A 72,089-nucleotide genomic window follows, 5' to 3' on the forward strand; every position below is an offset into this window, starting at 1 on the left:
CGCCTGGCCAAGGGGAATCCCATCTGCTCAAGGACTGACCAGGCCCCGACCGCTAGCCAGTACTCCGGGAGGGTCTATCTTTGTCACCAGTAAAGACCCTGAACTACACCGCATCGTCTCTGAGTGGTTCCTGCTACCCCCATCATCCACGTCGGCTGCCCTGAGGCCATACCCCTCCCGTTGGGGGTTATACCATCTACGCTGCACTATCCTACCACCGGCCTCAGCGGTCTGCCCTGCAGCGGCAGCTCCATAGCTGCATTCAACGGGTGGCATAGTCGTCCTACATCTACTGCTAATATACCGCCACTTAGTCTGACTCCCTGGGCACGGACCGGGTCGTCGCCACGAGACTACTACCCCCAACAGGCCCGGCTCCGGGTAGTCCCCGCGTGCGCAACGCTACACCAAGTAGGCCCAGGGGTGCGTCAACTTTTGGCGTAGTCGGCAGGATTACGTGCCCGCAACCACCGGGTACTGCGTGCCTGAAAAAGACTGTTCAAACTTACCAGTGGTGAAGATTCCCGCCATCCGTGGAGGTTTCCCGCCATCCGGCACCATTTTCAGCCTTCTTCCCGCCTTCCGTGGAGTTTTCCCGCCGTTGGACGCCATCTTGAAGACGCCGCGCGGGAAGAAGAGGGGCGTGGACTCCAAAAGCGCGCGAGAACTGAAGCCCCGCCTCACGTCCAGACGTCGCGTAAGGTCCTGGAAGGAGCCCAGCAGACGCTGACGTCACAGGAGCGCGACGGAAGGTCCTCAACCCTGACGATCCACTGCGGAGCCGCGGCCTACGGAAGAGGATCATCGCAAGGTAGGCCACGGTCCACTAGGGGGGAGGAAGATGTCGGATACGGAGGAGAGCTTCACTGCCTCAACCCCCGCCAGCGCCAGCGCTGCTGCAGTCATGCCTTTTACCATGCCCTATATCCCGGGAGCAGCCTGGCTACCCCAATACTCAGGGGAGTCACATACCCTGAATGACTTTAGAGAAAAGCTGGATAGCCTCTTCCAGGTGTACCCCCTCACAGAAGAGCAAAAAGTGAGCATCCTGGTGGCCCAACTAACTGGGGCAGCCCAAAGGGAGGTAAAGTCCTGGCCACCTGGGAGGAGGACTGTCGCGGGGATACTAACCCGGCTGAGGGACACCTTTGATACCCGCACCTCAGCCGAGATTAAGCTTAAATTCTATGGGTGCAAGCAGCGAGCACATGAGAGTATAAGGGACTATGCACTAAACCTACAAGAGGCCCTGAGAGCCATTAAGCAGACCGACCCCGACAGCGTGGGAAACGAGGACAGGCTGTTGACCGAACAATTTATAGAGGGACTATATTGCAATGTCCACCGAACCCAGTTGCGGGCCATAGCCTTACAGGATCATCATCTGGACTTTGCACAGTTCAAGGACAGAGCCATCCGGGTGCTCCGAGAACCGGCACCGGGTGGCGTTGTGACCCACAGGCGCCCAGCTATCACTTACCACCAGGAGGCGGCGCCCTTGTCGGCAGGGCCTGTGGGGGCTGATGCGCAGGCTTTGAACAATGACCCGGCTCCAGACCTGCACCATCAGGTCCAAGAGCTAGCTAAAAGCGTTGCTGCGCTAACCCGAACTGTGCAGTCTTTACAGGTTTCCACTCCAGGGAAGATCCAGCTGGCATCCGGACCGGAGGACATCCCGTGGCGTCGACCAAGGAGGACCCCACCGGCCAGAGGAAGACCCAGCGACCGATACAACGAGGACGGACAACCTATCTGCCGCCGCTGCAATCAACCCGGACATTTGGCAAGGTACTGTCCTTTAAACTGGCACAACCTGGGGTAGAGGGCTAACCCCCAGGAAAAAGATCACCAGGCCCATCGAGCTGGCGCGACAAATATGTGGGAGGACGTCCAGTCTTGCCTGTGGTACTGGATGGCATTCCTATGGGTGCCCTACTGGACACCGGGTCACAGGTCACCACCATCCCGTACGTGCTCTTCAAGCAGTACTGGAATGACTCGGATATAACCCGCTACCCTGACGACGACTTGAGTATCATTGCCAGCAATGGTCAACCCATGCCGCAGATCGGATTTAAAGAATTGACCAATAAAATCGGTAGAGTCGAACTGGCAGCACAGGGACTGATCATTGTGGACATTGACAAGCGCGTGAGTCACCCGAAGATAACTCTAGGAACTAATGTGATTGAAAATTGTCTTGCAGAGGTGATTTTCATTTTACAGCAGGTTGCCAAGAACGCCAGCTCCGGCCAGCAGCGAGTGCTCCAGAAAGAGATCCAGGCACTGATGCGACGGCAACAGGTGGAACTCTCCGGTGGTGAGATTGGTAGCGTAAGAATGTGTGACCCTTTCCCTATTGCCATGCCCCCGAAAAGTGAAATGATGATTTGGTGCCGGGCAGCTATTGGTCTGAGAGGTAGAGATTACCAGGCCATGGTAGAACCAGTCTACTCAGACAGTAGGCCCACCATTTTGACAGCACGGGGGGTAGTTGATGTACGCCATGGGAGGGTACCCGTTCGCATAATAAATATTGGGAAAAGGGAAGTATACCTGCCCCGGTATGCTACGCTAGCCAAATTATATACTATCAACCAAAATTCTATACAGTCTGTGGAACCCTTGCCTCCATCTCACCCGGAGGAAGGTAACGGCTCTACGAAAATAATGGAGGATTGGTGTCAGCAACTACATTTGGGTACTGACTCCACTCCCTCCCACCAGAAACAGGGAGTCTACCGGGTGGTTCAAGAGTACGAGAGAGTGTTTAGTAAACACCCGCTAGACTTCGGGCGAGTCAAGGGGGTAGAACACCACATCCCCACGGGAGACCATCCTCCCATAAAAGAGAGGTATCGGCCCGTACCCCCTGCACACTACCAACACGCCAAGGGGATGCTTAGAGACATGAAGGAGGCTGGGGTAATCAGGGATAGCTGTAGCCCCTGGGCAGCTCCACTAGTCTTGGTCTAAAAGAAAGACAACACCATGAGAATGTGTGTAGATTACCGGAAAATTAACCGTATCACACACAAAGATGCGTACCCCTTACCAAGAATAGAGGAGTCTTTGGCTGCTTTAAAATCTGCTAACTTCTTCTCCACCTTGGATCTCACTAGCGGGTACTGGCAGGTTCCTGTAGCAGAGGCGGATCGGGAGAAGACCGCATTCACCACCCCGATGGGACTTAGCGAGTTTACCTGCATGCCGTTTGGACTCTGCAACGCACCAGGAACCTTCCAGCGATTGATGGAGTGCAGTCTGGGACACCAGAACTTTGAGACGGTCCTGTTATACCTGGACGATGTCATCGTCTACTCCAAGACCTACGAGGACCACCTGAAGCACCTGGCAGAAGTGTTTGAAGCTCTGGCAAGTTACGGCCTAAAGGTGAAACCTTCCAAGTGTCACCTCCTGAAGCCAAAGGTGCAGTACCTGGGACACGTGGTGAGTGCTGACGGAGTGGCTCCCGACCCTGATAAGATCACCGCAATTAAGGAATTGCCAAGCCCCTCCAGCGTAAAGGAAGTGAGGCAGTTCCTCGGGTTGGTAGGCTACTACCGAAGGTTCATTCCCGGTTTCACCAAAAAGGCAGCTCCTATGCAGGACCTCCTGATAGGCCAGTCCAGGAAGGCCAAGAACCAGAAGCCACCCTTCAGATGGGAGAAGCTGGAAGAAGAGTCCTTCCGCCAGCTGAAGATGGCCCTCACGGGGGATGAAATCCTGGCGTACCCTGATTATAGCCAGCCCTTTATCCTCTACACCGACGCCAGTAACATCGGGCTAGGAGCCGTACTGTCCCAGATCCAGCAGGGGAAGGAACGGGTAATTGCTTACGCCAGCCGAAAACTGCGACCCACCGAAAGAAACCCTGAGAATTACAGCTCCTTTAAGCTAGAGTTCCTGGCAGTGGTGTGGGCAGTCATCGAACGCTTTAAGCACTACCTTGCTGCTTCCCGGTTCACCGTGTACACGGATAACAACCCGTTGACACACCTGGACACTGCAAGACTCGGTGCCCTAGAGCAGAGATGGATGGCCCGCTTGTCCAACTATGAGTTTACAATCAAATACCGGGCAGGACGCTCCAATACCAACGCAGACGCCCTGTCCAGGATGCCGAACCTACCGGACGTAGGGGAAGATTCAGAGGAACTGGAAGAAGTTGAACTCCCCGCGTTCCACCGTCATGGGACTATCCAGTATTCCCACCGTGTAAGAAGTAAGCAAACCGCTACGTTCAACCCCTTACCTCATTACAACTGGGTGGAGACGCAAGACAGTGACCCTGCCGTCCGTCTGGTAAAGGAGATGCTGACTCGGCCAGATGCACGCCTTGACCCAGACGCTCCGGAGGAAGCCAAGCAACTGTGGGCTGAGAAGAGTCGACTGTTCCTTTATAAGGGAAAGTTGTGCCGCAGAATGGTTAACTCCCGGACGCATGAACTAATCTGGCAAGTAGTGGTGCCAAGAAGAGACACAGCTATGGTGATGGAGGCATACCACGACGGAGCTGGGCATTTCGGATGGAAGAAGCTGGAGTTTCTGCTGCGCGGGCGGTTCCATTGGGTAGGCATGAGAGGAACCATCGAGAGGTGGTGCAGAGACTGTGGCCCATGCAACTTAAGAAGGAGGGACCGTGCCAGCCAGAAGACTCCCCTGCGGTCCATCATCACCAGACAGCCGTTGGAACTGGTAGCCTTGGATCATGTAAAGCTGACCCCAAGCAGAAGTGGCTACGTCTACGCGTTAACCATCGTGGATCACTACTCCCGGTTCTTGGTTGTCGTCCCCGTCAAGGACTTAACGGCTCAAACAGCAGCTAGAGCCTTCCAGCAGCACTTCTGCTGTCCGCACGGATACCCGGAGCAGGTGCTGACGGACTAGGGGCCTGCCTTTGAAGCGGAAGTCTTCCAGTAGTTCTGCACCCTGTATGGCTGCTGGAAGATTAGAACAACACCCTATCACCCGCAAACTAATGGACTTTGTGAGAAAATGAACCAGGTGGTGATTGATCTTCTGAAAACATTGCCCCTGGAAGAACGTAGTCTGTGGCCTGAAAAGCTGCCCGACCTGGTGGACCTATACAACCACATCCCTGTAGGTTCCACCAACTGTACCCCGGCTTACCTAATGAGGGCAAGACCTGGTAAGCTTCCTGTTGATCTGGAGATGGGAGTCCTGACACCCGAGGACACTTCACCAGGAGCAGACTGGGACACAGAGAGGCAGCAGCAGTACCGGAAAGTACAGGAGAGCGTGGAGCGAAGTCTCTGTCAAGCTAGGGAAAGACAAGAGAAAACTTACAACCAGTATGCTCCCGCTGTTCCCCTGGTGCCCGGAGAGCAGGTCTTGAAGAGGAAAAGACGGCTCCACAAGTTGGACGACCAGTGGGAGAAGGACCCGTACACTGTACTGCCCTCAAGCCACGACAACCCAAAGATCTGTACAATCAGTAAAGACGGAGGGGAAACCACAGCCATTGTATCCCGGGATCACCTGAAGAAGTGTCCTGAACAGCTACGGAACCCTGAAGAGGAACAAGAAGACCCTCGACCCGTAGAGGAAAGGGAAGATATGGTTAGTACTGTGCTCGGAGACTTCCCTCGGTCTTGGACTCAAGTCAATGGTGCTGTTGTGGTACCCGTCCTCACGTTCCTCCAACCAGCATCCCAAGGACCTACGGAGACACAGGTGGAGCTGGAAGAACAGCCGGTCCAGGAGGCAGAAGACCCCACACAAGCAGACCAGGAGAATCAACCCTCTGCTTATAGTGAGCCTGCCATACCCCTAGTGAGCCAAAGAGTCCGTAGACGGCTGCCCAGTTTAACCTTGACAGCTCCTATACCCTGTAGCTCAGGACCAGTCAGCCAGCTCCGTAGGTCCACTAGGGTCACTAGAGGCCAGCTGCCCATACGGTGGAGGATCTAAATGTTCAAGTTATTTTATTAATGTTTACCTGTTTATTGTTGCTTGTGTATAATTATGTGTTTCTAGTTATTTATAGGAGTCTTTGGTGGATTTACCGGGAATCCTTTGTGTAAATAGTTGGAGCGTAACCCAGGACGGACTGAAAGACTGTTAAGGACTCGGGGCAGGACAGACCCCTACCTGGTTACGTCTCCCTGTGTTGGTGAAATGGACACCCTTGTTTTCCTCAAAAGTTACACCCGGTTGCGGACACGCCGTGACCACCTTATGTGTTTTCTCTATTAGAATGTTATTGTTTGCACCTTGTTATGTTTACAAAAGTATGTTTAGTCCCGGAGTACTAACTTTCACTAGGGGGGAATGTGGCACCCCAGGGGTCTGGTCTCCACAGTAATAGCAATGTTATGTCTGAGAGCAGGTGGGAGGTCTCTTGGTCAGGAATCCTATGCATGCCACACCTCCTGCCCAGTCCTGGGAGGGGAAGAACTTCCCCTATATAAAACTGGGGCTGAGGCAGGGTTAGGAGAAGAAGAGTTGAGAAGAAGAGAAGCAGCTATAGGAAAGAGAGATCAGGAGCTCTGTGGGAGCAGTGCTAAAAGGAATCAGGGGCTGGCAGCTGAAGAGCTCGCCCTGATTGAAGAGTTACCACCGGACCCGGAGTCCGAGGCTGTGGGGATTAACCCAGACCCAGCAGCAGAAACCGCCCGGCAGGGGATTTCAGGTCCTCTGGCCAAGAAACCCGAAGGCACGGTCACACGCGTGGGACCAGCACCGCCGTCGTGGAGCGGAAGCCACTAGAAGGCCCCGAGTCACCGGCCATACGGGTGAGCACCACACGGTACACTCAGGGACGTGGGCTACCTTTACCCGCCTCTAGCAAGGAAGCCAGAAGAGTACAATTAGTTGGGGAGGCCTACAACTCCGCTTGGCCAAGGGGAATCCCATCTGCTCAAGGACTGACCAGGCCCCGACCGCTAGCCAGTACTCCGGGAGGGTCTATCTTTGTCACCAGTAAAGACCCTGAACTACACCGCATCGTCTCTGAGTGGTTCCTGCTACCCCCATCATCCACGTCGGCTGCCCTGAGGCCATACCCCTCCCGTTGGGGGTTATACCATCTACGCTGCACTATCCTACCACCGGCCTCAGCGGTCTGCCCTGCAGCGGCAGCTCCATAGCTGCATTCAACGGGTGGCGTAGTCGTCCTACATCTACTGCTAATATACCGCCACTTAGTCTGACTCCCTGGGCACGAACCGGGTCGCCGCCACGAGACTACTACCCCCAACAGGCCCGGCTCCGGGTAGTCCCCGCGTGCGCAACGCTACACCAAGTAGGCCCAGGGGTGCGTCATTACACATATCCATCTTAAGTTCTTAACAAAGAGTCCTTCTGAGGACTAATCCATCTGCAGAGATATCAGGCAGGCGCAGTGTATATAGGCAGGCAGTGTATATAGCAGACTGCAGTCCATGTAGCACAAGAGGCTCCATTCCAATTCTGCCTTCTGCTGCTGTTAGATATTTCTATACAAAGGCCCAGGTCTCAGGGGCCAAGAATACTTTTCTTTGGATCTTATTCCTCATTATTTGCTTAAAAAGCAATCCAGAGTGCCATTTGCTTGTTGGCACTGCAGAATACAGCCAGGTCCTTTCCATATTAGAGCGCTAGAAATACAGCTATTTAAAACTGTGTTTTCTCCGTCAAACGGATCACATATACGTTGTCTGAAAATACTGCCATTTCTGGCCTCCATTAAAAATTTCCTTTTTAGTGTGTCACTTAAGCAATTCACCGCAGTTTGCTGTTCAAACTACTTACCTACAGGCCAGGTATTTAAAATTCTGTTTTCTCTATCACACAGATCACATATAAGTTCGCTCCAAACTCAGTCATTTGTAGTGAGCGTGGAAGATACTGTCCACCATTTAAAATGGGCAAGGCACGTGGCAAGGGACGGGGAACTGGTCGTGATGGTAATGGTGCATGAAGAGGCCGAGGACAAGGCCGTGGGCGAGCCGAAATTGTGCCACAACAAACACCCACATCTTCTCGCCTGACCTTCCTGTCCCAATTTCTACACACCACTATTTAACCCAGAGCAGTGTCAAAAGGTTGTTGGTTGGATAGCGGATAATGCTTCCAGTCACTTAGCCAACACTACCACCACCCTGTCTTCCACACGGTCAAGTCTCAGTAGCTGTAAGTCTAGACCGCATATTCCTCACCCTGATCCTCCTTCCTCCCACCATGCTGAGTACCCAGAGACAACTGATCCCACACTTGGACACTCTGAAGAGCTGTTCACTTTTCCATTTATAAATTCAGGCCTCTCGCCCGGTCCACTTGAAGCGGGGCAAGAGGAGATCGCGTGGAGCGATGCCCAAATATTTGAGCAGCCAAGGTCACACGAAGGTGACGGTGGGAAAGTGTCACAAGAGGTGAACGATGATGAGACACAATTGCCAGAAAGTCAGGAGGAGGACCAGGGTGTGGAAGTGGAAGACGAGGTGGTGGATGATATAGTAACTGACCCAACCTGGCAGGAGGACAGGCAGAGTGAGGACAGCAGCACACAGAGGGAGGGAGGCAGAGAACCCCAACAGGCAGGAAGAAGCAGTGTGGTGGCCGCAGAGAGAAAGCAGGCAACCGTTCCCCATAACACCAACACAAAGGAAGTTACCAGTACAACTGTTAGGTCTTCCCGAGTCTGGTTGTTTTTTAAAGACACTGACGATAACCGCAAAAAGGCCATTTGCACCACCTTCCAGGCCAGCATCAGCAGGGGTGGCAAAATGACCAGCCTGAACACCACCAGCATGATCAGGCACATGGCAGCAAAGCACCTGACTTTGTGGGCCGAACTTCAGGGTCCAGGAACAGTGTCTGCGCGTGGCACCATTGCATCTTCCGCTGTTATGCATGCAAGCCAATACACTGTCCATGGTGCATGCAAAGACGCCTCCTGCCCTGCACCTGTCGATGCACACTCTCAAGTAGCAGCATCAGGAAGCATGTCCATGTCCTTGTCCCAGCGCAGCGTTCTGTTGTCCATACCCCAGTCTTTGGAACGCAAGCACAAATATGCAGCCAACGCCCCACAGGCCACACTACTGAATTCTCACATTTCACGACTGCTTGCACTCGAAATGTTGCCTTTTAGGCTTGTGGAGACGGAAGCATTCCGCAACCTGATGGCGGCGGCCATCCCTCGGTACTCAGTCCCCAGCCGCCACTATTTCTCCCAGTGTGCCGTCTCCGCATTACACAAGCACGTGTCCCAAAACATTAGCCGTGCTCTCAACAACGCAGTTACTGGTAAAGTCCTCTTAACCACGGACACGTGGACAAGTGCTTGTGGGCAGGGATGGTACATCTCGCTGATGGCACACTGGGTTAACATAGTGGAAGCCGGGACCCAGTCGGACCTTGGGATGGAACATGTCCTCCCGACGCCAAGGATTGCGGGCCCTAGGTCAATCAGGGTTGCCCCCATGGTCTACAGCTCCTGCACCTCATCCTCCTCAGCCTCCTCCTCCTCTTCAGCCTCCATCTCCGAAATGACCACATCAGTCACAAGCTGGAAGCACTGCAGCACTGCAGCACTGCCTCGGCCAAGCGGCAACAGGATTTGTGAGCAGAAGAGCACAGTTGTTGAGTACCAGCATCAACAAGGCCGTCGGTATTCAGTTCAGACTCCACACATAAGACCTCAGGAGTGGACATGGATGTCAGACATATGTACCATCCTCCAAAACCTTGAGGACTCCACCAAGACAAGATGGTGACGCCATAATTAGCATCACCATCATGCTTCTCTGTCTTCTGAAATGCTTTCTGCTCACAATCAAAGAGGATGCATTGCAAGCGGAGCACGATGAGATGGAGCAAGGAACCATACAGGGTGATTACACACAGCCAAGCCTCATCTCATCCCAATGTGGATTGGGTGACAATGAGGAAGAGGAGGAGGAGGAGGAAGGACAGGAGCTTTCATGCGCTATAGACGGTACTACCTGTACAGCTGTCATATCTTCTGTTCAGCATGGATGGCCAGAGGACAGAGAGGAGGAGGAGGAGGAGGAGAGCATGGTCAGTCATCCACTTGTTGAGGACACGGAAGTCTTGCCTGTTAGTAGCTTGGCACGCATGGCTGAGTTTATGTTACGCTGCCTTTCCCATGACCCTCGCGGTCTCAAAATTTTGGGTGACAGTCATTACTGGTCGGTGACACTTCTAGACCCACGCTACAAGGAGAACTTTCTATCTCTTATTCCTGAGGCGAACAGGTGTACAAAAATGGGGCAGTACCAGAAGGCCCTTGTTGTGGAACTATTAAAAAAATTCCCATCTGAAAACGCTGGCAGAGGTCACAGTTCGTTGGACAAGCAAGGAGTACAGGTGAGAGAGACACAACTTAAATCCAGCAGAGGCAGGGGAACACTGTCAAAGTTCTGGGAGAGTTTTCTCAGACCCTCCCATCGCACAGGCCCTGAGGTGCGGGGTACTCTCACAAGGAGTGCAAAGTTTGGGAAGATGCTGAGGGAGTACCTTGCCGACTATACCAAAGTCCTCCGTGATTCCGCTGTGCCTTACAATTATTGGGTATCCAAGCTGGATACGTGGAATGAACTGGCTCTCTATGCCTTGGAGGTCCTGGCCTGCCCTGCAACCAGCGTTTTATCAGAGCAAGTTTTTAGTGCCGCTGGTGGAATTATAACTGATAAGCGCATCCGCCTATCAACTGAAGATGCTGGCAGGCTGACTCTTATAAAAATGAACAAGGGCTGGATTAGGCCAGACTTCTCAACACCACCGAATGATAGCAGCGTAATATAAACTCAAATCCAGTGTCTTTTCTTGGGAGGTGTATTCCCATGCACCTTTTCACACCCACACATGGGTATACGCTTCCTGATTTTGGCTATTTGCTCATGTCCTCCTCCTTCTCCTCATCCTCCACCACCATATCACCAGGGTGACCGTGGTCCGTGATGCAACACCCACATAAATTTTTTAAAGGGTGTTTATGATGCCCGTAAAAAAAATCATTTATACAGTATGTTCATGTATATCCCCCAGGAGTAAATGTTTGTCAGTCCATACACTTAGTGCATGGGCATTACCAGTATAGGAAGCCAGCTCATTTCTAATGGGAACATTTTTTATGAGGCCCTCCTCCACGTCTTTTCCAAGGGTCATTGAAGTGCCTCCAAATTTTTGGCAGCCCTTGCATTCACTGCATAGGCCAACACTATGGGAGACTCTCTCCTTTCTAATGGCAATTTGTCGTTACTGTGGCCCTGCTCTGTGTGTCTTTAAATTCTTAGTGCGGTTTTTCCTAAAATTGGTCAGTCGTTGGACTCACTGCATACCCTATAACTGTATAGCAGACTCTCTCCTTTCTATTGGGAACATGTCGTACCTTGTTACTGTGGCCCTGCTCTGTGTGTCTTTAAATTCTTAGTGGTGGTTTTTCCTAAAATTGGTCAGCCATTGGACTCACGACACACCCTATAACTGTATAGCAGACTCTCTCCTTTCTAATGGGAACATGTCGTACTTGTTACTGTGGCCCTGCTCTGTGTGTCTTTAAATTCTTAGTGGGTTTTTCCCAAATTTTGGCAGCCCTTGCAGTCACAGCATGGGCATTACCACTATAGGAGACCCGCTCCTTTATAATGGGAACATTTTTTTTACTGAGACCCTCCTCTATGTCTCTTCAAAGGGGTATTGGGTTGCGTCCAAATTTTTGGCAGTCCTTGTAGTCACTGGATACGCAATAACAGTATAGGAGACCCACTTGTTAATAATGGGAACAACAAAGCATAGCCGGCTGATGGCTCTCTAACAATAGCGAGGGCCGACTGCTGGCCTTTTAACAATAGTAAGGGCCGTCTGATGTCCCTATAAAAATAGGCTTTATGACTTTCAGAGTCCCTCCATCATAAATAAAGCTGGATGTCTGATTATGTGTCACACACCACATTGCCAGATAAGGTTGTAAAATGTTAAAATGACATTTCCCGGTGAATGCATTTGTCTTAAAAAATAACATAAAAAAAACAAAACAGTAGGATCTTTCTTTAGCATAAAAAACAGCGTCACCAATTTAACCTCAACGTAATTACATTGTTCAGCTCATTCACCTCCTCCTCCATCTCCGAAATGACCACATCAGTCACAAGCTGACAGCACTGCAGCACTGCCTTGGCCAAGCGGCAACAGGCTGTGCTGAAGATAACATGCCTAATGCTTAATCGACAAACCGCCCAGCGCTGCAGAGTTGTTGAAAGCTGTAACACAGCAGCCTGATCTGTGGCTCTCACCACTGAACATACAGCCAGGCATGGTCGTGTGTAGTGTTGAGCGATACCTTCCGATATCGGGAAATATCGGATCGGATTGGATCGGACCGATACCGAAAAAGTATCGGATATCGCCGATTCCGATACCGGAAACCAATGCAAGTCAATGGGACAGAAATATCAAAATGAAAATAAACCCTTTCTTTCCTTGTAGGTTAATTCTACATGAAGGAAAACAACTAAGAATAATGTAGAATGTATTGGGGGAGGTGGGGGAGACAATAAAGGCATAGAGGTTTAGCCCAATCAAATGGAATAGCAGGAATTAATATTTTTTTTAAGACGTTCTGAGTTACGGAAATATTGACTATGTTAAGTATTTTTAGATTTTGTCAGATATTTATGTTTCACTACTTCCATGCTCTTCACCTTCTTTTTTACTTCTCCCACACTTTCTCCTTCATCATCCTCAGCATCTTTTTCATCCTCTTCTTCTTCACCTTCTTCATCTTCTTCTTCTTCACCTTCTTCGTATTATTCTTTTTTTTACATTCTTCATATTCTACTTCTTCATCTTCTTCATCTTCTTCTTCTTCATCATATTCTTATTTGTGGCAGGCATTCCTGTAGTTGTTATCTATAAAAGGTTGGACATTACACCTTTCGTTCTGCCCGTCACAAAAGATTTACAACAGGATTTGTCCGCGTTCAGTTTGGCCTGCAGCAGCAGGTCTTTTCCAGGGGCACCACGAGGAGGAACGGACTCACCCCCATACACTGCTTAGTCATCTTCTGCTTATAATTTAGATATTATCTTTTGCTCTGATTTTTAGTCTTATGCAAACTGTAGAGAAGCAGATGGCATTTGTGACTCCTCATCCTCCACCTCTTCCAAAACCTCGTCCCTTAGTGCTTGCAGTGTTTTTTCAAGCAGGCAGATAAGGGGGATAGTCATGCTGACTAGTGCATCATCTGCACTCACCATCCGCGTGGAATAATCGAAGGCACGCAAAACGTGGCAAATGTCCTTCATAGAGGCCCACTCAGTGGTGGTGAAGTGTGAACGGCGCGCACTGCGACTTGTTTGCGCCTGCTGCAGCTGGTACTCCATTACTGCTGCCTGCTGCTCACACAACCTCTCCAACATATGTAACGTTGAATTCCACCTGGTGGGTAGGTCACATATGATGCGATGTTCCGGAAGACGTAATCGGCGCTGCAGAGCTGCAATGCGTGATCTTGCATTGCTGGAACGCCGCAAGTGAGCGCACTCTATGCGGACCTTGTGAAGCAGTGCATCAAGATCCGGATAGTCCCTCAAAAAACTCTGCATGACCAAGTTGAGCACATGTGCCAGACATGGGATGTGAGTGAGGTTGCCTAGGCCCAGAGCTGCCACCAGATTTCGGCCATTGTCACACACTACCATGCCTGGCTGGAGATTCGCTGGCACAAACCACACGTCGCTCTGCTGCTTGATGGCATTCCAGAGCTCCTGCGCTGTGTGGCTTCGATTCCCCAAAGAAATTAATTTTAATACGGCCTGTTGACGTTTGGCCACGGCTGTGCTCATATCGGTCATCATAACAAGTAACCAACCGTTCACGGGTCGATGTGGAGGTAGACCGTGACGGCTCCTGCAGCGCTGATTCAGAGGAACTGGAGTATGAGGAGGAGTCAATGTGTACAGACTGGATTCCTGCAATCCTTGGAGTTGGCAGAACACGTACAGCGTCACTCTCAAGATTTGTACCCGGCTCCACAACATTTACCCAATGGGCAGTGAGGGAAAGGTATCGTCCCTGTCCATGCTTACTGGTCCACGCATCGGTGGTCAGGTGGACCTTGCTACTGACGGCGTTTTGTAGCGCATGTTTAATTTTTCCCTCCACATGATGTTGCAGGGCAGGGACGGCTTGCCTGCTGAAATAAAAGCGGCTGGGCACGTTGTATTGTGGGACTGCCAATGCCATAAAGTTACGGAATGTGTCAGTCTCCACCAGCCTGAATGATAGCATTTCAAGGGCCAGTAGTTTAGCAATGCCAGCATTCAGAGCCTGTGCTCGGGGGTGGTTTGCCGAGTATGGGCGCCTTTTCTCCCATGCCTGTGCTAACGATGGCTGTAGACTGGCCTGGGAGTGTGAGTATGACTGGGAAAGTGGTGCTGTGGGTGGAATTACACTGTGTCTTTGTACAACAGTGCCAGAGATTCTTCCATGGCGATCCTGTGAGGAAGCCGAACCAGCTGTGTGTGAGCTGGAGGAAGAGGCTACAACACGAGCTGAAGAGGTGGTAGGTGGCGCTGTAGGTTGGCCTAGGTCTTCAGTGTGTTTTTGTAACTCCACCACGTGCTTGGTCCGCACATGTTTCCACATATTTGTGGTATTGAGGTTGCTGACACTCTTCCCTCTTTTCACCTTCTGATTACACAGCTTGCATTTGACAAAGCAAATGTCATCTGCAACTGTGTCAAAAAAGGACCAGGCACTGCAAGTCTTGGGAGCGCCCGCTTTGGATTTTGGAAGAGCCATGCTCCTAATGGGTGCCGAAGTGGAGGCTACAGGCAACCAAGTCTGCCCCCTCCCTCTCCCTCCTTTTTGGGCCGTTCGGGGAATCTCTTCCTCAGAGCTGCTCCCACCACCTTCCTGTCCCTCACGCCATGATGGGTCAAGGACCTCATCATCTACACCACCCTCTTCAAACAACTGCTTCTCCTGGGTAGTCTCGACAGCACAGTACGCACCAGAAAGTGGCACCTAAGTCTCATCATCAGATGCGTTCTGAGGTGTGCTGCTGACCATAGGCACTGGCCCACCCGCCTCTTCAGATTCAGAGAGACAAAACGGTTGCGCATCACTGCATACTACCTCTTCTTCAAATTCTCGAATTCTGCTTGGCTGGCCCCTTCTTTCCAAGCCAAGAGATTCAGAGAACAGAAGTAGAGATGGCTCCTGTCCAGGGCTCTCTGACTGCCTGGGCAATTTGGCAGGTGGTGAAGAGACAGATGGGTGCTCTTCAGTGCTCAGGACCTGAGAGGATCTGGAACTAATTGAAGTCGATGCATTAGCTGCCATCCGTCCGACAACGGCTTCAATTTGGTCCTCGCGCAGCAGTGGGGTACGGCTAGCTCCTACAAAGCTGCGCATAAAGGACTGTTCCCTGGTAAAACTGGGGGATGCTAAGTCACTGGTGCCCGCAGCAGGCACAGAATCCCCACGTCCTCTCCCTGCAGGCACAGAATCCTCACGTCCTCTCCCTGCAGAAACTCCACGCCCACGCCCATGACCACATGCCTTACTCCCTGCCTTCTTCATCTTGGTAGACTGATAAAGATAGGCAGAAAAGTACTAAGGGCTTAGTGTGCTTATTCCTGAACAGCTGCTAACAGGTATAAGAAACACTAATTTTATAAAGTGTGGACTAGACTTTAATATGAGCTAATGTGGCCTACACAACTGTAAAGTGGAGTGTTTGGTGAACTTTATTTAGGTTTTTTTTGTCACAAAAAGACACTGGATGTGCCTAAAGATGTAATAACGATAGTATCACAAACTTTTTGTAGCTATTACAATGTAGGAAGGTAACCTACAATGCAATAGATGAGGCTGCAAAAAATAGGCTAATACTAATCTGGCTGGGGCTGCAGGGCCCAATGCTGCAGAAAGGCTCCTCTAACTACTCCTATATAGTGTGTTTGGAACCAATTTAGCTGAATACGGATGGAACCACCACACTAATAGGAGATATCAGGAAAAATTATGAATTGGCAATAAAGGACAATGTATGAGGCAGTGACACACACTGAGTGCACTACAACCAGACGGGGTTGAAGCACACACTACAGGGTGAGCTGCACTCACACACCAGACCTTGCAGACAGCGGTGAACAGTACAGATGCAGAGCACTGTGCACTAGCGCTGCAAGACCAAAAAAATTTCTCTATCTACTCCTATATAGTGTGTTTGGAACCAATTTAGCTGAATACGGATGGAACCACCACACTAATAGGAGATATCAGGAAAAATTATGAATTGGCAAAAAAGAACAATGCATGAGGCAGTGACACACACTGAGTGCACTACAACCAGACGTGGTTGAAGCACACACTACAGGGTGAGCTGCACTCACACACAGAGACCTTGCAGAAAGCGGTGAACAGCACAGAGAACTGTGCACTAGCACTGCAAGGCACAGCGATTTATAAAGTAGCTTGGGTAAAGCAGAATAGACCAAATAGGTAGCTAAAACTGTCCCTCAGAACAACAGCGTCCTATCCCTAACTGAATTCACAGCAGAGTGAGCTCAAAATGGCGGCGGCGGCTTTTATAGTGCATCATGACATCATTTCAGCAGCCAATCACAGCCATGCCATTAGTTAAGATGCCTACATGCCTAACAGGATGTGCCCACACTTCTTTAGGATCCTCATTGGCTGAATAAAATGAAAATGGCTCATTGCATTATGGAAACTTCCGATTCCGGTATACGATATTGCAAAAGTATCGGAATTAAGTATCGGAATTCCGATACTGCGAATATCGGCCGATACCCGATATTTCAGTATCGGAATGCTCAACACTAGTCGTGTGTGATAATGGGCGGAACCTGGTGATGGAGAAATGACAGCTGGGGTAGATACAGTTTCCCTCTATGCCAGTCCTTTCACCGAGCTAAAGAATATGGCTGTGGTGAAATACAACTCCCACTGAGAAGCTGTTTCAGACTGAAAAACATTGTGCCCACCAGAGGATTTGATTCTGAGGGCTAACCTTTCTCACCCGCTCAAGAGCCCCATAGCAGCTGCAAAGTTAGCGCTATCATGAACTCTCCTGAGGTAGAAGCCAAGGCACACCAGAGGATTCTTTGGTGGGACTGTCCAACCCTGCCAAGAAGCAGTCCTGGCTAAGAAAAGTGTGTGGGAAGGTTCCTGGACACTCTATAGCTGCTTTTTTACTGAGCAGGAAACACACGCAAACACGGGGAGAACATACAAAGTCCTTGCAGATGTTGTCCTTGCTGGGATTTGAACCCAGGATCCCAGCGCTGCAAGGCTTCAGTGCTAACCACTGATCCAATGTGCTGCCGTTCACCCTCTAATATCTAACAGGCTGGAGAAACTTGCACCTACTGGCACTCTATCTTCAGCTCCTTTGTGACAAAATGTATTTGGGCAGCCACTCAGTCTACCAAATAAAATTCCTGAGAAGGAAATTGGGGATGGCTTCGCTACTGGTACTGGGGGCAATGCTAAAACCATGGCGCCGTACCATAGTTTGCTGGAAATATTCCAGGCTGGTAGGAGGCAAGCAAATTCCCACGAAAAGTACCAGCAGTAAAGTTCAGGCCACATTTCAAGTGCAAGCAGCTTTAGAGGACTTCCTGGGAGAAATGACACGCAGGGTAGATATGGTTTCCCTCTATGCCAGTCCTTTCACCAAGCTAAATACAACTCTTAGGAAAAAAAGTTGTGGACTGGCTGCGTACCGTCCCTGGCCACATTCACCTGTCAACGTGTTTGTGGTTAGGCGGTCCTTCAAAGTAAGTGTACTGGGGATGGCACGGGTAATGTTGTGGGACCCGTGCTTGTGGAAGGCGGAGGCGATACCGGGAAATATAGTGGCGGCTGGGGACCCAGTATAGACACCCGGCCGCCGCCGGCATGAGGTTGTGAAAAGCTTCCGCCTCCATGAGCTTAAAAGGCCATATTTCAAGTACAAAGAGCTGCCCAGAAATCTGGCAGTTTAGTGTTGCAGCCTGTGGGTGGGTGGGTGGCTGGCTGCATACTTGCACTTGCATTCCAAGTAACAGAAAACTAAGCAGATGGTGGCCTCTATCATCATCATGGCCTCACCTCGGCACTATGAACTCTCCTGAAGGAGAAGCCAGGCCAGCCGGAGGAGTCTCCTGTTCTCTGGTGGGCCCGTCCAACTCTGCCGAAAAGCAGCCCTGGCTATGAAAAGTGTGGGGGAAGGTTCCCGGAGACTCTATGGCTGCTTTTTTAATGTGGATCGGCCATGCTTATGCATGTTATTTCTCAAAACGCATTACAGATCAGGCCATTGTCCAACTCTGTATTCAAGAAATTAAATGCGCAAAGAAAGATGTTTTTGTGTCAAAGCACCACCGACAAGTGCGAGTTGATGTTGGACGGGCTGCCATTGCTTCTGCAACAAGCTCAATTCCAGGACTTCCTGGGAGAAATGGCACGCAGGGTAGATACGGTTTCCCTCTATGCCAGTCCTTTCACCGAGCTAAATACAACTCTTAGGAAAAAAAGTTGTGGACTGGCTCCATACCGTCCCTGGCTACATTCACCTGTCCACGTGTTTGTGGTTAGGCGGTCCTTCCCAGTAAGTGCACTGGGGAGGGCATGGGTAATGCTGTGGGACCCGTGCTTGTGGAAGGCGGAGGCGATACCGGGAAATATAGTGGCGGCTGGGTACCGAGTATGGACACCCGGCCGCCGCCGGCATGAGGTTGTGAAAAGTTTAGCCTCCTCGAGCCTAAAAGGCCACATTTCAAGTGCAAGCAGCTGTCAAAAATTTGGCAGTATAGTATTGCAGCCTGTGGGTGGGTGGCTGCCTGCATACTTGCGCTTGCATTCCAAAGATTGGGGTAGGGACAACTGAATGCTGCACTGGGACAAGGACGTGAACGGTGATTGTTGCAAGTCTGCAACGACAGGTGCATGGCGGGAGGCATCTTCGCATGCGCCAAGGATCACTTATGATGGGTACACTTTTAGGCAGTGACCTGGGAGTCAGAGATGCTTCCAGAGGTCTTCCCCATGCTGTTCCCATGTCTTTTCAGCACTGTATGCATGTGTCTGATGATGTATCACACACCACATGGCCAGATAAGGTTGTAAAATGTTAAAATGACATTTCCTGGTGAATGCATTTGTCTTGGTTGAAAGCAAAAGTGCAAAAACGCTACGTGTGAACAGTCCAAGGTGTGGAGGAGTATTTTTGTTTTTGATTATTTATTTTGCATTATATTCAAGTCATTACCCTGGAAAGGATGTTCCTTAACATATTTCCCAGGAAAATCCATTTTGGTTTCGTTCTTGTATGTTTTATTGTGAGTCCGTAAAAGTGGCGTAATACTCTTACCACGTTGTTGACAGCAGTGATCTGGGAGTCAAAAATGCTTCCAGGGGTCTTCCCCATGCTGTCCCCATGTCATGTGAGCACTGTTCCCATCGATTTGGGCAATTTTTAGGCCCTCTGCAGACCGCCGGAGGGAGCCGCCTGAAAAATGCTCGAGTTTCTCATAGACTTACATTGGGCTCGTTGCTCAGGTCAAGCACCCGAGTATTCCAATGTGCTCGACCCGAGCAACGAGTACCCGAGCATTTTAGTGCTCGCTCATCACTACATAAGGCTATGGGGAAAGAGATGGTAGCTGTTTTTGACTGCTGTGCTGTCTTACACTATCTGTACAGTTTCATCAGCGTCTAATAGTTTTCTCACCTTATTTCCATGGCTTATCTGTGAGCTGTAATGTCCTTTCAATATCCAGATATATTATAAAATGGCTGCTGCATTCCCTGCCTCAGCTTTTATACTGGCTATGATAGTCCTTCATAATCGGCTGTGCCATACCATGTCATGTAATAGCTGCAACACATTATGGGGAAGACTAACTGACCACTTCTGAGGTCATGTGAACTTTCACTGGCTAATGCAAACTTTTTCTTTGAGTCCATTTTAGGTGATTTATGAGGGGCAAATTGCCAATTGTTCACGTTTAACAGGTTCAGTAAATTTCCAAAAAATGTATGCAAATTTAATTCACATTGAAAAGATTCCCTCAACTCTAATTACTATTCTATAACCCCATGAAATATATACATATATATTAAGCTAATGAGTTAAAGAAATAGATTTAGTGTAACCTGTAGTGAAGAGCACTCAAAGAAAGGAGTTTGTTCCAGGGGAGGAGAGCTCCACAGGACAGCTGCTAGTTCTTAACGGGGAGTGGAGAAGTAGGCGCCATTGGGGGTATGGATGGTTCTTTACCAGCACAATGTGTAGACAGGGATGGCACTGTTTTTAAAATAAGGCTGGTAGAGTGTTGCTCATTCAGGACCCACAGAGGCACTTGGGTGGTTGTCTAAGTGAGTTAGACTCTGGAGGAACCGTCTATGGTGGTCAAGGTTCAAAATGTCTTGGAGGCTTTTTTGCATAACCACTTCAAGCCTATACTGTGAATATAGCAAATAAAGCTGTTCGACATTAGAAAAGTATGTCTATCTGTCATCAAGGTCATCACACAGGGGGGTCCCAAAAATCAGTGTAGATTAAATTTTATTGAGCAGATGCAACCACACCTTCATTAATTGTCCATTAACGGTCCATAAGAGTTTTTCAGCAGTTAAAGTGGTTATCTGGATCTTTAAAATACTGTACATGGCTTATCATTAGGAAAAGCCATAAATATTAAATTGTTGAGACTGATAGCACCAACTCCGATCGGCTAAGTGAAGAGGCTGCGACACTTTCAAAAGCCGTTCAAGATGATGCACGAATGCTACAGCTTAAAAGGATGGATAACCCTTCTAACGGAGCAGTGATCGCACATGCTCACTAATGCTTCTTTCACACAGTTGGTTTTGGGTCGTTCGTTCTTGGGGTCTGGGGTGGCATTGGCAGGTGGTTCTCCAGCAATCATACATTTATCATTTTTCCTATAGATAGGTAAGATATGATATTTAAGGAACAAGCCCTTTATAGAACTCAGCTCTGTAGGATTGGATCTGTTGGTTCTTTACCAACGTCTCATCCACAAGACTGGTCTATGGACATGAAATTGTAAAATAGTGTCCATTGAGCAAACACCTCTGTATCCAAAATATACAGTAGGAGTACAACTTTAAGTGTGGGATATTCTTTATAAGATTAAATAATAAAGAACAATTCAGGTTAAGCATAGAGATAGCAGATACATAGGATGAACCAACACCAGAGGCGAAAACCACTGAAAAAAGTATTTTACTTTGCATGTCTCCACCATATGATAATGCTGACTATTTCTCCGTAGACACTAACAGCCATATCAAGTGTAAAGAACTATACACGCTGAGGCTTGATTGACATTGGTCTTATTCTAATTACAGATCTAGACTGAAACTTGTTGAGGTTCTAGTTTCTGTAAGACTCTGAAATATATCCTACACATTTTCTGGTGATATTAGTATTAGGTTAGGTGCTATATGACAAGCACTATGTTGGGGTTTCCATCGAAATTTACAAAAAACTGTAATTCAGTGGAAACCCCAACAGATGATTTAATGACAAATTTTGTGCTTGTCAGAAAAAGATGAATACTACCAGGACAGAGGTCAGACAGAGTCCACCTTGACTTTGTCAGCTTCATTCAAGTGCATGGCTTCTTTGGAGCTCTTTTCGGGTTCCGGTGGAATACAGTTTTTTTCAGCATTCCAATAGAAACCCCAATGACATGTATAAATGTGAACCTAGCCTTAGATCAAGGTTCCCCAACTCCAGTCCTCAAGGCCCACCAACAGGTCATGTTTTCAGGATTTCCTTAGTATTGCTTAGGTGATAATTGTTATGATCTGCTACAGGGACTAAGGAAAGACAGGAGATCTGTCCCTACAATAGAACTAAACTAGATCCCTACGATGTAACGGGGAACCTGATCCTGCGATCAGACCCGCTAAAGTCCTCGGCTAGTCTGTACGAAGACCTATAGATGTGAGGGAGGGATCCCTACAAGAACTAGGGACTGGGAAAAGTTGGACACCTCCTAGCAGAAATAGTAGCAGTCAAAGACAAACACACAACAAAAAGCATAGAGGTCAGAAGACCTAGCAAAACTAACAGAGAACGGCAACAGAGCACCAAGCTAGCTCAAGAGTAGTAAATACAATGAAGTCCAGCAAGGCCAGGAGGGTGGAGCCGGATTAAATAGGCAAAAATAGTCATGTGACCAGCAAACTGAAAAAAAACAAACAGGAGAGTTCTAACAGTACCCCCTCTTCTAAGAGGATCCTCCGGATCCCCTAGGCCCAGGCCTACCAGGAAACCTCCTGTGAAAAGCTCTGACAAGTCTGGAAGCAGAAACATCATCCGCCCTCACCCATGAGTTATCCTCAGGTCCGAAACCCTTCCAAGCGACGAGATACTGCAAACTCCCTCTATACCGTCTAGAATTTAGGATGCGGGAGATTTCATATTCTCCGTCCTCCACCACCGGAGGAACAGTGGCAGAGGCGTCACCATCCGACACATCAGCTTTTTTCAACAGAGAAACATGAAACACCGGGTTAATCTTCCAGGACGTAGGAACCTCCAACCTAACAGCAGATTGGTTAACTATCTGAAGCACCTTAAAGTGACCTACGAACTTGGGACCCAATTTTTTAGAAGGAATCCTCAATCGCAGATTCTTAGAGGACAACCAAACCATGTCACCAACAGCAAACAAAACCTTTTGCCGTTTCCTATCAAAGTACCTCTTAGATTTTTTGTTAGCCTCCTGAAGATTACCACGCACATCCGTCCAAACTCTCTCCAAATCACCGGAAAAACTCTCCTCCTCAGGCACAGCCGAAACCAATTTGGAGAATGACCCAAAAGACGGATGTCTCCCAGAACAACAAAAAAAGGCGAACACCCAGCAGAAGAGGATGTATGGTTGTTAAGAGCAAATTCAGCAAGTGGCAGAAACTCAGACCACCCCTCTTGATTGTCTGCCACAAAACAACGCTAGAACTGCTCAACATCCTGGTTCTTCCTTTCTGTCTGTCCATTAGACTCAGGATGATATCCGGATGAAAACGACAAATGAACTCCCAACCTGTCACAAAAGGCACGCCAAAAATGAGCCACGAACTGAGGTCCCCTATCAGAAACAATGTCAGTAGGAACACCATGTAGTCTGACAATTTCCTTGACAAAGGCCTTAGCGAGTGTTTTAGCGCAAGGCAGTTTGATGAAGGGAACCAAGTGACACATCTTGCTAAAACGGTCCACGACCACCCAGATGACCGTGAAACCTTCAGAGGGCGGAAGGTCAGTAATAAAGTCCATAGCCAGATGTGTCCAAGGTGCACTAGGAACCTCCAGAGGGCAAAGCAACCCCGCAGCAGGAGCATGCGAAGACTTGGATCTAGCACACACAGTACATTGGCGCACCCACTTAATGACTTCCTTCTGCCATCCAGGCCACCAAAAACTGCGACCCACAAGTCTCTTGGTCTCAGAAATTCCTGGATGACCTGCCAACCGAGACTCATGACACTCAACAAACAAATCTCTCCTAAAGGTCCTAGGCACAAACAACCTCCCATGGGGAGTGTTAGATGGGGCATTCTCCTGAGCTTTAAGAATCTCATCCTCCAAAACGGAGTCCAAAGCAGCAATCACAACACCTTCTTGTAAAATGCTCTCCTCTTCCTCCTCAACACCGACCATGGGAGAAAAGCTGCGAGACAAAGCATCCGCTTTAACATTCTTGGTACCCGGGATGTAAGTAACGGAAAAATTAAACCGCGAGAAAAAAAAGTGCCCACCTAGCCTGACGAGCATTCAAGCGCTTGGCAGCATCAAGATAGATCAGATTTTTATGATCAGTGAAAACCTGAATGGGAAATTCAGCACCTTCCAAGAGGTGACGCCAGTGTTCAAATGCGAGTTTAATCGCCAGCAATTCCCGATTACCAATATCGTAATTAAGTTCAGTCTCAGAAATTTTTTTTGTAAAAAAGGCACAGGGATGTACTCCATCCTTGTTTTCCTGAGACAACACCGCACCGACCCCCACCGAAGAAGCATCAACCTCAACCAAAAACGGCTTAGTCACATCAGGCTGCATAAGGATGGGAGCAGAGGTGAACCTCTCCTTTAGAAACACAAAAGCTTCAATGGCCTCAGAAGTCCACTGAACCGCATTAGCACCTTTCCTGGTGAGATCGGTCAGCGGTTTGACAATAATAGAAATTTTTTTTATGAATTTTCTGTAATAATTGGCGAAACCCAAAAACCTCTGTATCGATTTCAAACCAATAGGCCTAGGCCATTCCTGCACAGCTTGAACTTTAACCAGGTCCATCTCAAAACCTTCACTGGAGATAATGTAGCCCAAAAAACTAATTCTCTGTACAGCGAACTCACATTTCTCCAGCTCTAGCAAAAAGCGAATTGTCCATTAATAACTGTAATACCTCACGTACGCTCCGCCAATGAGACTCCAGATCAGGCGAATAAATCAGAATGTCATCCAAATACACAACCACATTTTTGCCGATTAAAGGTCTAAGGATGTCATTAATAAGATTCTGAAAAAATGCTGGAGCATTGGTAAGACCAAAAGGCATCACCAGATTCTCAAAATGACCCACAGGAGTGTTAAAAGCAGTCTTCCATTCATCACCCTCCTTCATGCGCAACAAATTGTATGCCCCCCGGAGATCAATTTTAGAGAACTACTTGGCCCCCACTAACTGGTTAAATAAATCAGGAATCAATGGCAGTGGGTAAGGATTGCGTACAGTAATTTTATTAATCTCACGAAAGTCCAGACAAGGACGTAAACCGCCATCTTTTTTTTTACAAAAAAAAATCCAACAGCCACAGGAGACTTGGAAGGCCTAATGTGACCGGCGGCCAAGCTTGTCTGTATGTATTCCTCCAAAGCCTTTCTCTCAGGAATAGTAAGATTAAATAAACGACTTTTAGGAAGAGTCGCTCCAGGGACAAATTCAATGGTACAATCATAGTCTCTATGGGGAGGCAAAATTTGTGACTCCTCCTCAGAAAAAACTCTCCAAAAATCCTGAATAGGTACAGGTAATTCCCCTTTTTCCACCACATCAATACGTCCGTTACAACACTTGTCATAACACTTAGGGCTCCAGGACTTAATTTCATTGGTAGACCAATCCAGTACAGGATTGTGCAATTTTAACCAGGGTAACCCCAATATTACTGGAGAAGGCAAATTATCCAATACCACCAAATCCAAATTCTCTTGATGAATACCATTAATAGTGAGGGGAAATTCACAGACCTTATGAGTAACACTCTTCAAGGGAGAGCCTTCAACAGAAACCACAGCAATAGGGGATGACAAAGTTTTAGGTTCTAATCTAAGTTTTTCCAAGAATCCCCCATCAATCACATTCAGAGTAGAACCACAATCCACAAATACCCGAAATTCAATTAATTCTTCCTGAGCAGCGGTAGTAGCAGATAGGAATACTCCCTTAGAATTTAAACAGGCAATACGTGCATGACTGACCATTTTTTTTTCTTTCTTCATACGAAGCACACAGTTCTTAATTAAATGACCAGAATTTCTGCAATAGAAGCACAAGCCTTCAGAAAGCCTGCGGTCTTTTTCCTGAGAGCGGGGTACCATCGCCCCAATCTCCATCGGCTCTCCATTGTCAGCACAGACCCTCTCAGGACTCGGAGCTGACATAGCAGAGGATTTGCTCTCATTAACCCTTGCACGCAGTCTCCTGTCCACCCGTATAGCTAATTGCATTGCCTCCTGCAAGTTTCCAGGTGTGGGATAAGCAATCAGTAAATCCTTAACCCTTTCACCTAGCCCTGCAAGAAACAAGCTTTTCAAAGCTGAATCGTTCCACCCCACCTGGGCAGACCACCGACGGAAGTGAGAACAATATTTTTCCACATTACTTGATCCCTGCCTCAAACGTCTCAATTCAGACTCAGCAGATGAGACACGATCAGGATCATCGTACAACAAACCCAAAGCAGAAAAAAAAACTATCCACTGATCTAAAGCACGGATCACTAGGTTGGAGAGAGAAGGCCCATCCCTGAGGATCTTTGCGCAAAAGTGACATTATGAACCCTATGCGCTGTGATTCATCACCAGAGGATCCAGGTCTCAAACGAAAATACAATAAACAAGCATTTTTAAAAGAAAAAAAATCTTGTTGTTCGCCAAAAAATAAATCAGGCAGACGTACCTTTGGTTCCACAAAATGTGCTCCAGAACAGCTACTCACGTGTTGTTGGAGCTTGGCCACCTCCAGAGAGAGTCCCTGCAAGCGTTGAGCCAAATCTTGAACCGAGACCATGATGGAAAACTGGAGGTCTTTCCTTAGAGAAAAATTTTTTTTTTTTTTTTTTCTTTTAGGGCTGGACTTACTGTTATGATCTGCTACAGGGACTAAGGAAAGACAGGAGATCTGTCCCTACAATAGAACTAAACTAGATCCCTACGATGTAACGGGGAACCTGATCCTGCGATCAGACCCGCTAAAGTCCTCGGCTAGTCTGTACGAAGACCTATAGATGTGAGGGAGGGATCCCTGCAAGAACTAGGGACTGGGATAAGTTGGACACCTCCTAGCAGAAATAGTAGCAGTCAAAGACAAACACACAACAAAAAGCATAGAGGTCAGAAGACCTTGCAAAACTAACAGAGAACGGCAACAGAGCACCAAGCTAGCTCAAGAGTAGTAAATACAATGAAGTCCAGCAAGGTCAGGAGGGCGGAGCCGGATTAAATAGGCAAAAATGGTCATGTGACCAGCAAACTAAAAAAAAAACTAACAGGAGAGTTCTAACAATAATTACATCACCTGCACAGGCAATAATTCCATCACATGGGCAATACTAAGGAAATCCTGAAAACATGACCTGTTGGTGGGCCTTGAGGACTGGAGTTGGGGAGCTCTGCCTTAGATGATTGCTCCTAGAAATATTGGCCCCAGTGGGGCGACATTAAGATCCATAGGATTTGGAGGAGGAACCTGCATGGAGGCCAGTAAGCCACTTGTGAAGAAGGCAAATCAAGCACCAAGTAAACCAGCATCACATTTAGGACGCAGGACTGTGGAAGAACCATGTTTGTAAAGTATTCGTAGTTCATACTATCATCTACACAAGGGACAGTGCATCATGGGGGCAGCCCATGAAATTCCATGAATGGCCATGAAGAAGGCTAGTCCACTTGAAGGTTCAGTTCATCTTCCTTCCCATATAGGGGAGAACTGTCTCTCCAGAGAAGGTCATTCCTCTCCATAAAGGGACAGGAAAACACTGGGGAGCATACAATTTTTAAGTTCTTCAGATCATGGATGGTGCATTGTGTTGGTATAACCTTAAGGAGTGTCTATTTTATTCTGTACTTTTTTGGCCGTCAACTATTCATAAAGAACGCTCCATTCTTGGTTCAACTGAGCATATATTTTGGACACTAAGAGGGGAGTTAGCAGTTGTTTGCCTAATCCTTTTTTCTCCAATAAAGTTTAAACAGACAATATATAGGCCACTGGTCCTAACAAAATTGGTCGTTTTGGTCGATTTAAGGTGTATGACACGTTTAAGTTGTGGAACTGTCTAGCCAGCTCTTAAAGGGAATTTATGATCAGAAATTGTATATTTTAGGTTTTTGTGCTAAAATATTTATTTTTTATTTTTTGGCAGTGATGTCACAGTTCACCTCCTCCCCTTCCTGTACAATCACCTCCCCTTCTATAACCCACTAATAACATAGGATCCATCAATCACAATAAGTGATGTCACAGCTGACCCTGCTCTTCCCTTCCCTTCACAATGACCTTTGCACATGCTCATGAGATGGTTCAATTCCAAAGACAGAGTTGGAGTCAGTTTATTGCTGCTGATGTTCATGTGTATTTCCAGAAAGAACAGGAAGTAGAATTATAAAATAACCCTAGTGGCCAGTGTGAAAATTGCAATATTTCTGGGGGGTTTTAATACAGATTTTGATATGAAAAAAAAAACATTATACAATGAAAAAAATACATTTCACATGAAAATCTGATTTAAACAAAAGCTCATTTTCAAAAGCTTAAAGGAATGCTACAAGTAAAAAGCACTGTGTTATGCCTGAGGGGGTACAATAGATACACTAGCCCCTCAGGCCCTGCACTAGACATAACATCATTTTTTCATGTAGTGTTTACTTGACAATCTGCTACTAACAATTACAATCGGAAACTAGGGTGTGCACCGGATTTTTCCTTTATTGTCACTGTAAATTCTAATTTCAGGAGGACATTTGATCTCGTGTTGTATTGTCGCTTCTGCTGCTGAAGAACGGAGACAGCTTGTTTTGGAAGTTCACATCTGCATTTGTTTCACTTGAACTAGGTTAACAGCAGGATATTAAATGCTCGGAGATAGTGATTTTTTTTGTAAATAAATTAGATTTGTAAATAATTCAGCACGTTCGGGAATCTAAGCCGTATAATAAAAATATTTTATCCTACAAAATGCGCTATTTTCCAGCTGGTGTAAAAGAACGTTTTTTTTTTTCTGACTTTGAAATTTCATTTTCCCTGAATATGTCAACACTGTATAAGTCGCCTTCTGCACAGCACAAATAGCAAATAAACACTTCTGGGTGTTGATCCAAAATCCCAAGCGTGAGAAAACGGCACCTACCTGACATTCAAGGTTTTTCAAAGTTACATAATGTTAATGTAATTTAACTGCACTTGTCTGAAAAGCAATCAGTAGTCCAATTATTAAAGAAATTGTCCAATTTATTTTTAGAAAGGCTCAATAACAATGTGTCCAAATTCTTTGCTGTGTACGTCTAATGCATAACTGTGATGATGGGTCCTCAAGTAAAAAAGAGATGCTGCAGCTGCTCTCCACGCTGACGTAGAAATGACAAGTTGTTCTGGTTCATCCCATGAGAGAGAGATGCTACAGCTGCTCTCCATGCTGACGTATAAATGACAAGTTGTTCTGGTTTATCCCATGAGAGAGAGAGATGCTGCAGCTGCTCTCCATGCTGATGTATAAATGACAAGTTGTTCTGGTTCATCCAATTAGAGAGAGATGCTGTAGCTGCTCTCCATACTGACGTATAAATGACAAGCTATTCTGGTTCATCCCATGAGAGAGAGATGCTGCAGCTGCTGTCCATACTGACGTATAAATGACAAGCTGTTCTGGTTCATCCCATGAGAGAGAGATGCTGCAGCTGCTCTCCATACTGACGTATAAATGACAAGCTGTTCTGGTTCATCCCATGAGAGAGAGATGCTGCAGCTGCTCTCCATGCTGACGTATAAATGACAAGTTGTTCTGGTTCATCCCATGAGAGAGAGCTGCTGCAGCTGCTCTCCATGCTGACGTATAAATGACAAGTTGTTCTGGTTCATCCCATGAGAGAGAGATGCTGCAGCTGCTCTCCATGCTGACGTATAAATGACAAGTTGGTCTGGTTCATCCCATGAGAGAGAGATGCTGCAGCTGCTCTCCATGCTGACGTATAAATGACAAGTTGTTCTGGTTCATCCAATTAGAGAGAGATGCTGTAGCTGCTCTCCATACTAACGTATAAATGACAAGCTATTCTGGTTCATCCCATGAGAGAGAGATGCTGCAGCTGCTGTCCATACTGACATATAAATGACAAGCTGTTCTGGTTCATCCCATGAGAGAGAGATGCTGCAGCTGCTCTCCATACTGACGTATAAATGACAAGCTGTTCTGGTTCATCCCATGAGAGAGAGATGCTGCAGCTGCTCTCCATGCTGACGTATAAATGACAAGTTGTTCTGGTTCATCCCATGAGAGAGAGCTGCTGCAGCTGCTCTCCATGCTGACGTATAAATGACAAGTTGTTCTGGTTCATCCCATGAGAGAGAGATGCTGCAGCTGCTCTCCATGCTGACGTATAAATGACAAGTTGGTCTGGTTCATCCCATGAGAGAGAGATGCTGCAGCTGCTCTCCTCTCCACACTGACCTATAGATGAAAGAGACAGTTGATAAATGACAATTATTAAATGAGTTGTCTCATTTTTTTCTGAAGGGCCCACCAAGATGTTAAATATGATATGTGGCTGTTAGTAAGTATTTAAATACCCTGCAGCACCTCCAGAGTGAATTGAGACATTATACAGTTTCTATAAAACTCAATGGGCTTTTTATCTAATGTATGTGCTGTACACCTGTCCTGGGTTTGGGCTCTGCTCCCTTCAAATCAGTTGGCTGAACTCTGCTGTGCTCCACGTTGGGCTTTGCAAGTGGCCCAGAGTGCTCCCATACGGTCATCTGCCTAGGCCTATATAAGGCCCACCAAGACACACACTTGTGTCTTAGTTTGACTGTGTACCATGGCCTTCTCCATATCTGTTTTCCTGTGTCCTGTCTGCCTGCAGCCTCCAGTGTGTCTGGTACCTGCTCCATAACTACTTTCCATTGTGTCTGTGGCTCTAGTGCTTCTAGTCCTTGTTTCCCGATTGCGTTACTTGCCAGCTACACTGACACCCATGACCTGTGTGCCACTTAGACCTAGGGCTTGGAGGACCCACCTCACCAGATGAGCCAAAACAGCATGGTTGTGCTGAATCCTCCAGAGAGAGATGGAGGGAGATATGTCCTGCAGCTCCTCTCCACACTAATTTATACGGTAAATGATAGGGGATGGTGGGTTATCCATATAGAGAGAGAGAAATCCTGAAGCTACTCTCGACAATGACGTATAGATGACTGTTGATAGATGACATTTACTAAAGGAGTTGTTTCATTTTTGCCACCAACATAAAGATGAACATAGATTGCTCTACTGTAGGCCCCCCAGCATTTAACTTTTAATCTGTGGCTGCCATCCAGTGTTCTGTTTTCCCCCAGAGCCACCATTGTGGAATTGAAGTATTACATAGTTAATAGAATTCAGTCGGTTGTATGTCTAATGCATGAGTCTACTGGGTCTTTCAGAGAGAAAGAGATGCTGCAGCTGCTCTCCACTCTAACTTATATATGGCAGTGTGTGCTGTATCCTTCAAAATATTTAGATTTGAGAGTCCTCAGTGGTTGATACCTTTTAATGGCTAACTGAAAAGATGGTAACAAATCGCAAGCTTTCGAGACTATGCAGGTCTCTTCATCAGACTAATATACCACAAAATCTGAAGAGTCACATATTTATACACAATAAGACACACAAAAAATTCAATAGGTAAGACAGGTGATGGAAAGCAGAGTTATTATGGAAGAGATAAACAGTTCTGGCTATAAATATTTTAGCAATTATAGATAAGGAGTGTGAAGGTTTTATTGTCCTGTGACTAGGTCCAGTGTTATGATTGCCTCACAAGTCTGAGGGGCACATTCCTTAGTTGATGTAGAATGGCATAAATCCATGCGACACATTCATTCCTGTTCTGAAAGTGTTAAAGGTCACCATCAGTTTATATTCTGAGATTCTTCTTTCTCTTTGAGATTTGAAGTTACATTTTAATACCAGAAATTTCATGTCTTGTATGCTGTGATCAGGGGAACAAAAATGCTTGGCTACAGGTAGATCTATTCTTTTTTCTTTTATTGTGTGGCGATGATGATTCATCCTTGTTCTAAGTTTTTGCCCTGTTTCCCCTACATAAAGACCCCCAGCTGGACATTTATTACATATAATTAAGTACACTACATTAGATGTGATACAGCTGAACGTACCTGGGATCTTATAGTTCTGATGTGAATTGGGGATCTTTATCTTGTCTGTGGTCGTTATAAACGGACAGGTTTTACATTTTTTCTGGTTGCAAGGAAAGGTACCTGTAGCTGGTGGAGATGACAGGGAGCTTCTAACAATGATGCTTCTTAGATTTGGGGGCTGCCTGAAACACAGAAGTGGGGGGTCTGGAAATATGGATTGTAATTGGGCTACCATCCAAGAACAATTGAGAACCAGATTACAAGAGCCTCCAGAATATCAAGGAATCATCTCCTACATTACAAAACCAAACAAGAAAACAACCGGGTGCCTCTAATAGTCACCTACAATCCAAATCTGGAGGCGCTAAGAAGAGCTGCACGGAAAGTACAACCCTTACTACAAAAAGATGCCCGATTACAATCCATATTTCCAGACCCTCCACTTCTGTGTTTCAGGCAGCCCTCAAATCTAAGAAGCATCATTGTCAGAAGCTCCCTGTCATCTCCACCAGCTACAGGTACCTTTCGTTGCAACCAGAAAAAATGTAAAACCTGTCCATGTATAATGACCACTGACAAGATGAAGATTCCCAACTCACATCAGGACTGCAAGATCCCAGGTACTTTATCACATCTAATGTAGTGTACTTAATTATATGTACCAAATGTCCAGCTGGGGGTCTTTATGTAGGGGAGACAGGGCAAAAACTTAGAACAAGGATGAATCATCATCACCACACAATACAAGAAAAAAGAATAGATCTACCTGTAGCCAAGCATTTTTGTTCCCCTGATCACAGAATAACAGATATGAAATTACTAGTATTAAAAGGTAACTTCAAATCTCAAAGAGAAAGAAGAATCTCAGAATATAAACTGATGGTGACCTTTAACACTTTCAGAGCAGGAATGAATGTGTCGCATGGATTTATGTCATTCTACATCAACTAAGGAATGTGCCCCTCACACTCTCAGACTTGTGAGGCCATCATAACACTGGACCTAGTCACAGGACAATAAAACCTTCACACTCCTTATCTATTAACTGCTAAAATATTTATAGCCACAACTGTTTATCTCTACCATAATAACTCTGCTTTCCATCACCTGTCTTATCTATTGCATTTTTTGTGTGTCTTATTGTGTATAAATATATGACTCTTCAGATTTTGTGGTTTATTAGTCTGATGAAGAGACCTGCATAGTCTCGAAAGCTTGCAATTTGTTACCATCTTTTCAGTTAGCCATTAAAAGGTATCAACCACTGAGGACTCTCAAATCTAAATATTTTTCTATCTACTGACTAACACGGTATAAGAACATATAGTTTCCCTATATCTGTATCCTTCAGAAAGAAAGAGATGCTGCAGCCAATCTCCTTTCTAACTTATATATGACAGTGTGTGATAGGTTCTTCAGAGGAAGAAATGCTGCAGCCGCTCTCCTCTCTAACTTACAGATGACATTCTATGCTGGGTCTTTTGGAAAGAAAGAGATTCTGCAGCTGCTCTCCTCTCTAACATATAGATGGCATTGCATGCTGGGTCTTTTGGAGACAGAAGCTGAAGCTGCTCTCCTCTCTAACTTATAGTTGATAGTGTATGCTGGGTCTTTTGGAGAGAGATATGCTGCAGTTGCTCTCCACTATGCTTTATCGATAACAGTTGCTAGTTGACAATTTTTGAAACGATTTCCCATTTTTAAGAAGGGTCCATAGGATGGTTACAGATTATTCTGCTGTAATGCCTCCCAGCAGTTAACTGTAATATGAGCTTTGCAGGAAGAGTTCAATTTCCCATAGAAGTCAGCTGGGTCTATCTCTAATGCATGGGGCTGGGTCCCCCAGAGAAAAAGAAATGCAGCTGCTCTCCACCATTAGAGATGACAGGGCATGCTGAGAGAGGGATATGCTGCATTGTGATGACTATCTGGATTAGAGGAATCGACGAATATCTTGGAATTCTCTTACAGAGTATTTGAAAATTTTATTTCTTCTCAAATTAATTTGAGCTAATATATTTTTTCACTTCGTTCTTATATCTGGGTCACTATGGGAGCTGAATTTGCCGTCATATTTGCGGCCGTTTAGCTTATTAAAAGCAAATAGAATTGGAAACCAGCTAAGTAGAATATTTAATATCTTGACAGAAGACAATCAAGGACTTACACTTCCATATTTTTATTTTTTACTTTAGAAAAAATAACCTTTCAGGTTTGTTGTGAGGCCTCGTTACTTCCTCTGCTTGTAGAGTTCCCCGTTCTTCTCTAACGCTGTTGTAAGGCTGTGTTTCCTGTGATTTATATTTATGTATGCACAGATTATCACCATGTGTCATCCAACATATTCATGAGCTTTAGATTTGATGACTTGTGCAATTTGTCAGCTAGATCCTGAAGAGATCAATCTCAAGAAATAAGCTGCCCTTCCTTATATCATTCATCATAAAAATTCCCATACATTCATATTACAAATGTATACAACATGATCTGGACCACTGAAGACACAGACAGGGTATTAAAACCACATCCTCGGCAAAACATCATGGTCCTTGAATTTAGCACAAATAATATAAGCTCTCTCACATTATCTGAGGGAAGTACAGGACAAAAGAGGAGAATCTAAGATATTTATTTTTCTGGTTTCATTTAGTATTTTTATGTAAAAAGCCATAAAGCTGCATGTAGGACTCAAAGAGAAGACTTAAGAGTCCTGTTGTGCCACCCACCTAGAGAAAGCATGTGAGTCCTACTTACCACACCCACATTGGAAAAAGCCTGTGTGTCCCTTTTACTCCACCTACACACAGTGATTGACAGCTCTGGCCAGAAACGTTTATATACAGAGAGCTGTCAGAAACTTTTTGTGGATGACACCCGAGGCTTGTAAACAACAAGAGTCTCATCTGTGCCCGCCATGCTGCAGAAAAATGGGGATACTGGCTGGGTGTTTTACCTTAGTGAAACACTACTGCAGACCACATGTTGTCGCTTGACATGGCTGGCCAGGACCGAATGAAGTAGAGACAAATAAACGAGACCAAAGTCTAAAAATAAATGTTTCTTTACTGAACAAATTTATGAGAAGTATATACATCAGATAGCAGGTATGACACTTAGAGAATACATCTTCTGCACAATCCCGAGGCAGGAACTTCACGGTTAGGCTTGGCGGCACATTTCTTCTGTTATATGTTGTAGTTAACCAACAAACCATTATGGGAACCTCCATCTTCCCTTCATGTGTGGACCTTCCTGGATGAGGTGCGTCACTACGACTCCTCACTACTATTCTCAAAGTCCATTTCAGGTGGGCCACATGCTCCTTGGTGTGCCACTGCATCTTCAGATCCCTGTTGGAGAATACATGTCACAGCCTGGCATCTTCTCCTCTATGACCCTCAGGTCTGGCTACTCTTCCACTTCTTATCTAGTATAGATAACGTTTACTGTAGGCATCCTCTGCCACTTAATTCTTGTTTGTTTCAGAGCGAACTATCTGAGTATTGACTCGCCCCCTGGGCCGCGTGGGAAACCCGGAACCGGGCCTTTTGTGGGATGCTGGGGGTTGTAGTCACCGTGGCGATGGCCCGGTCCCGTGGCTCAGGGTGGTCAAACCAGTGGCAGTCTATTTATGGGGTTTTTATGGTTTACTGTCCGACTATGCCACTCGTGGATTGTGGTCAGGATGAACCGCCGCTGCAGGGCAGACCGCTGAGGCTGGTGTTGTGGGTGCAGCAGAGTGTAGTACAACTCCCCACGGGAGGAGTATAGCCTCAGGGCAGTGTAGAGTGATGATGGTGGTTGTGGTGCGGGGCGTCCCAGTACTAGTAGTGCTGACGCGGTGAGAAAGCACAGAGACAAGGTGTTACAGTTCAGGTTCTTTACTCACAGTTCTCATCCAGGTCACTTGTGCACAGGTAGGACCGCCTGAGCCGTGCTGCGTCCACCAGGCTCGATCAACCCCCAGGCAATTCCAGAGTGTGGCACAGGACTCCCTTCTATCCTTTCGTCAGCCGTGCCCCACCAGTGACACTACTTCTGTCCAGCTGCCTCGGGTCTTCTCCTGGGAGGACTGGATGCCCACTTCCCTGACCCTGTGTGGTGTGCCTTCCTAGTAGGTGTAGTGAGGGGTCGCACCAGTAAATGATCACGACCTCCGGTTCTTGGTTAAGGATTAGTCACCTCCACCAACTTGGGATCCGGTACCCTGTTCTGCCAACCCATCACCTGTAATCTCCTGGGTCCTTAGGGTTCCTTCTGCCTTCGTGTCTCTGGGCCTCTCTTGGTGTTCTGTTCCTTCTTACTTTCCTTTCTATTCTCCTCTCTTCTCTCGGGCCCCGGCCTCTAATCTAGGCCTGGCGATGGAGCAGAGCTCCTGCAGAGCCTCTCCTCACAGACTGCACTTCTTCTCTGCACGACTGAACTCTCTCTCTGTCCTAAGATGGTGCCCACCTCTTATACCTCCCTCTCTGTGTATGAGCCCAGGTGACTTGCAACCAATGGGCTCCTACCTCTGCCCAGAAACCGTCCCCTCCTGCTCCTACATCACTGGGTTTTCCTCCCCCCTCCCCACTCCAGCCAGGGACATGATCTGTCGTGCCTGCATTACTGTACTAATGGGAGCACCGTTGAGCTGTCCCCCGGAAATGGGGTGTATGTGATGCATGCAGCTAACTGAGTCCCGGTCCACACACCATCCTTACCCGGGAGTGGGATATCACACCTCTGGTTAACATTAGGACCATAGGTCTTTCTTTTTTCAGTACTTATCACTAACTGCCTAAGAAACAGGAACCTAGTTCCTTTTGTCCACTTAATTCATCCCTCCATGGGCTGGCTCCAATAGTTAACCCTGTCTGCAGCTAACTAAGTTCTGTAGGTCAAAAAACATACAAAACAATATATACAACAGATCAATGCATTATATTACTATACGATCTTCAAGGGGGTATCAACAGCTTCTTCCTTTCCTTTACAGACTTTCTCTATGTGGGTGGAGTAAGCAGGTCTCACAGATTTTGAATCCTGGAAGTATCATACAAAAATGTTATAATGGCCAACAATAGCCTTTCCCTATAGTACAGACCTCTTACTGGGTTCAAAGTTGTGTTTGCCAATGACCATATGGTGATTAAGAGGAAGATACAAGAGAGAGATGATCCAAATTACCCTATCTGGAGGGATGTCACAGTAGAGAGAGATCATTTGCACATGGAAACACGAGAAGCTATGGGATGAAACTGAAAGGGAGAAGATACATATTAGATATTAGAAAAAACTTTTTGACAGTGAGGATGATCAATGAGTGGAACAGGCGGCCATGAGAGGCGGTGAGTTCTCCTTCAATGAAAGTCTTCAAACAGAGGCTGGGCAGACATCTGTCTGAGATGGTTTAGTGAATGCAACATTGAGCAGGGGGTTGGACATGATGACCCCGGAGGTCCCCTGAACTCTAACATTCTAGGATTCATGATTCTGTTGGATGCACATCATGCATTACCTATTTTTATTGCATGGACAATGTAGATATATTTATTATTGTCACCCTCTTTACCAAATTTTGGGATCCATCTACGACCAAGACATTCCAGTATTTCCTGCACAGTTCCGGCCCAGCATTGCAATACCATACGTCTGGTGAGAAAAAAACAATGATAAAAAGTCATTTCTTTTACACCACTCTTTGGAATTGCCAGCAGAATTTGTATTAGAAAATAAATCTAGGACTCAATGTCTGGTGACTCCGGGATTGTTATATAACAAGACGCTTGAAAAGTGAATTTAAGAGAAAATGGATTCAGACCTGTCATATTAGACAGCACTGTGAGTCGATAGCTCAGGAGACTCACTTTAATATGTGTTGTCATCATGGATATGAAGGTCTGTGCTGTGTTCTGTGGCGGATTCACAGTTTAAAATGACCTATTGTAAAATCCATATCAAGTCTTTGGGTCCGTACATAGTTCTTCTGCTTTTTGGTTTTAGTCATCAGTGGAGTTCTCAGAACCCAGACCCCCACCAATTAACCACAGCAAACAAAGGCTGCAACAAATACATATATACATACAAACAATTTAATATAAAAGATTAGATACTCTTTGAATTCCGTTTACAAGTTCAGTATTTCCTCAGCCAAATATCAGTATTTGTAAGCAGCTCAGGCAGCATAAATGCCCCCAAAATCGTGTACAGAAAATAAAAATGAAAATTCTAGAATAAGAAAAAAAAAATATGCTTCAGTTTGTAATAGGTAAAAAAAAATAATGGAGGATACATTCCTAATCTCAGAAGTTTTAAAAGTTAAAGTGAAACTCTAAATAAATAACTTAGCAAACAATTTGCAAGATTCCCATAGTGATTGTGGTGACATTGAAAACCCCCAATTAACTATTTTTTATGGATAGGATGGGACATAAAAGAGAGTAGAAGACATGGTCAAATCTCCTTGAAAGGGAGTGTTCAATACTACAGCATGGCTAGAGAAACAACCATAATCAATTTTTTCTTGCAGTACAGAAGATGGCCTGTGGGGGCAGCTGTTTAATCGTACGTAGAACATTTACTGCAGAGTAAAGATTTAGCAAAAAAAAAAAAAGACCAAAACATCAGCCTTTCCATTATCATCTCTCAATATAATTTATTTATCTTGACCATATTGCACCATATTGACTACAGGAGTCCGTTCTCTCAGCCAAACCATAGAGTGGCAGCATTTGATGCGGTGAACACTTCTCCTGTAGGTGTTGGAAGCTTCCTTCTTCCTTTGGATTATCAGATATCACCCGGAGTTTTGGCAGCCTAACCTCTTATATGTAGATATAAAACCAAAAGGTGAATTGTTTCTTTGCATTAGCCTATGGAGAAGGGTTGTAAAGGAGTAACGTTTGTTCTTGTGGAAAGTGACAAGCCAAGCATGGCATGTCAACGTGAGGAGACTTATAAGCCATGCATGATCCTCTGGGAAATTAAATATGCAAATTGTGTTTTCAGAGACGAAGGGGACTAGAACTCTACTACCACCTATTGGAAGCATCGATCGTAAAAATAAAGTCAATATCGACTCTTTAACGAGTCTTGCAATATGACGTAGGATAAAAGCCAATGCAGAATCTCCCATTTGCAGATACAGTGTTTCGGGGTATTGCCCCTCCTCAGTGCAGAGTATATGATCTGATTTAGCTAGATGCGAGGCTCTGGATTGGGGTGTAAGGAGTAACTTTTCTTCTTGTGGAGAGTAACAAGCCAAGCCTGGCATGTCATGTTATAAGCTATGCATGCTCCTCTGGGAAATTAAATATGAAAATTGTCACTCTCCCCAAGGAAAAGCGTTACCCCTTAGACCCCAGTACAGAGCCTCTCACCAAGCCAAATCAGATATCATACTTTGCACTGATGAGTGGAAACACCATGTCTTCAAATTCCGATTCTGGTTTGGCTTTTATTCAAAGTCATATTGCAAGGCTCGTCAAACCGTCGATATTGACTATTAGGATCGTTGCTTCCAATAGGTGGTGCTAGATTTCTAGCCATCTTCCTGTCTGAAGAGACAATGTGCCTATGGAGAAGCAAAGACAAGACCTCACGACAATGAGTTTTGAACCATCTCTGCTCCATATTTATTTATCTATTATGCTTACTTATATAGCATCATCATATTCCACACATATTGTAATTAATATCCCATTGGGGCTCACAACCTACATTCCCTATCAGTATGTCTTTGGAGTGTGGGAGGAAAATGAAGAACCTGAAGGAAACCCAAGCAAACACGGCAGGGGCGGACACAGACTGTAGTGGGCCCCTGTGCAAGAATTTTTTTGGGGCCCCCCCCTGCCCTTCATAGGGGGCATGAAGGGCCCCCCCCCGTGCATCTCTCACCCCCCCCCCCCCCCCCCCGTGCATCTCTGATTCCCCCCACTCCTAGTTAATTAATTGTATTTAAACAAAATAAAAATTGTTATACTTACCCCCAGGGCCGGCTCCAGGTTTTTGTGGGCCCTGGGCGACAGAGTTTCAGTGGGCCCCTTTAACACATACCATGATTCATGATGCACAGATACCACAGAGAAATATATATATAGTACTAGGCCAAGGATTTCACTTCTTACATTACATGAGTGATATCTATTGTAAATTCTACAATAGCTCAGAAACCGGCGAATCCTCACAGCGCACAGTGCAGACCGGACAGTATAGTCCTCCATACAGTATTATGGGCACCATATAATGCTCCATACAGGATACTGACCCCCTTATAATGCTCCATACAGGATACTGGTCATCATATAATGCTCCATACAGGATACTGGTCCCCATATAACGCTCCATACAGGATACTGGTCCCCATATAACACTGCATACAGAATACTGGCCCCCATAAAATGCTCCATACAGAATACTGACCCCCATATAACGCTCCATACAGAATACTGACCCCCATATAACGCTCCATACAGAATACTGACCCCCATATAACACTCCATACAGAATATTGGCCCCCATGTAATGCTCCATGCAGGCTGTTCCCCCCTTATAATGCCCCATGCAGGATGACACCCCCCTTTTAATGCCCTATGCAGGATGTCACCTCTACCCCCCATAAAATGCCCCATGCAGGATGTCACCTCTCCCCCCATATAATGCCCCTTGCAGGATGTCACTTCCCCCCTTTTCAATGCCCCATGCAGTATGTTAGACCACCCCCTCCCTTACAATGCTCCATGCAGGAGGTCTCACCCCCCCCTCCTTATAATGCCCCATGCAGTAAGTCACACAACCAACCTCCTTATAATGCCCCATGCAGGATATCAATTCCCCTATTCCCCTCTTATAATGCCACATGCAGGATGTCACACCTCCTCCCTTATAATGCCCCATGCAGGATGTCACTTCCCCCCTTCCCCTCTTATAATGCCCCATGCAGGATGTCACTTCCCCCCTTCCCTTCTTATAATGCCCCATGCAGGATGTCACTTCCCCCCTTCCCTTCTTATAATGCCCCATGCAGGATGTCAATTCCCCCCTCCCCTTCTTATAATGCCCCCATGCAGGATGTCACTTCCCCCCTTCCCCTCTTATAATGCCCATGCAGGATGTCACCCTCCCTCCCTTATAATGCCCCATGCAGGATGTCACTTCCCCCCTTCCCCTCTTATAATGTCCCATGCAGTATGTCACCCCCCCCACCCCCATATAATGCCCCCATGCAGGATGTAAATTCCCCCCTCCCCCTCCCCCATATAATGCCCCATGCAGGATGTCAATTCCCCCCTCCCCCTCTTATAATGCCCCATGCAGGATGTCACACCCCCTCCCTTATAATGCCCCCCCATGCAGGACGTCACTTCCCCCTTTCCCCTCTTATAATGCCCCATGCAGTATGTCACCCCCCCCCCATATAATGCCCCATGCAGGATGTCACACCCACTCTCCCCCCACCATATAATGCCCCATGGCCCCATACATAAAAAAAAAAAAATCAAATACTCACCTCACTTCTCACCTGATGCTGATCCGGACTCCAACATCGCCTGCGTCTTCCCGCTGTGACAGCTCAGGAGAGATCGCGCGCGGTGTAAACATTTCACCGCGCCCTCTGACCTGAGGCGTCACAGTCAGAGGACACGGAAGATGCTGCGGAGGCACGGGGAGGGGTAAGTATTGTGCCGGCACCGTCACATGACCGGAGATGTCCCTGCGCTCAGCATGGGGCCGGGGAACCATGCTGAGCACAGGGACATCTCCGGTCATGTGACGGCGCGCGGGGGGCCCCATGAGGAGACGCACAAGAGGGGGGCCCCAACGGCCTCCGATTGGGCCCCGACCGGCCGGGCCCCATGCTGGAGTCAGGGCAGTCATGCCCTGATGGCGGCCCTGCTGGAGGCTGGAGGGGCCCCCTCTCCCTTGGGGGCCCCCGTTCAATGAACCGGCTGCACGGGCAGTAGGTCCGCCACTGAAACACGGGGAGAACATACAAGCTCATTGTAGATGTTGTCCTTGGTGGGATTTGAACCCAGGACCCCAGCGCTGCTAAACTACAGTGCTAACCACCATATGTCAGACATAGCTCTGCTGCATATGATATATATATATATATTGTGCCTTTCAATGCATGCGATCACTGCTGACTTACATACTTTATACAGTCCCCTGTATTCTGCAGTTGACCGTTTCTAAGCAATCATGGATGCATTGAACATGGATTATTTAGAATGTTGTGTTGAATTTTGATCTTTTGTGTCTTTTCTGAGTATAACTCTTATGTTTAATTTCAAGTCTTTTCCTGTATTACTCCTGCACCATCGGATCCAGCGTTGTAGTGACTGCTGTACAGGGGGGCTCAGAGTCTAATTTCCTTATTGTCAGTATGTGCATTTCCTGGGGCTCATTTGTTGCTGTGATTGATTACGAGTGGTCAGAGGAGCCGCACACGTGTGTAACAGAGAGCTCTATAATTGAAGTGCCATTTGATTATTGCATTGGTGTTTTTCTCGCACAGTGAGAACATTCTTCTTTTTCACTGTATGCAATCCTCTTGATAACGGCAGACGTAAAAATACAAATACTATACAGGCATTTGGCTTTGTTTTTCTCTCACGTGTTCTATCCATGTTTTTCACCATAAGGGTTCATACCCTTATGTCTGAAAAAGAAACGTTCCGATATCTTGACCGAAAAAACGAACGACTATCATGCGATTTTTCACACCTAGCATCCGTATGACTTCCGTGTGACATCCGTATGCAATGTGATTTTAACATGGGCTTTTCCATAGGGGAATTGTCTAGGGCTTTTACACAGTTTTCTATGGCAATATTTTTCACTACACATATAAATATGTGTATATGGATAGATAGATAGATAGATAGATAGATAGATAGATAGATAGATAGATAGATAGATAGATAGATAGATAGATAGAGGTGGATTAAGAGTAGCCAGGGCCCCGGGCAGTTTAACCAATAGGTTGAAATTAATTCTGCTCGATATTACCATAGTATCTATAATATACTTACCTTGTAATGTCTTCACATCCTGTTCCGTCCAGATGTGTCCGGATCCCAGAATTCCAAGCGGCGGAAGTTTGTCGACCGACACATTGGGACACCCAAGTGATGGGTGTCTCAATATGGAAACTGCTGGTGGTACCAGCCTCTTGCACGGTACCGCCAGCGGAACACAGTCGCGAACACGCCGCCGCCGTGATCAGCCGAATGATTCACTGACCGCCGCCATCTTTGTACAGGAGGAGCACATGCGCAGTTTTAATGTGACCGCCGCTATCTGCCTGCACAAAGATGTCTGATTTACTGCGCGGGGAGACAGCTCAATCGAGAGAACACATGAGGGAAGAAGACAGCACAGGGGTGGAGAGAGAGAGCCGACAAGGGGGAGAGCACATGGGGTACACAGGTCAAAGAAGAGATCACATGAGAGGAGAAGACAGCAGATGGGGGAGAAAGAAAGCGCACAGGGGGGAGAGAGACAGAGCACAAGGGGGAGACAGCTCAAACGGGACAGCACATGAGAGCATGAGAGGAGAACACAGCACAGGAAGGAGAGAGACAGCAGACAAGGGGGATAGCACATGGGGTACACAGGTCAAAGAAGAGATCACATGAGAGGAGAAGACAGCAGATGGGGGAGAGAGAAAGCACACAGGGGGGAGACAGCTCAAACGGGACAGCACATGGGGGAGAACACAGCACAGGAAGGAGAGAGACAGCAGACAAGGGGGATAGCACATGGGGTACACAGGTCAAAGAAGAGATCACATGAGAGGAGAAGACAGCAGATGGGGGAGAGAGAAAGCACACAGGGGGGAGACAGCTCAAACGGGACAGCACATGAGGGAAGAACACAGCACAGGAAGGAGAGAGACAGCAGTCAAGGGGGATAGCACCTGGGGTACACAGGTCAAAAAAGAGATCACATGAGAGGAGAAGACAGCAGATGGGGGAGAGAGAGAGAGAGAGAGTGGATAGGTGGGTGAGCACATGGGGGGGAGAGATTCTCAACGCTGCAAAGCCTGCCCCCATCGTGACATCACCGCCCTCCCGATGCGATAGCATCGGGCCTCCATCTAGTAAAAAATAATTATTATTCATAATTGTATGACTTAATATTGAGCAGAATTAAGTATCCTGACATCCCCCTATATACAATATGAGCCCCCACATAGCCTCCTCAATCAACAACATCAACAACCAAAGCGATCAACCTATGGGGCCCTTATACATGTAAGCCCTAACAAAAACTTGAAAAATTATTTTTTTATTTAGTTTAAAAACCCCAAAACATACAGACCTAAATACACACACATAGCACAGAAAAACAGTGATATAAAAAAGAGCAGAAATGCGGGGAGTTGGGGACTAGTTTTGCCCTTCACAATTCCCTTCCTGACAGCGGAGGTTGGCACCCTAAGTTTACACGATATGGTGCCCCAGCTCCTCATCGACTGCCCCTCTGTAGCCCAACCACTACTCTAACTGACCAGGTATTCTCAATAGGTGATCAGATAATATTTAATGAACATTTATAAAATATAGATACTAGTAACCCTTCAGATCATAAATGGCCAGTTAAGTGGCAGTGTAATTAAGTCACAAAACATCCATAAACCTCACAGACACATGAGGCATATAGCCCCTACATACAGTATGAGCCCCCACACAGCCCCGTACATACTGTTTGAGATTCCACAAAGTTCCCTATGTACAGTATGAGTTCCCACACAGCCCCGTACATACAGTATGAGACCCCACATGTCTACCTAGATTCAGTATGAAAACTCATTTAACTACCTATATACAGTATAAGCCCCAAATAGCTCCCTGCACAGCCCCAGTTTGCATCCCCACACAAGTAACATCACCCCCTTCTCCACACAGGCACTCAGCATGCAGCCCTCATGAGTGACATTATCCCCTTCACTATGCAGCCCCATGTGAGTAGCATCCACCTTGCATGCAGCCTCACAAGAGTGACATTACCCATTTCCCCTTGCAGCCGTCCAGCATCAACCACCCTTACCCGCACAGCCCCACATCACTCCCCCTCCACAGTCCCCTTCTCCACAATGCCCCTCATCATCATCATCATCCCTCTTCTCCACAATCCCCTCATCATCATCCTCCTCCTCACTGCCCCATCATCATCCCCCTCCTCACAGCCCCCATCATCATCCCCCCTCCTCACAGCCCCCATCATCATCCCCCCTCCTCACAGCCCCCATCATCATTCCCCCTCCTCACAGCCTCCATCATCATCTACCTCCTCACAGCCCCCATCATCATCCCCCTCCTCACAGCCCCCATCATCATCCCCCCTCCTCACAGCCCCATCATCATCCCCCCTCCTCATAGCCCCCATTATCATCCCCCTCCTCACAGCCCCCATCATCATCCCCCTCCTCACAGCCCCCATCATCATCCCACTCCTCACTGCATGCATCATCATCCTCCCTCCTCACAGCCCCATCATCATCCCCCCTCCTCACAGTTCCCATCATCACCCCCTCCTCACAGCCCCCATCATCATCCCCCCTTCTCACAGCCTCATCATCATCCTCCCTCCTCACAGCCTCATCATCATCCCCTTCCTCACAGCCCCATCATCATCCCCCCTCCTCACAGCCCCATCATCATCCCCCTCCTCACAGCCCCCATCATCACCCCCCTCCTCACAGCCCCATCATCATCCCCCGCCTCACAGCCCATATCATCATCCCCCTCCTCACAGCTCCTATCATCATCCCCCTTCTCACAGCCCCCATCATCTTCCCCCCTCCTCACAGCCACCATCACCATCCCCCCTCCTCACAGCCCCATCATCATCCCCCTCCTCACAGCCCCCATCATCACCCCCCTCCTCACAGCCACCATCACCATCCCCCCTCCTCACAGCCACCATCATCATCCCCCCTCCTCATAGCCCCCGTCATCATCCCCCCTCCTCACAGCCCCGTCATCATCATCCCCCCTCCTCACAGCCCCCATCATCATCCCTCTCCTCACAGCCCCCAACATCATCCCCCTCCTCACAGCCCCCATCATCATCAACGTCCTCACAGCCCATCAACATCATCCCACCTCCTCACCGCCCCCATCATCCCCCTCCTCACAGCCCCCAACATCATCCCCCTCCTCACAGACCCATCATCATCCCCCCTCCTCACAGCCCCATCATCATCCCCCCTCCTCACAGCTCCCATCATCATCCCCCTCCTCACAGCCCCCATCATCATCCCCCCTCCTCACAGCCCCATCATCATCCTCCCTCCTCACAGCCTCATCATCATCCCTCCTCCTCACAGCCCCATCATCATCCCCCACCTTACAGCCCCATCATCATCCCCCCTCCTCACAGCCCCATCATCATCCCCCTCCTCACAGCCCCCATCATCAGCATCCCCCCTCCTTACAGACCCCATCATTATCATCCCCCCTCCTCACAGCCTCATCGTCATCATCCCCCCTCCTCACAGCCCCCATCATCATCCCCCTCCTTACAGCCCCCATCATCATCACCTTCCTCACAGCCCCATCATCATCCCCCTCCTCACAGCCCCCATCATCATTCTCCCTCCTCACAGCCCCATCATCATCCTCCCTCCTCACAGCCCCATCATCATCCCCCTCCTCACAGCCCCATCATCATCCCCCTCCTTAGAGCCCCCATCATCATCCCCCCTCCTCACAGCCCCATCATCATCCCCCTCCTCACAGCCTCCATCGTCATCAACCTCCTCACAGCCCATCATAATCATCCCCTTCCTCACAGACCATTATCATCATCCCCCCTCCTCACAGCCCCCATCATCATCTCCCCTCCTCACACCCCCGTCATCATCATCCCCCCTCCTCACAGCCCCCATCATCATCCCCCCCTCCTCACAGCCCCCATCATCATCCCCCCTCCTCACAGCCCCCATCATCATCCCCCTCCTCACAGCCCCCATCATCATCCACCCTCCTCACAGCCCCCATCATCATCACCCCCTCCTCACAGCCCTCATCATCATCCCCCTCCTCAGAGCCCCCATCATCATCCCCCCTCCTCACAGCCCCCATCATCATCCCCCTCCTCACAGCCCCCATCGTCATCAACCTCCTCACAGCCCATCATAATCATCCCCTTCCTCACAGCCCATCATCATCATCCCCCCTCCTCACAGCCCCCCATCATCATCCCCCCTCCTCACACCCCCATCATCATCATCCCCCCTCCTCACAGCCCCATCATCATCCCCCCTCCTCACAGCCCCCATCCTCATCCCCCTCCTCACAGCCCCCATCATCATCCCCCTCCTCACAGCCCCCATCATCATCCCTCTCCTCACAGACCCCATCACCATCCCCCTCCTCATAGCCCCCATCATCACCCCCCTCCTCACAGCCCCATTATCATCCCCCTCCTCACAGCCCCCATCATCATCAACCTTCTCACAGCCCATCATCATCATCCCCCTCCTCACAGCCCCTTATCATCATCATCCCCCCTCTCCACACAGATCCTCATCATCCCCCTCTTCTCTATACAGCCCATCATCATCTTCCCCATGTAGCCTCACGCATATAACATAAACCCTTCTCCTGTGAAAGCCCCTCCCCCATAAGCAGCCTTATACACATAGCTGTGGCCATTTCCCTATGCAACCCTACATCATGCAGCCCCCATACAATACCATCAGCCACACCTCTTTGCACCCAAAATTCATCCTCAGCCCACTCACACTGAGTCCTGTGTCCTCATTCCCACCTGCACACAGCTCCATCATGCAGCCTCTCAGTCCTCTTCAGCAGCCACAGCTCCAGCTCCAGGCTGCTTTCTGCTATGGGGTCTTCACTAGATTGAAGGAAGCCCCGCCCCTACCAGTGACACCATTCCCACAAAAAATCAACTGCACTCTAGACGCTACAGAGCTGCAGATGTCGGTGCACAAAGGATTATATGAGGGCAGTCTGGCTATGAGCCCCCCGGAGCCTCGGGCCCCGGGCAGTAGCCTACATTGCCCTCATTATAATCCGCCTATGGTCACAGCGAGTCACTGAGGAGCGCACGCATGCTTGTGCTCCTCTGTGTCTCTGCAGGTTAGCAGGCTGGATGGTCGTGTCCAGCTGTGATCCAGTCTGCCATCTAGATATAGCAAAGCTGGAGCCGTCGTGGGACACATGGATGTTCCTCACGTCGGAAAGATAAGGATGAGGTTGCTTTATCATTTTAGTTTTCTTGCAGGTGACAATGGCTTCAGCTGGAATGGGTGTGATGGTAAGTATGGTTTCATTTAGAACATTAAAAGGTGTCTGTGTTTATTTCAAATAAAATGTTTTATTCTGGGTGTGGGTGTTTTTTTTAACATTTCACTTTCACTATGGGGTTAGTAATAGGGGCGTCTTATAGACGCCTCCCCATTACTAACCTGGGCTTGATGTCAGCTGGCATGATAAGCTGCCATCAACCCCAACCCTATTACCCCACTGCCATCGCTACAGGGCAGTCGGTAGAGCAAGGCTAAGTGCCAGAATTGGCTCATCCTATGGATGAAGAATTTCTGGGGCAGCTGAGGGCTGGTGTCTCTAGCCTGGGAGGGGGCCAATATTCTTGGCCCCTTCCTAGGTTATTAATATCAGCCCCCAGCTTTGCTAACTGTTAAAATAGGGGGACCCCACGTCTTCTTTTTTTGGGGTCCCCCATTTTAATAGCCAGTAAAGGCTAGGTATTCAGCTGGGAGTTGATATTAGTAGCCTGGGAAGCTCTATGGGTATTACCCCTCTTCCCAGGCTATAAACATCCGCCCCAGCTGTCTGCTTAACCTCTGCTAGAGAATAAAATTACGGGGGACCCCACGCCATTTTTTTTTAAATAAATTCTTTATTTTAACAACAAATGACAAGCACAGTAACCAGCAGGGTCACTGTACTAATGATATATATGACTGACACCTTTTTATCCATCTATATCTGTGTTGTTCTATTCTTTCTATTCTAAATTCTCGAGTCCTGCTGTGATTTTACAATACGTGGCTGATGAATTGCTGGCTGTTAAAGAGACGGGTACGTCAAAATCGGATGGCACTCGCATGGTCCGAGTGCCGTGTGATTTTTTTCACGCACCCATTGACTTGCATTGGCGAGTCTCGTCCGAGATACGTGACAATACGCAGCATGCTGCGATTTTTTTCTCAGCCCGATTTCAGCTGAGAAAAAAATCGCAGATGAGATGTCACTCATTGATTAACATTGTTCCGAGTGCAATCCGATTTTTATCGGATTGCACTCGTTCGTTTTTCTCGCATATGAGTATGAGCCCTTAGAATATGTATCCATTGTATTCTATGGTGCTTTTCACATATTGGTGTTTTTTGAAGACCGAATAAAAAGAAAGTAGAGACAAGTCCACCCGTCAAGGATCAAAATTACCCATAAAAGTTTTATCGTCCATGAAAATCACAGATAGCACACGAATGCCATTCATGTGTCATCTGTTTGCTAATCGTTTTTTAACATTGTAATGGGTTGGAGAAGCTTTGTCAATAATTTTTTTAGCATATAGGAAAATCATTGATCAAACTCTGATGGTAAAAATCGACACAACGACCAAATACTGATGTAAATAGGATCCAAAACTCAGTCTGTTTTTTTTACAATAAGAATATGCACACACAGAGTTTTTTTTGGTGTTGTTGCCTTTATGGAGCAGTAACTGAGCAGAAATTAAAAGATTTTTAAAGAGATTTGAGATAGAGAGGATTTGGAGAGTTTCTATTCCAAAAACTCTTCAAAAAACTCTGTGTACACTTGATCTAAGAGTTAAATAATTGTTGTCTGAGCCCTAACTACTAACATTTGCCTCCATATTCACTAAAACGTTTAGGTCTCTTTCCATCAGGAGCCTCTCACCTCTGATGAAGCAAACTGTGCGAAACGCGCGTCGAGTTGACCGTTCACTAGGAGTCCCCTTTTACTTTGGTTGGTACCATGCATTTGACCATGCTGTAACATTGTTTAAATTAAAATATATTTTGGGTGCTCTTCTATGTTGTGTGTGATTCCAGTCATTACTTTACATATGTTGGATGTCAAGCATTACTATCTTCATTTAATATTTATTGATTATAGCTGGAAACACTATATATATACAGTACAAACCAAAAGTTTGGACACACCTTCTCATTTAAAGATTTTTCTGTATTTTCATGACTATGAATGTGAGGAATGTCTATTTCTTACACATTCCTCCCATGTAATAAAGCTGGCAAACACGGGAGCGATTCAACCATATCACCGAGCAGCTATAAATACTCGGAGCTCGGCCCGAGCATACTCGGAACAGAACATACTCGCTCAACCCTATTTAGTACCCATCTGCACTGTGCCATCCCTAATTGTCCTGCTCATTTTTCCTTTTGTCTGGTTCTTAACTTTGAGTGGATTCCTTGTACTGTACTTTTTATATTGATTTTTTTATCTATTTTTCAATAAAGTTGTTTACTTTTGCAATTTTATATGGTCTGAGTCATGCTTGTCATGCTAGGGTTTTCATGAGGAGCCTCAGTTGCAGATTCCAAAATAGCGATCAATGCTGTGTTATTTTTCATACCAATATGGTAGAAGCGAACGGACCCCATTCAAATTCCTGGTTTCCCATTTAATTACATTACAAATACCTGTTTTGGGGCCAAGAGTCTCTCAGCAGCCTTCCCTGGGACCAACAACCTATAGGCTGCATTTAACAGGTTCCCATGGCACTCCATGCGGCTCACACCACACACTGCCTGTATTTCATCTCAGCAGTGCCGTACTACTCACAATAAGACCTTGTTCACAAGTCCAGTATTTGGTCAGTATTTCTCAAGCCAAAACCAGGAGTGGGTGATAAAGTGGTGACATTTTCGATTATACTTTTCCTCTGATTGTTCCACTCCTGATTTTGGCTTACAAATACTGATGTAAAATACTGATCAAATACTGAACGTGTGAACTTAGCCTAAAACATAAATATCACATTTACAAGCTAGAACAACAAAACAGCCTCTAGAATATAACATACTGTAATTAAAGGCATGGTGTAAAATAAACATTTGATGATAACGGTGCCTAATTTAAAGAATCTAAACAAGCCGCAAAAAAAATTCAATTATTCTATAATTTTATCCTGTAATCCCCAACTTTTCTCTTATCCTTTTTTATCTTATAATGCTCTATGTGTCCCAAGCATGCCCCTTCCTACTTCTCCCCATTGACTGTTATACAACTAGCTTCAGCAGGTGCCTCCCCCCTCTGCCCTGATTGATAAGGGGGCAGGGCTGCAGTCGGCAACCAGCAGAAGATGGAGAATAACCCTTGTGTTCTCCCCAGGTTATTAAAGAAAATGCTGCAGACTAACATACAGTGAAGTCGTCTATATTTCAGAATTTAAACATTCATTTGCAGGTTTAATATCCCTTTAAATGACCCTTGTCCCGAGCCAGCCTTGGCACTATTATGTAGGAGCCATAATATGGTCGTCTTTATTTGTAAGCTATGATTGCTTATGCTCCTTGCCGCGCAGACCATCTATAGCTTGTCTATGTGATGAGAAAGATCGACAAGAGTTAAGGATTGAGATCGCATCGGCAGCAGGAATGTTACCTACCCCGCTCCCCATTTACAGAATTACTCATTTACAAATGCACTTTTACTCCCTTTATGCATAAAAGATAAATCAACAGCGATTCACTCAAATGTTCTTATGCCATTTTAGCAGGTCCTAGGGCGCCCCCTCCTGTTTTCATGCAAAAATTAGTAATACGCCAGACAGTGCCGATAAGATAATCTGGCTTCCTACAGTTAGTTATGGATCTGTAACATTATGTATAAATTTGCCACAAGAAGTGAATGAATAGGATACAATGTTGCAAATTATCAACAAATTCTAAAGGGTAACACTAAAGAAAATCATGAATCCACCTGAATAGTCGGACTCGACTATCTGCTTCAGCTTGTACATCTCATTAAATTGGCTCTGTTATGTTTCCAATGTAGTAGCTAATGACAGTAACGGCACAGATATTAGATGGGGACTAGGGGAGTGTTATGGCGTCTACCCATCTATTGGAAATAGGAAAGGGCAAATATGTGTCCCTTGCTAAAGTAATCCCAGACAGGGACTATATTAGAGCAGCAGCCCCCATGTAGGTAACAGTCAATCCCATAGCCACCATGCTCCAAAAAAGAGACAGCCACAGTGCTAAAAGTGACAGCCTCACTGCCCACTTAAAGGGAATCTGTTAGCAGGTTTTTGCTATGTAATCTGAAGACAGCATGCTGTAGGGGTTAAAACACAGATTGCAGTGATGTCTCTCTTATTAAGCTTAGTGATTTTGTCTGCTTGCAAAGATTGTTTTAGCACCTGATGATTATCATTGCTGTACACAGTAGCACCTGCATGCTAGTCCGACTCCGCCCCCTTATGTGTTGATCAGCTTACTGTCTATGGACTATGTACACAGATAGCCTGGTGTGGGCAGGGTTAGCTTTCTCAGCTCTGCTTCAGGCTAAATCTAAATACTCTTCTTGTTGGCTGCACCCAGTAAACTAAGTGATACATCATTGGAATCAGGTTCTCTTTGCCTACATTATGAAGCTCTCAGATGAGGTAGTAAAAAAACTGCTGACTGATTCCCTTTGACAGTGACAGTCACATTACCCACATATAGCATACAGCCGCATTGGCCATATAACAAGGACAGACATAAGGCAACACATGACAGTCACAGAGCTCCGAAAACAGTGATAGCCCCAGTGCCTCCATAACAGTCATAGCCACAGTGCCCACATAATGGTGACAACCACAGTGCCCCAATAACTGCATAAGCCATAGTAACAACTTAATAGAAACAGTCACAGTGCCCTCTTAAAAGCGGCATCATTGTGTTCTGCAATAGGAGAAAGGGACATACGGATAAATCTGCTGGTCAAGAAAATATCTAATGGCGATGATGGTGCTGAAATTAGAGCAGTTTTATTAATCTACGAGTTTCAGAGTTGTTCAATTCTGCAGAAGATATCCAAAGGAGAAGATGGTACTGAACAAAGAGCTGCTCCACTCTGAAACACATAGATTAATAAAACTCTTATTGCCCTGGTCATGCCCTATTGTGCACTTTTTGTCACTTTTTAGCTATCCATAGTGTTCTGAAATGATTAATATCCTTCAGCTAGTGTCAGTCACAGTGACTACGTGGTACCGATTGACAGCTGCAATACAATCCAAAAAGTGGTGGCCAAAGTGTCACCATATATAGTGATAACCAAAGGACTTTCATAACAATAGGAGCCATAGTGTCCACATTACTCTGACCTCATAACAGTGGCAACCAAAGTGCTCCCATAACAGTGGCCACCTCTGTGTTTCTACATAAGATACACATGGGTAGTCAGCAAATGTAATTTCCTTTTTACTTAAAGGAGTATTCCCATCTCAATATGTAGTAGATGTAATAATAATAATATTAACAAATACCTCCAATTAGAAATGTATAGTTCTTCTGATTAACTATGTCACTTGCCACATGTGCAGGGCATTGCAGTAGTTTAGATATCCGTGGTTACGACCACTAACTGCTAACTAACTGTCACTATGAGTAGCCCTAATAGCTAATCAGAAGAACTATACTATATTTCTAATTGGAGGTATTTGCTAATATTATTATTACACCTGCTACTATTGGGATATGATTTGGAGATGGGAATACCTCTTTTAATCAGTCAAGCAGTAGTATTAACTGACTCATCTCTTTGGCCAGGAGAGACATGTGGTACTATTAGAGAAGGAGACTGTAACAGCAAAATGATACTGCGGCGTTGCAGTTGTAAAGCCCATGACTGGTTTGTTGTTGTGATCTGACTCTGGGATCTTGAGTTTATAGGGAAATTACTGCCATCACTAGCTAAAGAGTCAGTAGAGGAAGCAGCTTCTTCCTATGCAGAAGATCCACCCACGAGGAGCGCCTACAATTCACTACATTACCTTATAAGGTTATACTGGAATAAGCAATGAGAAAAAGTGTCAAAAGACTTTTTTATGATACAATAAATGAGGAATACAGTGGTTCAAAATCCGCGCTGCCCAATTTGCACTCACACACCGAGGTGAAGCATGAATGCGGTTTATTGTGTCGACGCGTTTCAAAGTTTTCAAACCTCTTCATCAGGACCAAACCACAATGAAGATCCGCCCACGAGGAGCACCTACAATTCTAATGAATCAGAAGAAGAAGCAGCTCCTTCCTGGGCAGAAGATCCGCCCATGAGGAGCACCTACAATTCTAATAAATCAGATGAGGAAGCAGCTCCTTCCTGGGCAGAAGATCCACCCACGACGAGCGCCTACAATTCTAATGAATCAGAAGAGGAAGCAGCTCCTTCCTGGGCAGAAGATTCGCTCACGAGGAGCTCTTACAAGTGTAATAAATCAGATGAGGAAGCAGCTCCTTCCTGGGCAGAAGGTCCGCCCACGAGGAGCACCTACAATTCTAATAAATCAAAAGAGGAAGCAGCTCCTTCCTGGACAGAAAATCCGCCCATGAGGAGCACCTACAATTTGAAAGACTCAGAAGGGGAAGCAGCTCCTTCCTGGGCAGAAGATCCGCCCATGAGAAGCACCTACAATTCTAATGACTCAGAAGAGGAAGCAGCTCCTTTCTGGGCATAAGTTCCACCCACGAGGAGCACCTACAATTCTAATAAATCAGAAGAGGAAGCAGCTCCTTCCTGGGCAGAGGATCTGCCCACAAGGAGCACCTACAATTCTAATAAATCAGATGAGGAAGCAGCTCCTTCCTGGGCAGAAGATCCACCCACGACGAGCGCCTACAATTCTAATGAATCAGAATAGGAAGCAGCTCCTTCCTGGGCAGAAGATCCACCCACGAGGAGCACCTACAATTCTAATGAATCAGAAGAGGAAGCAGCTCCTTCCTGGGCAGAAGATCCGCCCATGAGGAGCACCTACAATTCTAATAAATCAATAGAGGAAGCAGCTCCTTCCTGGGCAGATGATCTGCCCACGAGGAGCGCCTACAATTTGAAAGACTCAGAAGAGGAAGCAGCTACTTCCTGGGCAGAAGATCCACCCACGAGGAGAGCCTACAATTCCATTGACTCAGAACAGGAAGCAGCTCCTTCCTGGGCAGAAGATCCACCCATGAGGAGCACCTACAATTCGAATGAATCAGAAGAGGAAGCAGCTCCTTCCTGGGCAGAATATCCACCCATAAGGAGCACCTACAATTATAAAAAATCAATAGAGGAAGCAGCTCCTTCCTGGGCAGAAGATCCACCCACGAGGAGTACCTACAATTCGAAAGACTCAGAAGAGGAAACAGCTCCTTCCTGGCCGAAGATCTGCCCACGAGGAGCGCCTACACTTCTAATGAATCAGAAGAGGAAGCAGCTCCTTCTTGGGCAGAAGATCCGCCCACGAGGAGCGCCTACAATTCTAATAAATCAATAGAGGAAGCAGCTCCTTCCTGGGCAGAAGATCTGCTCACGAGGAGCTCCTACAATTCTAATAAACCAGAAGAGGAAGCAAATCCTTCTTGGGCAGAAGATCCGCCCACGAGGAGCACCTACAATTCTAATAAATCAATATAGGCAGCAGCTCCTTCCTGGGCAGAAGATCCACCCATGAGGAGCACCTACAATTCTAATGACTTAGAAGAAGAAGTAGCTGCTTCCTGGGCAGAAGATCTGCCCACGAGGAGCACCTACACTTCTAATGAATCAGAAGAGGAAGCAGCTCCTTCCTGGGCAGAAGATCCGCCCACGAGGAGCACCTACAATTCAATTAAATCAGAAGAGGAAGCAGCTCCTTCTTGGGAAGAAGATCCACCCACGAGGAGCACCTACAATTCTAATGACTCAGAAGTGGAAGCAGCTCCTTCCTGGGCAGTAATCCACCCACGAGGAGTGCCTACAATTCACTACATTGTCTTTTAAGGCCATACTGGAATAAGCAATAAGGAAAAGTAGCAAAATACTTTTTTAGGTCATCTTCCAATATCTATATTTATTAATTTAAACAGTCAACATCTATCTGATTAAATAATCAAGTAAAAAAAACTCTAAAGTCTGTGAATCTTTTTTGATATATTCTCTGACAGATGGATATTTAGCGTGGAATTGTTCCTCATCGCTGCTGAGCGTGACTTAGGTCAGCAGCCAAGATTGTGCACTATATTTTAGACTCGAAAGGTAATTTTGCTCCTGTGAACTAATAAACTGCACCAGTAATAAATCAGTGTGAATAGTAGCCCTAGTCTAAACTGGTTAGATAAATGCTACATATGTGCCATGTCCTCTCTTTGGATGTGGCCGCCTGGTTTACCGCGCTGATGGCGGAGGATTCACTTGAGTTTTTACCATGGTAATTTAATCCTTCCAGAGATAATAAAGCAGGAGGTTCTTTAAGTGGCTTTTTATGTGTTTTTTCTTTCACCTTCTCTTCACATGATTAATCATTTATAGCTTTGCAATAAGATCTCTAACCTGATAGTTGATATACTTTACAACAAAATGACTGCTACTCTACGGTATACGGATTTCAGCTAATGGAACCCAGAGGACACTGGGCATGACCCCATTACTCACAGTGGTCATATATTTCTTACATTTACTATACTTTATTATTTCCTAGTTTCCGTATTCTCTACCCTACTCCCTGGAAGAACTGCAAAGTCAAAGGCAAGAAAAAAAATAGGACTTCCATATTGCTCCATCGGTGATGTCCTGAAATATAATTTTTTACCATACCTTGCTAAGATTATCAATTTTGCTAAGCATTTTACTTGTCTCCTAACATTATGGAAATAAATACTGTATATTGTACTTAAAGGAGGTGTCCAAACTTGGCAAGTTGTCACCTGTTCATGGCATAGAACAGGGGTGGGGAACCTTAGGCTCGCGGGCCGTTTATGGCCCTTGATGACCTTTTCTCTAGCCCCGGGCAGATTCTCGAGGACCATAATGCTTGGGCCGGCCGCTGTATTTTGATAGCCACCTATTAATTTCAGCTTGCTCAGTGAGCACACGCACGCAGTTAGCTCGCAATTTGTACGACCCCGGAAGGATGGTATGAATTTCCAAATGGCCCTTAGCAAAAAAAAATTATTCCCAACCCCTGACATAGATTATAAATTGTTGATCATTGGGAGTTTGAACGCTGGGATGGTACCATGGGTGAAGCTCTGCCATGTTAGAATGGCCACAGCTCCATTCATTGTTAACGGGACTTCTAGGGATAGCTGATCTCCGTATTTGGAGTCCCTTTAATGAAGTCCAAGAGAGTCCCAGCAGTTGGCTCCAGATATAAATAACGTGCTGGTTTGGGATAACTCCTTTAACTCAGCTGCCCACGCTGCTTGCATTACCTGGAAAGGCGTTTTTTGATATTATAAAGCCATTAGAAGATATTAGAACACCTTTTATATGGGCTATATCTGGTATAGGGAGGAGCTACAATAATATCACTTTAATTCCCCAATAACTAATATTTACCCTAAAATGGTGCCATGGAAAATTACAAATAACTCCGCAAAAAAGAAAAACAAAAAATATTATTATTATTTATTATTATAGAATCATTTATTCCATGGCGCTTTACATGTGAAAAGGGATATAAATAATAAAAAAACAAGTACAATAATTTTGAACAATGCAAGTCAGTGACTGGTACAGGAGGAGTGAGGACCAGGGGAGGAGTCCTGAGGAGATAATTTGCATATTCCCACTGCATTTTGGGGTAAGTGAAGAGTCTCCGCGAGCTCAAAGAACACTGGATTTTGGCTGTTGGAGCTGAAAAGAGGACATCGGTAAACCAGGGGAGGAGTCCTGAGGAGATAATTTGCATATTCCCACTGCATTTTGGGGTAAGTGAAGAGTCTCCGCGAGCTCAAAGAACACTGGATTTTGGCTGTTGGAGCTGAAAAGAGGACATCGGTAAACCAGGGGAGGAGTCCTGAGGAGATAATTTGCATATTCCCACTGCATTTTGGGGTAAGTGAAGAGTCTCCGCGAGCTCAAAGAACACTGGATTTTGGCTGTTGGAGCTGAAAAGAGGACATCGGTAAACCAGGGGAGGAGTCCTGAGGAGATAATTTGCATATTCCCACTGCATTTTGGGGTAAGTGAAGAGTCTCCGCGAGCTCAAAGAACACTGGATTTTGGCTGTTGGAGCTGAAAAGAGGACATCGGTAAACCAGGGGAGGAGTCCTGAGGAGATAATTTGCATATTCCCACTGCATTTTGGGGTAAGTGAAGAGTCTCCGCGAGCTCAAAGAACACTGGATTTTGGCTGTTGGAGCTGAAAAGAGGACATCGGTAAACCAGGGGAGGAGTCCTGAGGAGATAATTTGCATATTCCCACTGCATTTTGGGGTAAGTGAAGAGTCTCCGCGAGCTCAAAGAACACTGGATTTTGGCTGTTGGAGCTGAAAAGAGGACATCGGTAAACCAGGGGAGGAGTCCTGAGGAGATAATTTGCATATTCCCACTGCATTTTGGGGTAAGTGAAGAGTCTCCGCGAGCTCAAAGAACACTGGATTTTGGCTGTTGGAGCTGAAAAGAGGACATCGGTAAACCAGGGGAGGAGTCCTGAGGAGATAATTTGCATATTCCCACTGCATTTTGGGGTAAGTGAAGAGTCTCCGCGAGCTCAAAGAACACTGGATTTTGGCTGTTGGAGCTGAAAAGAGGACATCGGTAAACCAGGGGAGGAGTCCTGAGGAGATAATTTGCATATTCCCACTGCATTTTGGGGTAAGTGAAGAGTCTCCGCGAGCTCAAAGAACACTGGATTTTGGCTGTTGGAGCTGAAAAGAGGACATCGGTAAACCAGGGGAGGAGTCCTGAGGAGATAATTTGCATATTCCCACTGCATTTTGGGGTAAGTGAAGAGTCTCCGCGAGCTCAAAGAACACTGGATTTTGGCTGTTGGAGCTGAAAAGAGGACATCGGTAAACCAGGGGAGGAGTCCTGAGGAGATAATTTGCATATTCCCACTGCATTTTGGGGTAAGTGAAGAGTCTCCGCGAGCTCAAAGAACACTGGATTTTGGCTGTTGGAGCTGAAAAGAGGACATCGGTAAACCAGGGGAGGAGTCCTGAGGAGATAATTTGCATATTCCCACTGCATTTTGGGGTAAGTGAAGAGTCTCCGCGAGCTCAAAGAACACTGGATTTTGGCTGTTGGAGCTGAAAAGAGGACATCGGTAAACCAGGGGAGGAGTCCTGAGGAGATAATTTGCATATTCCCACTGCATTTTGGGGTAAGTGAAGAGTCTCCGCGAGCTCAAAGAACACTGGATTTTGGCTGTTGGAGCTGAAAAGAGGACATCGGTAAACCGCGCGCCTAACGGCGCGCGCATTTTGAAGCTTTTTTTTTAATCTTTTTTCACTGTTTTCAGAACATTAACAATAAGAACATGGAAGAGTCCAGGAGCCATTTGGTGAGCTGCATATCCTGCTACATGTTCACAGACTTGCCAGTGGAAAAGCCAGACTTCACATGCCAGAAATGCAAGCTTGTGTACCTGTTGGAGGAAAAGTTGCGAAATCTAGAAGAGAGGTTAACTACCTTGAAAATCATTAAGGAAGGAGAAGAGTTCTTAGACAGAGCAGAATTATCTCTTCATGATTCAGAAAGAGAAGAAATTCGAACTGCACCTGAGGAAACAGAGGAATGGAAGCATGTGACCCACAGAAGCAGGAGGATCGAGAGGCAGTCAGCACCCATACTGCTCAGTAACCAGTACCAGGCTCTCACGCAGGAGAACCATGAAGAAATACAGCAAGATAAGACTTTGCCAGCAATGAATAACCTTGTAAGCCTTCAGAATCCTCCTGGATGGAGAAAGAAGAATGTTGTGAAGAAAATACGGAGAGTGGTGGTCATGGGGGATTCCCTGTTAAGAGGAACAGAGGCCGCTATCTGCAGACCAGACATAACCTCAAGAGAAATGTGCTGTCTTCCAGGAGCAAAAATTAAAGATGTGTCTGACAGGATATCAAGACTCTTCAGACCTACAGATCACTACCCATTCCTGCTAATACATGTGGGGACAAATGACACCGCAAGAAAGGACCTGGAAACCATCTGCAGTGACTTTGAAGACTTAGGCAAGAAAGTGAAAGAATTGGGAGCGCAGGTGGTCTTCTCATCCATCCTCCCAGTGGATGGCCATGGAACAATGAGGTGGAATAAGATTCTACAGGTGAACAACTGGCTACGTCGATGGTGCCGTCAACAAGGATTTGGATTTCTGGATCACGGAATGAATTACCTATACGATGGACTACTTGCTAGAGATGGGGTGCACCTTACGAAGACTGGAAAATATGTATTTGGAAGTCGCCTTGCTACACTCATCAGAAGAGCTTTAAACTAGAACAATGTGGGAAGGGAAGCAAAAGGCCAGAAAAAGCCATACAGCTGACAAATACTATTGAGAGCTCTGCTACTGGAAGTGGAAAAGAAGAACAAAGACAAAAAAATCTAAATAATAAAAATATGGGAGGAAGAGAAACCAATCACAAACTAAAATGTTTTTATACAAATGCACAAAGCATGGGCAACAAACAAGGAGAATTGGAACTACTAATGCAGGAAAAGGAATATGATGTCATTGGAATCACTGAAACTTGGTGGGACGATACACATGATTGGAATAAAAGGCTAAAAGGATACAACTTATTTGCAAGAAACAGACTTGATAAACGAGGAGGAGGTGTTGCATTGTATGTTAGAAAAGCGTATATCTGCACAGAGATTGAAGCTTCAGAGACTGGGAGTTTTGTGGAAACTGTTTGGGTAAGAATACAAGGAGAGAACAACGGAAAGGACACCATTGTAGGCATTTACTACAGGCCACCTGGGCAAGCTGAAGATATGGATGAACTCTTTATGTATCAAATGACCAAGTTCTCCAAAAAATATGACGTAGTGGTCATGGGAGATTTCAACTATCCAGACATTTGTTGGGAATCTCTCTCAAGTAAAACTAACAGGTCAAGCAAATTCTTATCCTCTCTTGCTGACAACTTTATCTTCCAAAAGGTAGGGGAGAAAACAAGGGGATCTGCTACTTTGGATCTAATCCTTATAAACAGGGAGGAAATGGTTGAGGAGGTAAAGGTGGCTGGGACCCTAGGAGGCAGCGATCATGCTATTATAGAATTTTGGATAACTAGAGGAGGAAGACATGTGAAGACTCAAACTTCAAGGTTAGATTTTAGAAAGGCAGATTTTAAGAGACTCAGAAAGAGAATAGGAGGGATCCAATGGCTGGATGTCCTTAAGGATAAAAATGTCCAGGAAGGATGGGAAATTTTTAAAAATGAGATTCTCAAAGCACAATCGTTAACAATCCCAAAAAGTAGGAAGAATGGGAAGCATTTAAGGAAACCAGGATGGATGAACACAGAACTTAAACACATGCTAAAAAGAAAGAAAGAAATGTTTATTAAATGGAAAGAGGGAGGCATATCTAAAGAAGATTATAATGCAGTCTGCAGATCCTGCAGGGCACGTATCAGGTTAGCTAAAGCTGACAATGAATTAAGGCTTGCAAGAGATGTCAAAAGCAATAAAAAAGGATTTTGGGGGTATGTCAAAAGTAAAAGAAAAGTCAAAGATGCTATAGGATTTTTACAGGATGAAAATGGAGAAATGGTAAGAGAGGATGTTGAGAAGGCCGAACTTTTTAATTCCTATTTTGCATCTGTTTTCTCTCAGAAAGAAAATGTAACATCAACTGATCTTCACTGTCCTTTTAAAGGAATAGAGGAATCCAAGTTATCAGTAAACAGAAAGATTGTGAGGGAATATTTAGCTAACATAAATGAGTTCAAGTCTCCAGGTCCAGATGAATTACACCCCAGAGTACTGAAGGAGATCGTAGAAGAAATTTTAGAACCACTCTCCATAATCTTTGAAAATTCTTGGAGAACAGGAGAAGTCCCAGAAGACTGGAGAAGAGCAAATGTTGTTCCTATCTTCAAAAAGGGGAAGAAGGTGGACCCAGGGAACTATAGGCCGGTGAGTCTGACTTCTATACCAGGAAAGATCTTTGAACAAATTATTAAACAACATGTATGTAAGTACATGGATAAGAATGAAGTGATTAACCAGAGTCAGCATGGGTTTGTAACTAACAAGTCATGTCAGACTAACTTAATTTCCTTCTATGACAGAATCACTGACTGGGTGGATCAGGGAAATGCTGTAGATATAGTATATCTTGACTTCAGCAAAGCATTTGACAAAGTATCTCACACCATCCTTATTGAAAAAATGACCAAGTATGCAATGGACCAGGCAACTGTTAGGTGGATTCATAACTGGCTTAGTGATCGGACTCAAAGGGTGGTTGTAAATGGCTTCACATCCAGCTGGATGAATGTCTCAAGTGGGGTACCACAGGGCTCCGTCCTGGGACCTGTATTGTTCAACATCTTTATCAATGATTTAGATGAAGGAATTGAGGGTAAACTGATTAAATTTGCTGATGACACAAAGCTAGGAGGGATAGCTAATACTAGAGAAGAGAGAGAGAGGATTCAAAAAGACCTAAATAAACTGGAGCAGTGGGCAGCAACCAACAGAATGGTTTTTAACAGGGAAAAATGCAAAGTACTACATCTGGGCAATAAAAATGAAAAAAGCATATACAGAATGGGAGGAATAGAGCTAAGCAACAGTACATGTGAAAAAGACTTAGGTATACTAATAGATCATAGACTGAACATGAGTCAACAGTGTGATGCAGCAGCAAAAAAGGCAAATACAATTCTGGGATGTATTAACAGAAGCATACAGTCTAGATCACGTGAAGTCATTATCGGTCTTTACTCCTCTTTGGTCAGACCTCATCTGGAATACTGTGTACAGTTTTGGGCACCACATTTTAAAAAAGACATAGACAAACTGGAGCAAGTTCAGAGAAGAGCGACCAGAATGGTGACTGGTCTGCAAACCATGTCCTATGAGGAACGGTTGCAGGATTTGGGAATGTTTAGCTTGCAAAAAAGAAGACTGAGAGGAGACTTAATAGCTGTCTACAAATATGTCAAGGGCTGTCACATTGTAGAAGGATCATCTTTATTCTCATTTGCACAAGGAAAGACTAGAAGCAATGGGATGAAACTAAATGGGAGGAGACACAGATTAGATATTAGAAAAAACTTTTTGACAGTTAGGGTGATTAATGAGTGGAACAGGCTGCCACGAGAGGTGGTGAGTTCCCCTTCAATGGACGTCTTCAAACAGAGGCTGGACAGACATCTGTCTGAGATGATCTAGTGAATCCTGCTTTGAGCAGGGGGTTGGACCAGATGACCCAGGAGGTCCCTTCCAACTCTACCATTCTATGATTCTATGATTCTATGACCCTGCCCGCGAGGGCTCACAGTCTACAAGGGATGGGTGAGGATACAGTAGGTGAGGGTAGAGCTGGTCGTGCAGCTGTATGGTGGAGCGAGGGTTACTGCAGGTTGTAGGATTGTTGGAAGAGGTGGGTCTTCAGGTTCCTTTTGAAGGTTTCCACGGTAGGGGAGAGTCTGATATGTTGGGGTAGAGAGTTCCAGAGTAGGGGGGATGCACGGGAGAAATCTTGTATCAATTGTGGGAAGAGGAGATAAGAGGGGAGTAGAGAAGGAGATGTTCCTGTATCCTTAAGGCTTCCCAAAAATACCATATTCTTAAAGGAGTTTTCTAATTTTGTAAATTTATATCATATACATAGGATTTCCTATAAATGTATAGAAGACATGGGTGCTGATTATAGATCTGAAGAGCTGAGTCCGGACACGCAATGTTGTCAGTGGAGAAGGAGTCAGAATTTACATAATGAGGCACCATTTGAGAGAGTAGATGTAGGTCCCACCACTGGGACTTATCTTGAAAAAGGGGCCTTGTTGTCTGCCACTGACAGTGGAGATGTGGTCGGAACTCCAATATGAGTGAACATGAATTTGACCACTTCTCTTCTGACAATGGTGCAAGTCAGGGACCTTTTTTCAAGAGAGATTCAGCTCCCAACATTGGGACCCACGTCTTTAATACATTTATGCTATATCCTTTGGAGTGGCCCAAAATATACGAGATGGGAGAACCTTTTTAAGGGATTAAATCATAACTTTAGGGGCCTCTTTAGTGGACAAAGATGTACCCACCGGACCCGCTCTATTAGGGTATTTATGTTAAAAGAGTCAGACGCCGTTCATATTTCCATTTCCTCAGCTTGTTGACTGGTTTCATACATCTCGTCTTCTTGTTTAATTGTAATGGGACCATTAAGGGGTTAGGAAAAAAAAAACATCAACAGCGAGCTGACATTGAAATATGGGTAATTACAACAGGAAGCAGCTAAAGTTATGCATCAGCACATAATAAAGCAAAAGTGTCAGAGACGGTATAAAGCCAAATGTATCACGGAAACTCCGACTCTATAATGTGCATACAGGTTGTTACATTTGCTAAAATAAATTGAAGGTTTAAATTATCTTCGTGTCATCTGCTTTCATCATGAACACAGGGCGGCATACGATCCTTCAGCTGTAGCAGTCGCCCTTACTTTAGATTACTTCGGCAGATTGCACAGACCTGTTTGTACATAAATATGTCTCACATCGAATTTAATAACCCACATGTCATGGTGCAGAGATATCGCTGGGAAAGTGCACCGAAAACTTTATCGGTCTGTATCATAGATTATACTGATGTGCTATTGGTGAGGAAAGCTGGTCTACTACATCTGAGTGTCCACCTCCAGTAGGCGTGTACGCCCAAAAATGAGGCACGACAGTGTCCACTTTTGCTCTGTCGGCACCATTAAAGCATATGGCCCTGTCGGTGCATATTTCCAAATCTTGTTTTGCGGGAGGGTTCGGACTCAAGCCCCGACAGGACTCATGTGTGGCACCCCAGGGGTCTGGTTTCCACAGTAACAAGCAATGTTATGTCTGAGAGCAGGTGGGAGGTCTCTTGGTCAGGAATCCTATGCATGCCACACCTCCTGCCCAGTCCTGGGAGGGGAAGAACTTCCCCTGTATAAACCTGGGGCTGAGGCAGGGTTAGAGAGTTCAGAGGGAGAGTTGAGCCAGGAGGGCTGACAGGGAGCTGTGGCTCCGGCTGGGCCCAGCTCCTGGGCCATGCCAGAAGTAGAGAAGAGAAGCAGCATAGGAAGAAACATCAGGAGCTCTGTGAGAGCAGTGTTACAAAGAGTCAGGGGCTGGCAGCTGCAGAGCTCGCCCTGACTGAGAAGATTTCTTACCGGACCCGGAGTCCGAGGCTGTGGGGACTAACTCCTACCCAGCAGCAGAATCCGTCAGGCAGGGGATTTCAGGTCCTCTGGCCAAGAAACCCGAAGGCACGGTCACACGCATGGGACCAGCACCGCCGTCGTGGAGCGGAAGCTACTAGAAGGCCCCGAGTCACCGGCCATACGGGTGAGCACCACACGGTACACTCAGGGACGTGGGCTACTTATACTCGCTTCTAGCAAGGTAGCCAGAAGAGTATCGTTAGTTTGGGAGGCCTACAACTCCGCCTGGCCAGGGGAGATCCCATCTGCTCAAGGACTGACCAGGCCCCAACCGCTAGCCAGTACTCCGGGAGGGTCTATCTTTGTCACCAGTAAAGACCCTGAACTACACCGCATCGTCTCTGAGTGGTTCCTGCTACCCCCATCATCCACGTCGGCTGCCCTGAGGCCATACCCCTCCCGTTGGGGGTTATACCATCCATGCTGCACCATCCTTCCACCGGCCTCAGCGGTCTGCCCTGCAGCGGCAGCTCCATAGCTGCATTCAACGGGTGGCGTAGTCGTCCATCATCTACCGCTGATACAGCGCCACTTAGTCTGACTCCCTGGGCACGGACCGGATCACCGCCACGAGACTACAACCCTCAAGAGATCCGGCTCCGGGTAAGCTCCCGCGTGCGCAACGCAGCGCGACACAGGCCCAGGGGCGCGTCAACTTTTGGCGTAGTCGGCAGGATCTCGTGCCCGCAACCACCGGGTACTGCGTGCCTGAAAAAGACTGTTCAAACTTACCAGTGGTGAAGATTCCCGCCATCCGGCGCCATCTTCTGTCTTCTTCCCGCCATCCGCGAAGTTTTCCCGCCATCCGGCGCCATATTCTGCCTTCTTCCCGCCATCCGTGGAGTTTTCCCGCCGTTGGACGCCATCTTGAAGACGCCGCGCGGGAAAAAGAGGGGCGTGGACTCCGAAAGCGCGCGAGAACTGAAGCCCCGCCTCACGTCCGGACGTTGCGTAAGGTCCTGGAAGGAGCCCAGCAGACGCCGACGTCACAGGAGCGCGACGGAAGGTCCTCAACCCTGACGATCCACTGCGGAGCTGCGGCCTACGGAAGAGGATCATCGCAAGGTAGGCCACGGTCCACTAGGGGCTAGAAGGATGTCGGATACGGAGGAGAGCTTCACCGCTTCAACCCCCGCCAGCGCCACCGCGGTTGCGGTCATGCCTTTCACCATGCCCTATATCCCGGGGGCAGCCTGGCTACCCCAGTACTCAGGGGAGTCACATACCCTGCATGACTTTAGAGAAAAGCTGGATAGCCTCTTCCAGGTGTACCCCCTCACAGAGGAGCAAAAAGTGAGCATCCTGGTGGCCCAATTAACCGGAGCAGCCCAAAGGGAGGTAAAGTCCTGGCCATCTGGGGGGAGGACTGTCGCAGAGATACTAACCCAGCTAACCGAGGAGGAGCTGCAATACTACCAATACGAGGAAAGCCAAGAGGACCCGGACGGGTCTGAGGACTACCCTCAGGAGGGAGCACAAAGAGGACATAGCTACTGAAGGGAAGTAGCGTGAATAAAGAGCTGTAAATAGTTACCCGTAAGGGTACAAGGACTGCTGCTAATTAAAATATGGTCCCCGTGGGGATTAGTGAATTGTTCCCCGTGTGTCCCTATCCCTTACCAGGCTGAGGACTGTGAGCAGCCATCCCCTATCCCTTACCAGGCTGAGGACTGTGAGCAGCCAATCCTTATTCCCACTGGCCGAGGACTGAGAGCGGCCATATCCTGTAAATAATTATGTGTTTCTAGTAATTTATAGGAGTCCTTGGTGGATTTACCGGGAATCCTTTGTACAGTTAGTGGAGCGTAACCCAGGATGGACTAAAAGACTGTTAAGGACTCGGGGAGGACAGACCCCTACCTGGTTACGTCTCCCTGTTTTGGTGAAATGGACACCTTGCTTTTCTTCAAAGACTGCGCCCAGTTGCGGACACGCCGTAACCATCTTTATGTGTTTTTCTTATTGTATTATTATTGTTTATACCTTGTTATGTTTTTCTAAAAATATGTTTAGTCCCGGAGTACTAAATTTCACTAGGGGGGAATGTGGCACCCCAGGGGTCTGGTTTCCACAGTAACAAGCAATGTTATGTCTGAGAGCAGGTGGGAGGTCTCTTGGTCAGGAATCCTATGCATGCCACACCTCCTGCCCAGTCCTGGGAGGGGAAGAACTTCCCCTGTATAAACCTGGGGCTGAGGCAGGGTTAGAGAGTTCAGAGGGAGAGTTGAGCCAGGAGGGCTGACAGGGAGCTGTGGCTCCGGCTGGGCCCAGCTCCTGGGCCATGCCAGAAGTAGAGAAGAGAAGCAGCATAGGAAGAAACATCAGGAGCTCTGTGGGAGCAGTGTTACAAAGAGTCAAGGGCTGGCAGCTGCAGAGCTCGCCCTGACTGAGAAGATTTCTTACCGGACCCGGAGTCCGAGGCTGTGGGGACTAACTCCTACCCAGCAGCAGAATCCGTCAGGCAGGGGATTTCAGGTCCTCTGGCCAAGAAACCCGAAGGCACGGTCACACGCATGGGACCAGCACCGCCGTCGTGGAGCGGAAGCTACTAGAAGGCCCCGAGTCACCGGCCATACGGGTGAGCACCACACGGTACACTCAGGGACGTGGGCTACTTATACTCGCTTCTAGCAAGGTAGCCAGAAGAGTATCGTTAGTTTGGGAGGCCTACAACTCCGCCTGGCCAGGGGAGATCCCATCTGCTCAAGGACTGACCAGGCCCCAACCGCTAGCCAGTACTCCGGGAGGGTCTATCTTTGTCACCAGTAAAGACCCTGAACTACACAGCATCGTCTCTGAGTGGTTCCTGCTACCCCCATCATCCACGTCGGCTGCCCTGAGGCCATACCCCTCCCGTTGGGGGTTATACCATCCACGCTGCACCATCCTTCCACCGGCCTCAGCGGTCTGCCCTGCAGCGGCAGCTCCATAGCTGCATTCAACGGGTGGCGTAGTCGTCCATCATCTACCGCTGATACAGCGCCACTTAGTCTGACTCCCTGGGCACGGACCGGATCACCGCCACGAGACTACAACCCTCAAGAGATCCGGCTCCGGGTAAGCTCCCGCGTGCGCAACGCAGCGCGACACAGGCCCAGGGGCGCGTCACATGAACATGACAATAAGCGCAATGTGAAGCACCATAATGTAAACTGGACCCCGGAGGTAGTCGAGTGAGTGGGCCGCCATTTCCAAGTCGGGGCCAGCTACAGGAAATGTTGTGTTGTTGGGGAGTGTGCAACATTATACCTGGATCTGCTGCTTCCATAGTCACTTCCATTGCACCTAGTGCAGTCCTGCTTCCATTAACTGTTTCATTCAATAAGGCAGACCAGTCCTTAAAAGCAATGTCCATTTTACATTCGGTCAAACTGGTAAACAGGGGATAACATGGTTGTACAATCTCCTTCTCCATCTTCCACACAAAACACCGGCTCCATTGGGAGAGTTACAGTCAGTGTTTTGTTCTTCAGCAACAAGTACCGCAAGGGACATGAGGAGATGTTCTAATGCATTTTCTTAGGGGTAGGGTTATTCAGGTCCACGCGTTATGTACTAATCCCGTTACCCGGAGCCTTTAGCTAAGACAGTCCCAGGGGCCGCTCATTGAAACAATGCTCCCTGTTTTTAGTACTCACAGCAGGTCATTACCTTCTTCCTAAGGTCCTCCTTTTCCGCTAGACCATACTTTTCCTGGACTTGTAAGCTTTACCTCAATGCAGGGGTCCCCAAATGCCTGTGATGTCCTGCCGCCTCTGTAGCTAGCTTCTTTACATGTTGAGCCTTGTAATTCCAAAAACGCTGAACCTGTATCCTACTGTCCACACTTCCTATGCACATAGCCTTCCCAACACTGACTAACTACTTCCTATATCCCTATAACTTCCCACTGATTCCCCTATATGGCCGCCACCCCCTCTCCCCGGGGATAGCTTGACATACACGGACCAGCCATAGGATAAAATACACTCTTTTTAAAACCTATGCAAACACTGTAATCACACAACATTGTCTCTTGGTAACTTGCCTTGATGTTTTCTTGAGGGGACTCCGATCCACCCTCTCACACTAACATTGTAGCCGTAACTGACTCATGATTGATTATCCTCTAATTCTTCCTCCTACAGAGGCAAAGTCAATCGTACAATACCTGGAAGATCTGTCACATAGCTGGGTGTGTAAGAGCTGTTTGAGGGTTCTCCTTTAAAGTAGAGAACTGCAGGCCGTGATGGTTGAACATGTGGATTAATTTATGGCGGTGCACAGATTCTTGATGGTTACAGTCCCAAAAAGTGGCACATTGCGCTTTGTGGTTCCAGTTCACTTTACTTTTCTTATAAGCCAAAATATACATTGTGTCCAATGTATTGAAAGAAAAAATATCAGCACTCCACAAAAACACGTTATCCCATTCACTTTGATTATGCTCAACAAATAATATGTAGACAGTCCAATAGTATTGTAGAAGAAAAGAAATTGCGGTACTCACCGATGCATAAAATTCAGAAGACTTTATTTCCAAGTAGATAAAAGTAACAAGATGGTAGTGAGTGGCATAGTCCTATGTACGGACAACAGCCGTTTCGCACCGAGTATATACTTCTTCCTGGTCACCTGCTTGGCGCGAAACAGACGTTGTGCGTATATAGTAGTATGCCATTCACTACCACGCTGCTACTCTTATCTACTTGGAAATAAAGTCTTCTGCACAGCTGAGTGCCGAAAAAACTTTTCTTCTGCTATAATATGCATTGTGGTTGCAGTACATAATAAATGCTACAATATGATTAGAGAAGCAATTGACACTAGTGGGTACAATGCGGTCTGTTGGTGATTGATCACTTATGCTGGCACATGATGCTTAAAATGTCTAGAAAGTCTAGAAAGTAAATCAATCTTTATAACACAACCACGAACAGTTTAATAAGGCCAAACTACATAAAGACTATTGTGTACGACCATCAACGAAACAGACATTCCAGGAGGAGGGACACGTCCCAAGTAGGGATGGACAGACTGGCGGAAGATCAGGTTCTTTTGAGAAAGTTTCCAATCCTTGCTACAATTCAATTCAGTCTCCTGAAATCCCATAACTAAACTAACATTAGAGATCACAGAAAAGCTAATCTCCAGTTCCCTCCAAGCTGACATCTTGCATAGCCACTTCTAGGCTCAGTCATAGCCTACTCCAGGGTTGAGGCCTTCCACAACCCAAACCTTATTTGCTTCCCATGGTGTCTATATCTCTCTCAGCCCATTACAAACTCAACAGAGATGACTCATTCCTCTGCCATTTCTAAAAGGCAAGGGTTGCCATCGTCCGCTCACTGTTTGCTCCTCAGTGATGATCTTAGCTGACACCGCTGTTATACCTTTTGCCTTGATGTCCCCCAAAATCACACTAGGTAGCCAACTAAACAGCACAGACTCTTCATTACTGTTTTCCCAGCCTCAAACTTACTGTCTATTACACAATGGACAAGCCATCTTCCCTCTCTAACACCAAAACAATGTCCTCTACTGACTTTCCTTTTCCAAGTTTCAACAGTCTCAGAGGTTCAGATTCACAACACTCATATTTACATCATCGTCAGACTCTTTCAGGTCCCACCCTTATACTGCAAACTCCTCATGCAGACAGACCATGGTAGAGCTATTACATATCATTGCCGTCAAGTTACAACAACCTCAGTACATAAGGCGCTTGGTAAAGCAGACACCACAACAATGCATGCATTACCAGCACACAGCACATCTACAGAGAAATGCAAGATTTTACATCTGGACAAGAAAAACGAAAATGACATCTACAGATTGGGAGGAATAGAACTAAGCAATAGCATGTGTGAAAAAGATTTGGGTATACTAATAGATCACAGACTGCACATGAGTCAACAGTGTGATGCAGCAGCAAAAAAGACAAACACAGGTCCGGGATGTATTAAGAGAAGCATAGAGTCTAGATCACATGAAGTAATTATCCCCCTCTACTCCTCTTTGGTCAGGCCTCATCTGGAATCCTGTGTCCAGTTCTGGGCACCACATTTTAAAAAAGACATCGAAAAACTGGAGCAAATTCATAGAAGAACTACCAGGACGGTGGGCAGATGCAAACTATGTCCTACGAGAAACGGTGAAAGGAGCTGGGAATATTTAGCTTGCAAAACAAAGGCTAGGCAGAGACTTAATAGCTGTCTACAAATATCTGAAGGGCTGTCACATTGTAGAGGGATAATCCTTATTCTTATTTGCATAAAGAAAGACAGGAAGCAATGGGATGAAGCTGAATGGGAGAAGATAAAGATTACATATTAGACAAAACTTTTGGACAGTGAGGATGATCAATGAGTGGCCACAAGAGGTGGTGAGTTCTCCTTCAGCGGAAGTCTTCAAACAGAGGCTGGACAGACATCTGTCTGAGATGGTTTAGTGAATCCTGCATACAGCCGGGGGTTGGACACGATGATCCTGGAGCTCTCTGCTAACTCTAATATTCTAGGATTCTATGATTCTACAGGGCAGCAATATTACAATACTAACATGTTTCCAAACAAATAGTTCATGAGTCTGTCTAATGCACTACAAATGTCTGTCCTTGCAGGGGCTGAGTTTGAGCTTATTGCAACTGTATGCATACCTCTCTGCAATTGCAGCACGCTTTACAGACTTCATTGTTAGTGTTCTTCTTTGGTAACTGCTCCATGTCTAGTTCTTTTCTCTCCTTGCTTTCAGGAGACTTCTACTTGCCTTGCAACTTCAGCCACGCACTGACTCACTTCCTTCTAGCTGCAAATTTATATTAAATAACAGAGATAAACGGGATAGGGAAATTCAGATCATTGCTTTTAACAGCACTTATGTCCAATGGTAGCCACCGCTCGGAGCCGTCCAAGTCCAAGACATAAATCAATGGGAAAGGAAAGAAGAAAAATCCTTCAGCGATGAGAAAGCAGTCTGTTTGGATTTTTTTTTTTTAAAGTAGAAAACATCTTTATTATTCCAATATTAAAAATGCATAAATGCACTGGTCACCACAAGTAATCCATGGACACAACCAACG

The 72,089-nt window shown here is 46.5% G+C and overlaps 1 long non-coding RNA gene across 1 annotated transcript; it reads right to left on the reverse strand.

Moving 5' to 3' along the window:
- Nucleotides 1-27,875: 27,875 nt before the first annotated feature.
- On the reverse strand, nucleotides 27,876-47,549 carry LOC141156551 (uncharacterized). The gene is made up of 3 exons (XR_012247661.1): nucleotides 47,429-47,549; nucleotides 37,221-37,300; nucleotides 27,876-29,975 (listed from the first exon to the last, which is right to left on the reverse strand). It is a non-coding gene; the product is annotated as an uncharacterized lncRNA (long non-coding RNA).
- Between the last annotated feature and the right edge of the window lie 24,540 nt (nucleotides 47,550-72,089).

Source organism: Phyllobates terribilis, unplaced genomic scaffold (assembly GCF_046119375.1).
Source record: "Phyllobates terribilis strain yellow unplaced genomic scaffold, ASM4611937v1 Scaffold_8__6_contigs__length_399053987, whole genome shotgun sequence".
Taxonomy (NCBI): domain Eukaryota; kingdom Metazoa; phylum Chordata; class Amphibia; order Anura; family Dendrobatidae; genus Phyllobates; species Phyllobates terribilis.